Source organism: Trematomus bernacchii, unplaced genomic scaffold (assembly GCF_902827165.1).
Source record: "Trematomus bernacchii unplaced genomic scaffold, fTreBer1.1, whole genome shotgun sequence".
In the NCBI taxonomy this organism is placed as follows: Eukaryota; Metazoa; Chordata; class Actinopteri; order Perciformes; family Nototheniidae; genus Trematomus; species Trematomus bernacchii.
This window is the reverse complement of record NW_022987615.1, coordinates 133357-194304: the sequence shown is the minus strand read 5'-3', so window position 1 is coordinate 194304 and position 60948 is coordinate 133357. Positions and strand designations below refer to the sequence as shown.

General features: G+C 40.2%; 1 protein-coding gene and 1 long non-coding RNA gene across 2 annotated transcripts; both read left to right on the top strand.

Moving 5' to 3' along the window:
- Positions 1 to 8810: 8810 nt before the first annotated feature.
- Positions 8811 to 38346, top strand: LOC117483840 (protein NLRC3-like; the record flags this gene model as incomplete). Its single annotated transcript, XM_034132171.1, has 7 exons — positions 8811 to 8880; positions 9087 to 10369; positions 27203 to 27675; positions 32036 to 32209; positions 32613 to 32783; positions 34523 to 34693; positions 38211 to 38346. Coding segments are annotated over 7 exons (2478 nt in total), but the record flags the coding sequence as incomplete, so codon positions are not given.
- On the top strand, positions 19832 to 25494 carry LOC117483847. The gene is made up of 4 exons (XR_004556046.1): positions 19832 to 20121; positions 21334 to 21396; positions 21932 to 22066; positions 25444 to 25494. It is a non-coding gene; the product is annotated as an uncharacterized LOC117483847 (long non-coding RNA).
- Positions 38347 to 60948: the final 22602 nt, after the last annotated feature.

Genomic DNA, 60948 nt, shown 5'->3' with positions numbered 1-60948 from the left:
CTACCTGCTGCCTGAAATCCCTGTGACATCACTGTAGATTGTTGTAACCAACTAGCTGTGTGGGACATTATCACAATACATATTTAAGTTAATTGACTTGGATTGTAAATGTATTTCGCTGTAGCTACTAGCTTTGTCAACATGCTTTGGTGAAGGCCTATTCTTTCAATGTGATGCATTGAATAGTTGGATATTATTAGACGTCAGTGGCGAGCCGTGAGCTTTATACCTAGGCCCTCTGACCCCCACCAATTCCCTCGAAAAAAAGAAAAAAAAATAGTTATTACGTCACAGCGTATACTTCAGCGGAATATCAAAACAACGGCCCAGGGTGCAAAACGCATCAATGACAGCGACCCTCTACCACACAAAACAACACCTGTGAACCCAATTTGTGTTCTTTGACATTGAAAATGATATTGCATTGTGTTTGTTACTTTCGTTGCAGTTGTATATCTTAAGTGTAATTTGGCATGCTTTTATTTTGAAGGCGAGTTCACGCTGTTGACAGGAAGTTGTTGTTGCTATGGAAACAAGAACAGTTTCACAGCGGGCGGAACTTGTCATAAAGTCCGCGATAATAAAACCCACCCATTTAGAGGGAAGATATGATTGGTCAATTGTACTGTCATTTGACATTACTCTCTCGTTCAGTTACTATAGCGGGCCCTCTGTGAATCGCAGAGAGGGCCAGGCGAGCTTCTTTCATGTAACCCTTCACATTCAACAGAGACTGAACAGGCAGATTCGAAGGATTTATTTGGAAATGTTATTTTAAATACAATTAAATCAAGTTTTTTTTTCGGTAAAACTAATGAAAAATATAACAAAATAATATTAAAAAATATATATTTAAAAAAAATATATATTTTTTAAATGTTTTTAAATATTATTTTTTAGAATATCTTAGGCCCTCACAGAGGGCCTAGATGGCCCTGACGGCTCGCCACTGTTAGACGTCTAAAAGGACAACATTGTTTGTTTTACTGTAATTGCAATGCTAATACCAATTTAGCATAGTGGTAGCACTAACTGCTAACACGGTTTTGATATTCAGAGTCTGGCTGTTAGTGCATGTTCAATGTTATGGGCTAAATTGTACATGCTAGTGTGATAAGGCCTATAGGGGAAGATGCTAATGTTATTTAACTTCTAGATCCTTTCATTTTTTACTTAGAGTGAAACTCAATATGTTTTTTGCATACTGTGCATAAATATTGAGTCACACATTTTAGAACATTGATACATTTCTAAAAGCTACTTTCCTAACAAACATGGTGCAGTTGTAGCAATCGCTACGAGAATGCACTCTGTGTTAGCTGCACAAGGCACTTTGCGGTAGCTTCACGTCTCTGATGATCTGAAAAGCTAAATGATGTCAGAAATGTACACAGCTTTTTCTTGTGTTGAAACAGATCAGCAGGTCAATGTTACTTGGGTTGTGAACGCACAACAGTTGGTTGTTTGTTAGTAGAGTTGCTTTACTGTAATCGCAATGCTAATACCAATTTAGCATAGTGGTAGCACTAACTGCTAACAAGGTTTTGATATTCAGAGTAGGCCAGGGTTGCCAACTTTGGGTACCTGGCTGGAGTGAGATTTTGATATCATGGGTTTAATTCGGTTTAATTACACATATGCGCACGAAATGACTGCTATCGTGTCAGCAGCGAGACCTTAGCATATATATAGGATATATATACAATATATACAAATACACAATAATGGACACAGACTATAAAGGGCACACAGTTTCATTCACTAATGAAAGTCAAACATGTTTGTTTCCACTGTTTTATTGTGTGCCTGTCGCGATAAGCAATTAATTGACTTATCGTACGATAAATAAAAATGAACTCGATAACTTTTCTGACCTCGATAAATTGCCATTTACATGAGGATGTGACTAGCAGTTTGAAAGGATGTACTTGAATTATTATTATATATTATCATTATGTCAGTGGTCTAAAATGGTCATACAACGGTGCCGACAATATTATCGTTTATCGCAATAATTTCCGGGAAAATGTATCCAACAAAATTAATTATCGTGAGAGGCCTATACATGAAACACACACACACAAACAAATCTACAGACTTACTCCAAACTGCCAAATATATTAATTAACACACTCTCACTCTCATATACTCTTTGACTCTATTTTGGCCTAGTAGAACAATAAGCAGCAGACTTTTACTTTTTTATCATTTCTACTGGATCTTAGATCTGCAGTTGCAGTTGCGGCTCCAGAGTATTTTTGTTGGGTAATCTATGGTAGGGCTAACCCATACAGTGGTGGGGCTCAAGTCAGTATTTGCAATGTAATTACATACACGCTCCCCCCGACAGTGAAACGCCACGCGTGAGGTTTAGATTATTTCCCTGTCTCTCTCAATCCAAATTGAACTGTATGAAATAAAAAGGCACATTTGTCTTGTAGTAAATAAAAAGGGCGACCTGGAGCCAATCCTGCAATTTCCCCACAGGTGAAAGAGTAGACATGCTGAAAACCCAACCCCTGCAGGGGGGTCTGGGGGGATTCTCCCCCAGGAGATTTTTTTAAATACTAACATCAAATACACATTCTGGTACTCTCTTGAGAAGAAAAATAAATAAATCTATTACTACATATTTAAAAAAATGAATGCCATTTTAGTTTTGTGTTACTTTGTTCTGAAAGCTGAACCTGCTGCTCCTCACAGAGAGAAGAGGGAAGAGGCTGTGTGAATTACTTACATTGTGGATAAGGGTGGATAGCCCCCATTGTTCTGTGTGTCAAAATGAAAGACAGCCCACACACCTATCAATGATCAAACCGTGGGGTCTTATTTCATTACGTGTTGATTTCTATCAACACGTAATGTTGTATCGATGATATGAGATGTACTACCGCAAAAGTATTCTCCGTCGGGACTTCCTGCAACAACACCACGCCGTTATCGTGATTCTGATTGGCCAGAAGACATTATCAAAGATGTTCTAATGAGAAGACGATCACTACGTGACAAAAGTTTTCAAAACCGTTTCTTGTCTTCGGTATTCTTGCTTTTGGCGTGAGAATAGTTTGGGCAGCGTGAGAGCGTGAGATTGAGAGTGAAAGCGTGTGTCACACGCCAGATGCGTGAGAGTTGGCAACCCTGGAGTAGGCTGGCTGTAAGTGCTTGCTAGCATGTTCAATGTTATGGGCTTATGCTAGTGTGATAAGGCCTAGGGGAAGATGCTAATGTTATTTAACTTCTAGATCCTTTCATTTTTCGCTTACAGTGAAACTCAATATGTTTTTTGCATACTGTCTGCCAATCACCGTTAGCTGCACAAGTGACTTTGCGGTAGCTTCGCGTCTCTGATCATCTGAAAAGCTAAATGATGTCAGAAATTGGCACAGCTTTTTCTTGTGTTGAAAGAGATCAGCAGGTCAATGTTACTTGGGCTGTGAACGCACCGAACACCAAAACTGCTCCCTGGCGCCGGCTATCTGGCAGCCTCTCTGCGATCCCCTCTTCTATCCGCATGTGGTTGTGTTTGTGCATGTATATGCTCTGTGTGTTTGTGCATGTACAGTATATCCTCCCTGTGTGTGTAATGTGTTTAAACACAACAGAGAGGGTGAAGACATTCCCCTCTGAGTGATGAATACATGATATCTTCTTCTTCTTCTTCTTCTTCTACTTAGAAATCATAAGTGAATGGTCACATTAGGTTTGCCTGCAGTGAATGCTGACAGCTATGAGCTAGTTTATAGATGTATCATGGCATAGCCAAATGTCTCCTATATAACCCACAGGCTGTTACTAGTGGGTTATAGTATCATTTTATATCTGAATTGTGCTCTGGTAGGAATTCGCACCCAACATGCTAACAGTCAAGTTTTTTTTTTAACTCTATGGTTTTACACAGTTTTTATAACATGAAATTCACATATTTAACAATTAAATCTTCAAATTAATACAAATGTAGCAATAAAGTGAAAGTCAAAATGTGTTAAAATGTAGTTTTTTTTTACTATAATAGGATAGTCAATACCTGTGTTTTTTCAGTTTATCAATGTAAAGTAGTGGTTAAATTAAGCAAAATTACTAAATATTTCTTTCTTTACTCATATATTTTCTTAAAATTATACATTTTTTAAATGAGTATTAACAGTATTTGTTATGTATTTGACAGTTATATATAGCCATAACAAAAGTATTTTTTAGTAAAATTACAGAAAATGCAGCTAATTTTGCCAACAGAAAATCATTTATTTTTACGGTTAGTTTAGTTAAATTCGCATTTAAAAACTGCTAAAAAACAGATAAATAATGTATTCCATTTCTACAGTTTTTTTTTGTTAAAATACATGACACATTTCAATAAACCGTTTATTCCTGTAAATTGAATATGATTTTCTGTAATTATGAAATACAATAAAAAACTGTAATTTTTTTGGGGAAAAACTGTAAAAAAACATTTTTTTTTTACAGTGTATATATATATATATTAGGGCTGTCAGTCGATTAAAATATTTAATCGCGATTAATCGCACGATTGTCCATAGTTAATCGCGATTAATCGCAAATTAATCGCACATTTTTTATCTGTTCTAAATGTACCTTAGAGGGATATTTTTCAAGTTTTTAATACTCTTATCAACATATGAGTGGACAACTATGCTTTATATGTTTGTTTATTATCATTTGAACAATGACAAATATTCTCATGAATATTAAACACAACAACCTCTGAACATTACAAATATTCGCCTCAATTCAACCTAGAACCTCTCTCATACAATACTGTGTGTGTGTGTGTGTGTGTGTGTGTGTGTGTGTGTGTGTGTGTGTGTGTGTGTGTGTGAATGTGGAGGATCGTTGGAGCTATGTGCAGCTCAAGGCATATATGCCTGTGTGTATGAGCTGTGTTGCGGCACTATCCGTGCTGAGTGTGCTGTCTGGCTACCTGCATAAAGTCATGTGCTCGGCGCAGTTGTCGGCGAAATGTCGCTCCTCTGTTTTCATTGAAACAGCTCCTTATATCCGTTAGCTCAGCTAGCTAGCACCAGATGCTAACAACAACACGTAAGGTGTGCTTCGCTCGCGCCACACATACACACACCCTCCCGGTCCTCCCGATGGCCAGTCCGGGCCTGCCGGTGAGCGTGGAAGTGTGGTCTGCCACAAGCGGGCAGCAGGAGCGGGGCTGTCAGCATCAGCTTGTAGATGGTATTTTAAACTCGATGCGCTCTGAAACTACGGCGGCCGAGGACAAAAAATACACATGCGTTAATCGCGTTAAAATAATTAGTGGCGTTAATTTTTTTTTGCGTTAACGCGTTATTAACGCGTTAACTTGACAGCCCTAATATATATATATATATATAATAGGGAACAATCTTATGCACCGTTAACACTAGAGTACAAAAATACCTGCACAATTTAACTAAAGTGAGGTTTTGAATGCAGGATGTTTACTGGGCTATTTTCACACTGTGGTTTTAATATGTTTATTTCAATAACTTTGTTGAGCTTGTGTTAAGCTCTATTTCTATCTCACTGAACGTAGTCCCTGTGTGTGAACTGGTTCAGCTGATACAGCTGGTTATTATGAGTCAAGAGGAGGAGCTGCAGACAGGTGAGGGTGTTAAAGTCCAAATAAGAAGTTAGAGTGCCAGACACCATTTTACACCTGGACGGAGCAGGAGGACAACAGGGTGAGTGTTAACACCAGGCTCTGCTTTCTAACACATTATTTACTCTGTTTTACTGGATGTCAGAACATCAGCGTCCTAGAGTCCAAAGAGACTTCTACAAGTGGTGTAAACTTTTATTATTTCCTGTTTTCTGACTCATCAAAGCAACATATCATGTGACAGCCCAGCGCAGTCAAAATGGAGAGCGGCCTGTCTGAAGTCTGACTGATTTGATGACGTTTTTTAACCAAGTTTATTATTATGATGGTTTAGATTAAAACGTGTGTGTGTGTGTGTGTGTGTGTGTGTGTGTTTGTGTGTGTGTGTGTGTGTGTGTTGTTGGAGCAGAACACCTATTGTGGTGGCTGATAGCCACCCCCTCTGCTACGCGCCGTTCGTTGGATGAGGCTGAATCTCTATTAAATAAAGAAAGGAATTGAAAACACCGGAATCAAAAGTTATAACAATTATCTGAGTTTACTGGTAGGAAACCAAACACATATACAAGTTATACAGAGTACTCCGGACTTCAGGTTTGTGATGCGATGCGGATAAAGGTGTCGGGACCCGCCAACTCATCAAACAAGAAGAAATTGACTTCAGGTTTGTGATGCGATGCGGACACAGATATCGGGACCTGCCAACTCACCAAACAAGAAAGCAATTTACATTAAAAAACAACAGTATTCATAATCATATTTTGGGGCGGAGATGTGTTTACTTTTCCCTTCCCCTTTTACTCCAAAGCGAATTAGAGAGTCCGTGAGGAGGAGCTGTGTGAGCTGCTCACATCCCCCAGGTGTTTTTACTGGTTGGATTCACTTCTGGTCGGGTTCAATACAGCGAATCAGAGTTCTGACCAGAATGTGAGATTCTAAAGTTTCACAAGGTCAAAGTCCATTTTATCTCTGCCCCGATATTCACTCCCTTACTTTCCCATGGGAGTTTTTCAGATAAACTATTCTTTCTCATACAATTAAACCTTTGTGCACAAATATAATGATGTCCATAAGGACCTTGAAAAAGAACATGTGTGTGCGCTGGTGAAAAGGAGGTGTGTGTAAAACAGGATCTCTGGGTCAGTGAGTTGTAAGTGAGAATATCATTTCTATATATGTGATTACTTAAAACAGTTCAAACAATACATGTTCACTAAAATACAATTCAAAATAATACATGTTCACTTCAATACAGTGTAGAATCATATCTTTTTACTTCAGTGTGTGTGTGTGTGTATCCAGTGTTACTGGTTTATCTCTCAGACTGGAGAAGATGAGTGGTTTTAAAGATGAGGAAGAGGACACATCTTCAGTCTCCAGCTGTCTGTCTCTGAAGAGTGACTGGTCTAAAGACTTTCCTCCAAACTTCAGTAATGAACCTGGACCCTCAGACACAAAGTAAGAGTTTCTGCTGTAACCTGACCTGAAGAGGATCCAGTTTTTATGTTATCTGATCATCTAACCTGTTCTTTAATGATCGCAGTAAAGAAACTTAGTAACAGTACAGTAACAACGTTTAAACTCTTGATCCCTGGCGTCATCAGCGATAGTAAATAATCTACATACAGACAGAAGTCAAAATGTGCTCTCTGAATGAACTAATGATGTTTAAAACATGTGTTGTTTCCACAGACAGAGAGCAGAGTCTCCAGTCCCCAGCTGTCTGTCTCTGAAGAGTGACTGGTCTAGAGATCCACCTCCAGTCTTCAGTAATGAACCTGGACCCTCAGACACAAAGTAAGAGTTTCTGCTGTAACCTGACCTGAAGAGGATCCAGTTCTTATATAATCTAATATATTAAACTGTTCTTTAATAATATCATGTGTGCAGTATAGTACAGAACAAAGGCAGCGGAGTACAGCAAGCTAACATTATTTGAGGATATTTCAATATGCATTTATAGCATCATTGTATCAGTGGCATCAAAAGGTTTTAAATGGCAAAGATATTGAAAAATACTCACTAAAAACTAAATATATCGTCCAAAACATTATTTACTACTTGGGCATGTTTATGATATGTATTTTAAAGATGTTTATTAATAATAGTGATAACCTGGTGAGCTGGTTGTGTTTAGCATCAACAGATATAACAGAGCTTTGTGTGATTACATGTAGAGTCAATGCAAAGACCCAGATCCGTGCCTGGAGACACCAAGAAAGTGAAGAGGTGAAATTCATGTCACCTGCGTATTCGTCTCCGCCTCAGTTTACAGTCCACTGAAATCTACTCGTTGTTTCTCACACACACACACATATTACCCCTTTCCTTCCAAGTCTTCGCAAATTATACATAAATACAGATATTCACTTAAAGGTGGGGTAGGTAAGTTTGAGAAACCGGCTCGAGATCGCTAGAATTTGAAAATACACAACCGGAGAAAATCTGCCACTTCCTTATAGAGCCCCTCCTCCAACACACACGAACGCGCACATGACCAATGAGGGCACGAGATAAGTTTGTGCACAGATGGAAGGCTGACAGGCAGGTAGGCCATCCAGTTATTTTATCCGGGCCGGCTAAAATGATTGGTCGTGCTTTTTACAGTATTACAGCTTCCACAGATGACATTTTTTATGGATTTTTTGTCAAAGCACTTAAGATATTCATTGCTATCGGGATGTTAAGAGCATTCCATGTAATATAACAAAAAGTGTATCTCGAGCCGGTTTCTCAAAATTACCTGGGCATGTTTATGATATGTATTTTAAAGATGTTTATTAATGATAGTGATAACCTGGTGAGCTGGTTGTGTTTAGCATTAGCAGATATAACAGAGCTTTGTGTGATTACATGTAGAGTCAATGCAAAGACCCAGATCCGTGCCTGGAGACACCAAGAAAGTGAAGAGGTGAAATTCATGTCACCTGCGTATTCGTGCAGCGTGACACATTTCATCTTGAGAGTGACGTTTGTGACGCTCTGCCCATTGGTGAGAATCAGCTCCACTAATGTGACGTGCTGTAAAGGATGTGTTCATCTCCACAGAGGGAAGAGGAAGAGTGGTGTTCCTGTGGAGGAGCAGCTGTCCAGCTGTGCTCTGTGTCAGGACGTCCTGAAGGATCCAGTCTCTACCAGCTGTGGACACTGGTTCTGCAGACAGTGCATCACCTCATCCTGGGAGCAGAGACCTCCATCAGGAGACCCCTCCTGTCCCCAGTGTGGAGAAAGATCCAGCACCAGAGCTGGACTGCAGACAGCCAGTCAGACCAGCTCTGTACGAGGTAAGAGGCCGAACACATGCAGCGTCTTATTCCTCTTCCTGGTTCATTTGTGTTTGAATAGGTATACTGTTGTAGAGCATAGACAGTAAGCTGTTTATAAAACATTTAAACTCAGTCTGTTTGTTGTTGTTTTATTGTTATAATTAGATTCTCAGAGCATTTCCCTCATTCTCTCACGTTTCCTTCTCTTCCAGCAGATAGTGGTCTGCAGGAGGTTTTAGATGAACATAGGCTCAGTCTGAGGAGGAGATGTGAACGTGTGACTGAAGGAACTGATCAAAGTGAAACCCTCCTCAACAGGATCTTCACTGAGCTCTACATCACACAAGGCCAGAGTGAAGAGGTTAATACCCAACATGAGGTGAGGCAGCTGGAGACGGCTTCCAAGAAGAAGACCCTCCATGACACTCCAATCAAGTGCCAGGACATCTTCAAAGCCTTACCTGACCAACAGACTCACATCAGAGCGGTCCTGACCAACGGAGTCGCTGGAGTTGGAAAAACCTTCTCAGTGCAGAAGTTCACTCTGGACTGGGCCGAGGGTTTGGGAAACCAAGATGTCAGTCTGGTGATCCCGCTCTCCTTCAGGGAGCTGAACCTGATCAAAGGTGAGCAGTACAGTCTTCTCAGGCTGCTCCATGTTTTCCATCCAACCTTACAGAAGGTCACAGCAGAGCAGCTGGCTGTCTGCAAAGTGCTGCTCATCTTTGACGGCCTGGATGAAAGCAGACTTTCTCTGGACTTCAGAAACAATGAGGTTGTGTCTGATGTCTCACAGCAGTCCTCAGTCAACGTGCTGCTGACAAACCTCATCAGGGGGAAGCTGCTTCCCTCGGCTCTCGTCTGGATAACTTCCAGACCTGCAGCAGCCAATCAGATCCCTCCTGAGTGTGTGGACAGGGTAACAGAAGTACGAGGCTTCACTGACGCCCAGAAGGAGGAGTACTTCAGGAGGAGATTGAGTGATGTAGACCTGTCCAGCAGAATCATCTCTCACATCAAGAGCTCCAGGAGCCTCCACATCATGTGTCTGATCCCAGTCTTCTGCTGGATCACTGCTGCAGTTCTGGACCACATGTTGACTACAGACCAGAGAGGAGAGCTGCCCCAGACCCTCACTGACATGTACTCACACTTCCTGCTGGTCCAGACCAAGAGGAAGAAGCAGAAGTATGAAGAGGGACATGAGACGAGTCCACAGCAGCTGACGGAGGCTGACAGGGAGCTTCTTCTGAAGCTGGGGAGGCTGGCGTTTGAACATCTGGAGAAAGGAGACATCATGTTCTACCAAGAAGACCTGCAGCGCTGTGGTCTTGATGTCAACGAGGCCTTGGTGCACTCAGGAGTTTGTACAGAGATCTTCAAAAGAGAGAGAGTGATCTTTGAGAAAACAGTCTACTGCTTTGTTCATCTGAGCATTCAGGAGTTTCTGGCTGCAGTCTACATGTTGCACTGTTACACCAACAGAGACACAGAGGTACTGAAGGACTTCCTGAAGAGAGACTATAACAACAGCAGTGATCAGGATTACCCATCCCTGCCTGTCTTCCTGAAGGGAGCCATGGAGAAATCCCTCAGAAGTGAAAATGGCCACCTGGACCTGTTTGTCCGCTTTCTCCACGGCCTCTCTCTGGAGTCCAACCAGAGACTGTTAGGAGGCCTGCTGGGTCGCACAGACAACAGACCAGAAACCATCCAGAGAGCCATCAGCAACCTGAAGGGGATGAGCATTGATGAATTCTCTCCTGACAGGATGATCAACATCTTCCACTGTCTGACAGAGATGAAGGACCACTCAGTACATCAGGAGATCACAGAGTTCCTGAAGTCAGAGAACAGATCAAAGAAGGAACTCTCTGAGATCCACTGCTCTGCTCTGGCCTACATGCTGCAGATGTCAGAGGAGGTTCTGGATGAGTTGGACCTGGAGAAGTACAACACATCAGAGGAGGGACAACGGAGACTGCTTCCAGCTGTGAGGAACTGCAGGAAGTTCAAGTAAGTCCAGATGTGATTAACTTTATAAACTAATGTGGATCAGGAGTTTAATTATTCAAATAAACACTATAACATTTCTGCTGTTTAAATACTGAGAGAGCAAAATAAAACCAACACTGTTCTTCTATTTATTTATAATAATAGTTAAACTGAAGTGTTTCTCTCTTCATATTGAGTGATGGAGGCGACATGTCAAACACATGAAGGACTTTAGAGGTTTCTCAGCATGTGATCACACCACACAGCAGGACTTACAGTTATCACAGAAACATGTTATTATTACTTTCTAGTAGTTTCTTTATCATTAAACACGTTTTTATCACAATGTGTTAGAGTTTAAAATCAGATCTATATCATTTCCCACCAATAACAGAGTTATGTCTTAATGCTGATATACTGGGAACATCTGATGGTATCAAGTTGAACATATTGAAACTTTATCGGTTTTGTTAATTTTGTTTGTGTGCACAATAAATGTTCAGATGCTCAGATAAGCCAAAACATCCTTCATCCATCATTCACATCCACATATTAATTAACATTTAAATATGTACATCTCTAATATTGTCAAGTGATTCATTTAATTTCTGTTTCTTTTGGTAACAGTCAGTGACAGCAGGAGCACAGACATGTGATCAGATCACACTGACAACTCATTACACTCTATTATCATATATTATATTAAATGGACTAACAGCAAATGTCTATCAGAACATGTCAAATCTTTTTTCATCAAATGCTTGATGTTAAAATAATGTTTCCTCTTTTTTAACACATGTTGTAATATATGTTTTATTATAGACTTACTGGCTTAGGACTCTCTGGACTCTCAGAGGCTGAATGTGAAGTCGTGGCCTCAGCTCTGAAGTCTGACCCCTCCCATCTGAGAGATCTGGACCTGAGTGAGAGCACTCTGTATGATTCAGGAGTGGAGATGCTGAGTTCTGGACTAAAGAGTCCAAACTGCAGACTGGAGGCTCTCAGGTCAGTTCACTGACTGCAGTTCATATTGATCTGTTTGTGTTTATGATTTTCTGAATTTGAACAAATACAATGTTATTTTTATTTTTTTCCATTTTTGCTAATGACTGAATATTGATCAGAGTAACAGAGAGAAGGTGAATGTGTGAGGGAGAGTGTTTGAGCTTCCACAGACTCACTCTGTGCTCCATGAGTCAGTGGAGATGCTGTCAGTACTGATGAGCTGTGAGGGAGATGAAGGAGTTGTTCAACATCTGATCAAAGTTAAAGTTCCAGATTATCAGTGGATTGTTTCTGCATCATCTCTGACATTAAAACCCTGTTTCACTCTGAACAGATGATTAAACCTGGAGTTATTTCAAACAGGAACATAGTTTTCTAAAGTTACATCATGTTTTCTTTATTCAGACTGAGGCGCTGCAGTTTGACAGAGATCAGCTGTTCTGATCTGATCTCAGCTCTGAAGTCCAACATCCATCTGAGAGATCTGGACCTGAGTCACAACTACGATCTGCAGGATTCAGGAGTGGAGCTGAGAGATCTTCTGGAGAGTCCAGACTGCAGACTGGAGACTCTCAGGTCAGTTCACTGACTCTCTGTTACTGCTGGAGATCTCACATGTTCACTTTGGAATTTAACCTCATTTATATTCATTAATAATTTACATCCATAAAGTTGTAAATGTCCTTTTATTCATATTTCATTTTTAACCTGTTTCACACCATCCCCTCGGTACCGGGCGGATAAACGCGTCATTTGCAGGAAACAACGTCTAAGGAATCTTAATATTGAATAAAACTATGAATGTGTTATATCCATGTAACGGGAAGAAACTCAGCTAACTGATCTTTTTAATTTTTTTTTTTAAAAAAAACCCCACAATGCTAGCACTCAGCCTCTGAATTAGCCTCGATCAAAAAAACGGAACCTACAAAGGCACTTAAATTCACTCATAACTCCCTTATTACTTATCCTAGATGCACAGCCAACCACTCGTTTTTGGTGTCCTGGAGACACTGAATCTGTGTAAAAAACCTCAACACTCAGTGATAAACATTCGCGACGCTATAAACGAAAGCGTACATCATCACATGTGGAGCTAAGTAGCTAAAAAACATAAATATGGCTTACCTTGGTCAAAAGTGGTCTTCAATGGCATTAAAACGATAAAAAAACGATGCTGCAGTTAATCCATAGGTTCATCCTATGTGTCTGTGCCTTCTTTGAAATTATTTCTGATAATCCATAAGCAATACAACTGCGTTTTAGTTTCCAAACTCCAGAAGGAGACATTCCTCCACTTTGCTTTCGTTTCCCACACGCGAAGCCCCCACATTTTTTCTTTACAACGTGTGTGGGTGTGTGCCTCCCCCTTCGATTCTATTGGCTCTAACGGTCACAAGGGTATGTCAACCAACCAAATCGACCAAGGGGGGCCAGAGATAGGTCAAATCCACCCAAATGACCCCAAAAGTGGGGGTTTTTGGCTAAATCTCTCTAAAAAGGTCAAATTTCACTTGTTTTGCATCAATCTTGATACAGGGTACTTATTATATGTTGTACTTTGGATTCCTAAAGCTTTTAGTCTACTAACCCATCATCCAAGGGTAGTTTTCACTATCTGTAAAAAATAATTTTTGGACGGACACTATAATTTACAGTTTTTTACTATGTAAAATCTGAATTTTCTTTAAAATAAAAAACATTTATATTGATTCTGACACTTCTACATCCAACTCACAGGTTTATCATTACTTTGCGAACAAAGATTATTAATTTAACCCTTTTAGAAGGGAAGATATGGTCATTTGTTCTGGGAATGTCATTTTCGAGCCTGAGACCTGAAAAACAGGCTCAGAGTGGAACAGGTTAAGAGTAAGAAGAAAGAACTGAAGACATACATGTTGAGTGTTTCTTAAAGTAACTGTAATAGATGTTAGTTGTAAAAAGTAAATCCATGTTTTTAATATTTAGTAAACGATAACGTCTGAATAAAGGTCATCTGAAGTCATTTTAGTTTTACAGGATAAAGTTAACTTTCTGAAGAAGACAGATTTTTCTGTTCCCATTCATTTAAATGTTGAGTAACATCTGATTGGATTATAAACAGATTTTTATCCTCATCATGTTTTCTTTATTCAGTCTGAGGTACTGCAGGTTGTCAGAGATCAGCTGTTCTGCTCTGGCCTCAGCTCTGAAGTCCAACATCCATCTGAGAGAGCTGGACCTGAGTCTCAACGCTCTGCAGGATTCAGGAGAGAAGCTGCTGAGAGATCTTCTGGAGAGTCCAGACTGCAGACTGGAGACCCTCAGGTCAGTAAGGGGTCTCTGCTGGTTCAGCAGTATTGTATGAAACACAGGGAGGTGTTTCTCTCACTGGGGAATCACAACAGATCAGTGATGTTACCCACTGACTGCAGGCTCTTTCATTCTTCCATCAACTATAGAAGGCCAGCTGAAAATGCAAAGCCACATTTAGTAAGTAATCAACTTTCCACCAGACATATGGGATTTGACAGAAGAGTGGAAAAGGTAGTGTGTTTTTGATGGGATGTTTTTAGCTCCTTGACTAATGACTGTTACTTCCTGTAATGCAGCTGAGAGCTGTGGCAGTCAGTCGTAGTGTTTGCAGAGAAGATATGATGGGATGTAAAGCATGAGATCAGTCAGGACTCTGAAGCTGACTCAAAGAACAAACACTTATTTTAAACTGGATCCATAACTGTTGGATTGTGTTCATCCCTACAGGATCAGAGAGGATGAGACGATCAGAGCCAAGATCCAGAAGAACTGTGAGTACTGAATATCCTCCATTCATCAAGATATGAAACTCTTTCATGGAGCATGTCCTCAGAGGAAAACAACACTCTTGTTTTTCTCTCTTCATGATTTTGTCTGTTTCTCTTCACAAGAACTGTCTATCAAAACAGTGACGCGTTCACTGACACTCTGTAAAATGTAAATAAACTCTGAAGAATAAAACACATGAAAACATCAACATTATAACCAGTCCGTTACAGTATTACCATCAAAATATAGTTGAGTAGAAGTACTCAGATCTTGTACTTGAGTAAAAGTAGATGTACTCAGATCTTGTACTTGAGTAACAGTAGAAGTACTCAGATATTGTACTCTAGTAAAAGTAGAAGCACCAGAGTGTAGGAATACTCTGTTACAGTAAAAGTCCTGCATTCAAAATGTTCCTCAAGTGAAAGTAGAAAAGTATTCTCATCAAAATATAGTTAAAGTAGCGACAGTAAAAGTAGTCATTGTGCAGATTGGTCCATTTCAGAATAACCACACATGCTCACTGTCTGTGGAGGCTATTGCACCAATGTCTCCAAATCATGGAAGAGAACCGAGTAGAACTCTTCACAGGGTTCATTAGAGTCGAGATAACATGATTGTCAGAGTCTTCTAGGCCAGGGGTTCCCAACCCCCGGTCCGCAGACCGGTACCGGGCCGCGGAGGTGTTACTGCCGGGCCGCGAAATAGCTGTGAGTTTATCGTAATATTTGCAGAATTATAAATATATAAAAATATTTTATCATAATATTTTTTTCAAAAAGTGTTTAATTTTCGCACATATGCCACCAGTCATATTATTTCATCCAGTAGCTAGTTAATCTTTCACCAGAAAACCGTTGAAAATGGCTTTTATGATGTTCCGAGGGATTCGGCGGCTCAGCCTAGGTCTCAGCCTCTTGTGCGCACGAGCATGTTACCGGTGCGCCAAATAGGAAGAGGAGCGCACAGGAGACAACCGTTTGATTGCAGACTGTTATGTTTATGTGGGGAAATGGTGGTGCATACATTATTTGAGATATATTTCAAACTCGGACTTCATTTTAAGGACATGTCGGCCAGGGGTGTAGAGCTATTTGTTTAAGCACCGGATTGGCAAAACAGGAGAGTAAACCAGTCTGCCTTGATCTATGAATTAATGTCCGGGACTCTCACGGTATCTGCTGCCCGCAGCTGTTTTATAGAAGGAAACTGTTAAGCATATTTGTATATGAACAAAGTCATGTTTCAGTTCATGTGTATGACGTCATCAGAATGTGCCTGAGTGAAAGAAACGTGGTCATGCTAATGAGCATGCGCAGATTCAATAAATGGCCCGTACTCCAGGCCAAACTCTGAGCGATGTGGTCGTGTGTGTTTTCTGTCCGTAGCATACTTACAAACTACTTTGGTTGACTGCAAACGTGGAGACTTCTGCTGAATATAATGTCTCACGCAACACAGAACCTGTCTCTGATTGGCTGAAACACCAAACAGTTCATTGCAGCATTACCCATAATCCCCTCTGTTTCAGCCCTGTTTCAAAAGTGCTGATTCTCTGTCTGTTACTTTAGATGAAAATAAGGAGCCCCTCCCCACGCCCCTCTGAGAGAGATTTGGTTACAAAGAACACAATGGTGCTCTAGGAGGAGATTCAGGTGATAAGGGGGGGGGGGGGGGGGTTACCTTGGTTGCTGATTGGCTAATGGTTACACAAGACAAAACATCGTTAGAATCTCTTTACACAGAGGGGACACATGTTGATGTAGAAGAGACATGAAGAAGAGGGGACACATGTTGATGTAGAAGAGACATGAAGAAGTGGATTTTGCATAATAGAGGACCTTTTAAAATGTGTGTTTCTGTTTTGTTCAATAAGAAAATACAACATGTTATATTGTAAGCTAAGAGAAAATAAGTTATAATAATAAGATATCTGTTAGCAGTCATTTCATTCTGCAAAGCACATTTAAAGTTCAGACAGAAGGGAAAACAGAAGTTTGATGGGTTTGTTTTGTAATTATCTGTCAGATAAATTAAATAAACCCTGTTTTTATTAATCATTTCTTATTGTTGTGTATTTATTTATTTGTAATCTTTACGTTGGATTACATCAAGATGCACCTTCATTAGATCCACGAGGAGAAAATCCAGTTATTGCAACCGGATGGAGAAAAACGCAGGTGAAGTAAAATAAAATAAGGTAAATATAGAATAAAAATCCAAATTATGGAAGAGTATTTAGAGGTTAAACAAGTTTACGTAAATATAGTAAATTATGATATATTGTGGGGTATAAGACATAGTTGAGGCTTGGTTGTGTTATAATATAGTAGTATATATATATCAATATATATTATAGCAGAGGTGGGAAGTAAAGTACATTTACTCAAGTACTGTGCCATCGTTAGCATTACAGATCGCCTACCAGCAGGGTAAGGCTACATAAAGGGTTACACTAGCAATGCTAATTAATGCTAACTGCTAGCTAGCTGGTGAATCTGATAACATTTCAATATTGTCCTCTTGCTGGAGCTTGACTCACTTTTTATTTGGATCATTCCAGAATTTGAGGACATTTAGACATCAAAACATTTGATTAAATTAAGCCTTTTTTTGTTTTCTGTGTATTCAGTATATTTGAGAAATATGAAGCCTTCAAAAAATGGATCAGTCCAGCTCAGACATCAATGGTTCTCTTTGTATCTGATGTTTCATTTGTTGCTTTTAACAGCGCTCAATGGTGGGTTTAAATCACTAGATATCAATTAAAAAAAGGTCTATTACCCTCTTGATCTAACTGTGGGGGAAACGTCTGTAGCAATGGAGGAGTCAGGACTCAAAGGAGACACGAGGAGAGCTGGAGCTTTGATGGCAAACACTGACGGTCTATTTGGATTTCGGCAGGAGAATTCACAAGACATGTCACGGGCCACGGTTTGACCACACGGTTGAGACGCCACAATCAATTCTGAAGAACTCTACCCCAGACCCGTGTATTTAGCTAGTTCAGAGAGAATAATCAACATTGTGGATAACAAGATAGAATCATAACACCTCTATCAGCTGACGCCAACAGGCAGGAACAGGGAGGCAAAACACTGAGCGCACAGCAGCCAAGGTTACAGGTGCCTGCGCTCAGTCAGGACAGTATGAACTGATAAACTGGGTCAAAGCTATGGGCCTTGGAAAATATTTCCCCAACACTAACTATAATTTTAACTCAGTTGTGTTTGTCTTAAGTTAATTGTGAAGAGTAAATGTTAATGTGGTTGTAACCTCAACATGCAGAGGCACACATTCTGTATTCTGGGAAAATACAGTAATATATGCAATCAATGCAGCAGGGTTATTAATCCAGAAACATATATATATATATATATTAGGGCTGTCAGTCGATTAAAATATTTAATCGCGATTAATCGCATGATTGTCCATAGTTAATCGCGATTAATCGCAAATTAATCTCACATTTTTTATCTGTTCTAAATGTACCTTAGAGGGATATTTTTCAAGTTTTTAATACTCTTATCAACATATGAGTGCACAAATATGCTTTATATGTTTGTTTATTATCATTTGAACAATGACAAATATTCTCATGAATATTAAACAAAACAACCTCTGAACATTACAAATATTCGCCTCAATTCAACCTGGAACCTCTCTCATACAATAATACAATACAAAGTGTGTGTGTGTGTGTGTGTGTGTGTGTGTGTGTGTGTGTGTGTGTGTGTGTGTGTGTGTGTGTGTGTGTGTGGAGACACTGTGATGGATCGTTGGAGCTACAGTATGTGCAGCTCAAGGCATATATGCTCGAACGGGAGCTGCAATCATGTTGCGCGCACTATCCGTGCTGAGTGTGCTGACTTTTCGTACAATGTCCCACTGTCTGGCTACCTGCATCAAGTCAAGTGCTCGGCGCAGTTGTCGGCGAAATGTCATTGAAACAGCTCCTTATATCCGTTAGCGCAGCTAGCTAGCACCAGATGCTAACAACAACAACACGTAAGGTGTGCCTCGCTCGTGCGAGTCGCCCCACACATACACACCCTCCCGGTCCTCCCGATGGCCAGTCCGGGCCTGCCGGTGAGCGTGGAAGTGTGGTCTGCCACAAGCGGGCGGCAGGAGCGGGGCTGTCAGCATCAGCTTGTCGATGGTATTTTAAACTCGATGCGCTCTGAAACTACGGGGCGGCCGAGGACAAAAAATACACATGCGTTAATCGCGTTAAAATAATTAGTGGCGTTAATTTTTTTTTGCGTTAACGCGTTATTAACGCGTTAACTTGACAGCCCTAATATATATATATATATATATATATATATATATATATATATATATATATATATATATATATATAATAGGGAACAATCTTATGCAGGAGGACAACAGGGTGAGTGTTAACACCAGGCTCTGCTTTCTAACACATTATTTACTCTGTTATACTGGATGTCAGAACATCAGCGTCCTAGAGTCCAATGAGACTTCAACAAGTGCTTTAAACTTTTTTTATTTCCTGTGTTATCATTATAAAACATATATATTATTCTGAAATGGACCCATCTGCACAATGACTACTTTTAATGTCGCTACTTTGACTATATTTTGATGATAATACTTTTCTACTTTTACTTGAGTAACATTTTGAATGCAGGACTTTTACTGTAACAGAGTATTCCTACACTCTGGTACTTCTACTCAAGTACAAGATCTGAGCACTTCTACTTTTACTCAATCTGTACTTCTCGCTCCTGTGTATTCCTCTTCAGGACAGAAAAGGCACATATGGATGTTTGTGATTAAATGCAGAAACTGATGTAACACTGACCTCTAGTGGTCAAGGTGATTACAAGTACATTTACTCAAGTACTGCAACTCAAAAACATTTAAATATAATGTATCTTTTTATCTGTACGTTAATCTGTCTAGATCGGACAAGGTTTCTATACTGACTGCAAACAGTCTGAATTTGAACATGCAATGGCTCCCTGGTGCCAGTAACAAAAAACGCCATTCATATTCTGGGAAAAATACAGTAATATATGCAATACATGCAGCAGGGTTATTAATCCAGAAACAAATATATATATATATATATATATATATATAATAGGGAATAATTTAATGTGACGTTAACACTGGAGTACTTCAATAGGCCTACATACACACTTTAACTTAAGTGAGGTTTTGAAGACAGCATGTTTACTTGTACTGGTTTATTTTCACACTGTGGTTTTAATATATTTATTTCAATAACTTTGTTGAGCTTGTTTTTAGCTTTATTTGTATCTCACTGAACATATGTGAACTTGTTCAGCTGATAAGGCTGGTTATGAAACAGAGAAGGGGGGGGGGGGCTGCAGACAGGGAGGGAGGGAAGTTGAAAGTGAAAGTATGAAGTCAGACTTGTCAGAGTGCCAGAAGCCATTTTACAGCTCAACGGAGCAGGAGGACAACAGGGTGAGTGTTAACACCAGGCTCTGCTTTCGATCCACATGTACTCTGTTTTACTGGATGTCAGAACATCAGCGTCCAATGAGACTTCTACAAGTGTTGTAAACTTGTTTTATTTCCTGTTTTCTGATTCATCAAAGCAACATAACATGTGACAGCCCAGCGCAGTCAAAATGGAGAGCGGCCTGTCTGAAGTCTGACTGATTTGATGTATTTTAACCAAGTTTATTATTATGATGGTTTAGATCAGGGGTGTCAAACTCACAGTCCGCCACTTCATTGTATGTGGCCCACAAGAGCTTGCAAATAATATAATACGTTTATTATAAGGTTACGTGCTGCACTTTATAGGAGCACGTTGCCCATAAACTACATGTCCCACAATGCATCTCATTTTGTGAGATGCGCACTGAAGAGACTTGCAATTACTTGTAATGATGTGCCCTAGACTTCTGCTTTCAGACGTAGTTAATTATGAAGTTATTACCCTATCTGATAATAATCTAATGCAGAGGAAATATTGTAAAATAATACATTATTTGATATATATTATATATATTTATCTATGTATATTTATATAGTCTTTAAGTTACCACCCTTTGAGTGCAACCATCATTCTAATGTGGCCCGCGATGAAATTGAGTTTGACACCCCTGGTGTGTGTGTGTGTGTGTGTGTGTGTGTGTGTGTGTGTGTGTGTGTGTGTGTGTGTGCGTGTGTGCGTGTGTGCGTGTGTGTGTGTCATAATTACTGACATTATTAATACAAACGCTTTAATCTTAGAGCAGCTTTTTTACTCCTTAATATAAAGTTAGATAGTTTAGTCCAGAGGTTCTCAACCTAAGGGTCGGCCCCCTCCAAAGGTCACCAGGTAAATCTCGGGTGGAAAGAAGCAAATGATTTCTAAAACATAAATCTGTTCTCCCTTTCTAGACATGTCTCCAACATTGTATTTGTAATGAAATAATGATCATTTGTTATTTAGATGAAACCATGTGGGTTCGATAAATGTAGTCAGTAGCCTAATAAGTGCAATGTTTCCCTCTGAGATGTATTGGATTAAACAAAAACAACGTACAGTACTTGAGGAAATATACTTAGTTACAGTCGGCCACTGGTAATATTAAAGCATTTAATGAAGTGAAGCTTTAGAGAAATGTTCATTAACTGAGAACATATTGTGTGTATTTACCACGTGTTGTTCCTGTGTGTTTCCAGCAGGGGGAGACACATCCTAATGAACACGTGGTGATCAGAGATCTGACCCTAACATAACAGCAGGTAACAGACCGACATTATATTAAATTACATTACATTAAATAATATGATGATACACAGCATGTGTGTGTGTTGATCTGTGGCTAACAGGAGTAAACAAGTGTGTTGTTTTTGCAACTTTTTTACATTTTTACACTTGTGATTTTGTGAGAGTGGCTTCAGCTAAAATGTCATTCAAATATTCATATAAAATCAGCACAAAAAGGCGTGTCCTACTCATGCTTTTTAAATAAAACTGCTGAATTTTCTAAACAATCTTCATTATTTTTAACACTAAAAAGGTTTGTTCTAGTTTTCCAGTGTAATACTATCTGCTCAATTGGCCTCATTAGTGTGTGTGTGTGTGTGTGTGTGTGTGTGTGTGTGTGTGTGTGTGTGTGTGTGTGTGTGTGTGTGTGTGTGTGTGTGTGTGTGTGTGTGTGTGTGTGTGTGTGTGTGTGTGTGTGGTGTGTGTGTGTGTGTGTGTGTGTGTGTGTGTGTGTGTGTGTGTGTGTGTGTGTGTGTGTGTGTGTGTGTGTGTGTGTGAGAGATCTCTCAGACTGGAGAAGATGAGTGGTTTTAAAGATGAGGAAGAGGACACATCTCCAGTCCCCAGCTGTCTGTCTCTGAAGAGTGACCAGTCTAATGATCCACCTCCAGACTTCAGTAATGAACCTGGACCCTCAGACACAAAGTAAGAGTTTCTGCTGTAACCTGACCTGGGGCCTCATTTATAACGCCTTGCGTAGGATTCACGTGTGAAGGTTGCTTACGTAGTACAAAGCAAAAAAATAGGTACAGAAATGTTCCGACATTTTCCGATTCACAAAACATTGCGTACCGGCGAGGGAAGTGCGTACGGCACTTCCCTCGCCTGTTTCCCTTTATAAATCACAATCGACTCGTAACGCCCATATTTGCCTATAAATAGTCAAAGAAACGCCCATTCGTTCATTCATTCATTCATTCATTCATTCATTCTGACTGACTGCATGAAGAAGATCGCAGGAAATGACGATAGAACAGCAAAAAAATGATGGGCTCAGAACAGTCTCATAATACACACATGCACACAGAAGGATTCACACTTGTATTTCCGGATCCACACTTGTGTTTTTCAATGCACACACAAATGTGTTCCGTTTCATATACATGTAAATAAAATCCAAATACAGAAAAAAGTTTTACATATGTATTTTTGATCCTCACATATTTGTTTTCCGTTTTAAATCCCCTGCACCTACAAACACAAACCGCTTTCTGTGCATGGATCGCTGTGCATTCGTGTGTGGGTTTTTTGAGACTCCCCTGACGGTGACCCGATTCGTACTTGTAATCTTTTCTATCTATAGCCAATCAGATGTCTCCTCAATTCTAAGCCAATCACATGAGCGCGCCCCCACGAGGGTAGATTTCTTGCGTTCATGACGTAGCGCTTCATGTACGCATTTTGCGCTGTCCGGAGCTGACAGGTCCATGGAGCCTGCAGGCGCTAATCTCAGGACACTTCCACTCTCAGTACATTGCCACTTTCCGAGCAGGAAATGCACGCAAATACAAGCCTTTATATTATTAAGGTACAGTGCCACTTTCTGAACCATTAATGAATGCCTGTGTACACAAAAACGGCAGGCAAAACCGTTTTAAATGTGTGTTTCCTGTATGGCGAATAGTTACAGCTGCTTTATTTATGTCTGTATGAAGTTGTTGTGAGTGTGGAGGGAGCAGCTACAGGTTAGCTTAGCCTAATCGATCAGTGCACTACGAAGCCAGTGCAAGACAGTGAACTGTCAACGGGGGGGAGCCCCGCCGGTTATTATCGGCCGATATTCACTCTTAATAGTTTGATCGGTGCTCTCTATAAAGGCCGATCAGGAGAGCTGGATCTGATCGATATGGACATAAACGCGAGGGAAGTTTTAGCGAGCTGCATGAGAAACTGACGGGCTGTCAGGAGAGAGGGAGGGAGAGAGGAAAAGAGATGATCCTTACTCCCGTGTTATTAGCCATATCCGGTCATAGTCCGGTAATTACCTGCTAACGGAAACGCTGCGACACAATTCTTCTTCTTCTTCTTCTTCTTATTATTATTATTGAAACATGACCGGTAAGTTTCAAATTTGTCCGGTAAAATACATTTTGTCCGCGGAAACCCTGCTCCGGACAGCGCAAAATGCGTACATGAAGCGCTACGTCATGAACGCAATAAATCTACCCTCGTGGGGACGTGCTCATGTGATTGGCTTAGAATGAAGGAGACATCTGATTGGCTATAGATAGAAAAAATTACAAGTACGAATCGGGTGACCGTCAGGGGAGTCTCAAAAAACCCACCCACACGAATGCACAGCGATCCATGCACAGAAAGCGGGTTGTGTTTGCAGGTTCAGGGGATTTAAACGGAAAACAAATATGTGAGGATCAAAAATACATATGTAAAACTTTTTTCTGTATTTGGATTTTATTTACATGTATATGAAACGGAACACATTTGTGTGTGCATTGAAAAACACAAGTGTGGATCCGGAAATACAAGTGTGAATCCTTCTGTGTGCATGTGTGTATTATGAGACTGTTCTGAGCCCATAAAAAAGACATCTCACACCGTGTCAGATTTTGGTTATTTTGGGGAGGTGGAGCTAAATCATATTGTTTGGTGGATGCAGTTTGAACCAGAGTAGCAGCATGGAGGTCGGATCGTCACTAAAATAAATAAATAAGTGGCCCGAAAAAAGTTAATAACAAAAAAAATGCACATAACCTTCCTCAGGCAGTGTGTTTGTCCCGGGGACAGGAGACACCCCCTTGATGAGAAACTGTAAGAAATGATCGGGGAATCCCTCCGGAGTGGAGTCATGACGACTGGATCTGAATTATTTTGTTGTATTTGGTGGTTTGTGTTCCAGCTGTCGATCAGCAACTATATATCCATAATCCACCAGTTAAAGGAAATACAATGTGTTGTTATATTAGCTGTACAATTTACCACATATGGTGTTCTTAGTTTCCATACCTCCTGTGTTTTACGAGCGACTTATCAAGTCTTGGCAAACGGCATAAAACACGATTAAACGTGATAGTATATAAAACCATGCTCGTATCTACAACCTATAGAAATGCAAAACGGCGTCAGTTTAGACGTTATTCTGTCCTCCTGCTTACCGCATCATTTATGAGAAAACATTTCATAACATTAACACAACATATTCGAGGTGGTTTTAAATAACATATCCGTATTTATTTATTTCTCCAAGTTATGTTTTTGTGTGCACTGAGGAGTCTCAAACAGGCGTTTGTTTAATCATTTTAAGATTGGCTTTAATCAATGTTTGAAAATGAATTCTTCATATTGATAAATGAGAGGTAACATTTTATTTATGGTATTATTTCCACATATTTCTCTCCATTCTTCCTTCTGCCAACGGTGTCGCAGTTTCTCGTCTCTCCCGTTTGTGTGCTTAGTGCGTACGCATGGGTTAGAGTTTGAGTGGAGGACCGCACATTTTCCCGTCAAGTTAGTATTTTATAAATCGCAAACATTGCGTAGAAACTGGCGTACGCAATTTTTTGAGCGTATATCCCTTTATAAATGAGACCCCAGGAGAGGATTCAGTTTTTATGTTATCTGATCATCTAACCTGTTCTTTAATGATCGCAGTAAAGAAACTTAGTAACAGTACAGTAAGTAAGGGCCATACCTATATAAGGCAATATTGATAAATACTCACTAAAAACTAAATATATCGTCCAATACATTATTTACTACTTGGGCATGTTTATGATATGTATTTTAAAGATGTTTATTAATAATAGTGATAACCTGGTGAGCTGGTTGTGTTTAGCATTAGCAGATATAACAGAGCTTTGTGTGATTACATGTAGAGTCAATGCAAAGACCCAGATCCGTGCCTGGAGACACCAAGAAAGTGAAGAGGTGAAATTTATGTCACCTGCGTATTCGTGCAGCGTGACACATTTCATCTTGAGAGTCACGTTTGTGACGCTCTGCCCATTGGTGAGAATCAGCTCCACTAATGTGACGTGCTGTAAAGGATGTGTTCATCTCCACAGAGGGAAGAGGAAGAGTGGTGTTCCTGTGGAGGAGCAGCTGTCCAGCTGTGCTCTGTGTCAGGACGTCCTGAAGGATCCAGTCTACCAGCTGTGGACACTGGTTCTGCAGACAGTGCATCACCTCATACTGGGAGCAAAGACCTCCATCAGGAGACCCCTCCTGTCCCCAGTGTGGGAAAAGATCCAGAACCAGAGCTGGACTGCAGACAGCCAGTCAGACCAGCTCTGTACGAGGTAAGAGGCCGAACACATGCAGCGTCTTATTCCTCTTCCTGGTTCATTTGTTTTTGAACAGGTATACTGTTGTAGAGCATAGACAGTAAGCTGTTTATAAAACATTTAAACTCAGTCTGGTTTTTGTTGTTTTATGTTATAATTAGATTCTCAGTGCATTTCCCTCATTCTCTCACGTTTCCTTCTCTTCCAGCAGATAGTGGTCTGCAGGAGGTTTTAGATAAACATAGGCTCAGTCTGAGGAGGAGATGTGAACGTGTGACTGAAGAAACTGATCAAAGTGAAACCCTCCTCAACAGGATCTTCACTGAGCTCTACATCACACAAGGCCAGAGTGAAGAGGTTAATACCCAACATGAGGTGAGGCAGCTGGAGACAGCTTCCAAGAAGAAGCCCCTCCATGACACTCCAATCAAGTGCCAGGACATCTTTAAAGCCTTACCTGACCAACAGACTCTCATCAGAGCGGTCCTGACCAACGGAGTCGCTGGAGTTGGAAAAACCTTCTCAGTGCAGAAGTTCACTCTGGACTGGGCCGAGGGTTTGGGAAACCAAGATGTCAGTCTGGTGATCCCGCTCTCCTTCAGGGAGCTGAACCTGATCAAAGGTGAGCAGTACAGTCTTCTCAGGCTGCTCCATGTTTTCCATCCAACCTTACAGAAGGTCACAGCAGAGCAGCTGGCTGTCTGCAAAGTGCTGCTCATCTTTGACGGCCTGGATGAAAGCAGACTTTCTCTGGACTTCAGAAACAATGAGGTTGTGTCTGATGTCTCTCAGCAGTCCTCAGTCAACGTGCTGCTGACAAACCTCATCAGGAGGAAGCTGCTTCCCTCGGCTCTCGTCTGGATAACTTCCAGACCTGCAGCGGCCAATCAGATCCCTCCTGAGTGTGTGGACAGGGTAACAGAAGTACGAGGCTTCACTGACGCCCAGAAGGAGGAGTACTTCAGGAGGAGATGGAGTGATGAAGACCTGTCCAGCAGAATCATCTCTCACATCAAGAGCTCCAGGAGCCTCCACATCATGTGTCTGATCCCAGTCTTCTGCTGGATCACTGCTTGCAGTTCTGGACCACATGTTGACTACAGACCAGAGAGGAGAGCTGCCCCAGACCCTCACTGACATGTACTCACACTTCCTGCTGGTCCAGACCAAGAGGAAGAAGCAGAAGTATGAAGAGGGACATGAGACGAGTCCACAGCAGCTGACGGAGGCTGACAGGGAGCTTCTTCTGAAGCTGGGGAGGCTGGCGTTTGAACATCTGGAGAAAGGAGACATCATGTTCTACCAAGAAGACCTGCAGCGCTGTGGTCTTGACGTCACCGAGGCCTTGGTGCACTCAGGAGTTTTCACACAGATCTTCAAAAGAGAGAGAGTGATCTTCAAGAAAACAGTCTACTGCTTTGTTCATCTGAGCATTCAGGAGTTTCTGGCTGCAGTCTACATGTTGCACTGTTACACCAACAGGAACACAGAGGTACTGAAGCACTTCCTGCAGAGAGACTTTAACAACATCAGTGATCAGGATTACCCATCCCTGGATGACTTCCTGAAGAGAGCCATGGAGAAATCCCTCAGAAGTAAAAATGGCCACCTGGACCTGTTTGTCCGCTTTCTCCACGGCCTCTCTCTGGAGTCCAACCAGAGACTGTTAGGAGGCCTGCTGGGTCGCACAGACAACAGACCAGAAACCATCCAGAGAGCCATCAGCAACCTGAAGGAGATGAGCAGTTCTAAAATCTCTCCTGACAGGAGCATCAACATCTTCCACTGTCTGACAGAGATGAAGGACCACTCAGTACATCAGGAGATCACAGAGTTCCTGAAGTCAGAGAACAGATCAGAGAAGAAACTCTCTGTGATCCACTGCTCTGCTCTGGCCTACATGCTGCAGATGTCAGAGGAGGTTCTGGATGAGTTGGACCTGAAGAAGTACAACACATCAGATGAGGGACGACGGAGACTGATTCCAGCTGTGAGGAACTGCAGGAAGTTCAAGTAAGTCCAGATGTGATTAACTTTATAAACTAATGTGGATCAGGAGTTTAATTATTCAAATAAACACTATAACATTTCTGCTGTTTAAATACTGAGAGCAAAATAAACCCAACACTGTTCTTCTATTTATTTATAATAATAGTTAAACTGAAGCGTTTCTCTCTTCATATTGAGTGATGGAGGCGACATGTCAAACACATGAAGGACTTTAGAGGTTTCTCAGCATGTGATCACACCACACAGCAGGACTTACAGTTATCACAGAAACATGTTATTATTACTTTCTAGTAGTTTCTTTATCATTAAACACGTTTTTATCACAATGTGTTAGATCTATATCATTTCCCACCAATAACAGAGTTATGTCTTAATGCTGATATACTGGGAACATCTGATGGTATCAAGTTGAACATATTGAAACTTTATTGATTTGTTAATTGTGTTTGTGTGCGCAATAAATGTTCAGATGCTCAGAGAAGCCAAAACATCCTTCATCCATCATTCACATCCACATATTAACTAACATTTAAATATGTACATCTCTAATATTGTCAAGTGATTCATTTAATTTCTGTTTCTTTTGGTAACAGTCAGTGACAGCAGGAGCACAGACATGTGATCAGATCACACTGACAACTCATTACACTCTATTATCATATATTATTATATATTGTATTAAATGGACTAACAGCAAAGGTCTATGTACATGTCAAATCTTTTTTCATCAAATGCTTGATGTTAATATAATGTTTCCTCTTTTTTAACACATCAAATCAAAATCAAATCAAATCAGGTTTTATTTATATAGCACATTTAAAAGCGATTTTTGGTCGAGCCAAAGTGCTGTACATGTAATAAAAACACATTACTACAATCACAATAAAAGACAATAAATTACAACAGATATATATAAAAAACAAAATAAAAATAAAAACACAAGGAAAAGTCAGGAGTCGTGCTCCGCTCTAACTAGAAAGCCAGAGAGAAGAAGTGTGTTTTTAGTTTTGATTTAAAAACCCCTAGGGTCTGGGCCGACCTCACATGGAGGGGCAGAGTGTTCCAGAGCCTAGGGCCAGCTGCTGCGAAGGCTCGGTGCCCTCGGGTTTTAAGCCTGGTCTTGGGCACTACCAGCAGCAGCTGGTCAGAAGACCTTAAAGCTCTGGCTGGGGTGTAGCGCTGGAGCAGTTCAGTTATATAGGCCGGAGCCAGCCCATTTAGTGCTTTAAAAACAAATAAAAGGATTTTAAAATCAATTCTGAACCGAACTGGAAGCCAGTGCAGTGAGGCCAGAATAGGGGTGATGTGGTCACGCTTTTTGTGGCCAGTCAGCAAACGTGCAGCAGCGTTTTGGACTAGCTGTAGGCGTTTAATTGAGGCCTGGTCCATACCCACATACAGAGCGTTGCAATAGTCCAGTCTCGAGGTTACAAAGGCGTTAATAACCCTTTCTAAGTCATTAAAAGATAAATACGACTTGGTTTTGGCCAATAGTCTTATTTAAAAAAAGCAGGATTTGACTACGGTGCTGACCTGCTTGTCGAATTTAAAAGTGCTAGTGAAGGTCACTCCAAGGTTCATGACCGAGGGGAGGATGTTTTTTTTGAGAGAGCCCAGAATATCAACCGGAGAGGCTGGAGGTTGCGGTCCAAAAAAGATGACCTCAGTCTTGCTCTCGTTGAGGTTGAGAACGTTTTTGCTCAGCCAGGATTTTATCTCTGCTAAGCAGTCCATCAACTGCTGTAGTGAGTGTTTGACATTTGCTTTGAGAGGCAGATAGATCTGTACATCGTCGGCGTAGCAGTGGAAGGGAATATTATGTTTTGTGAGAATTGAACCTAGGGGCAGTATGTACAGTAGAAAAAGGATGGGGCCCAGAATTGAGCCTTGGGGAACCCCACAGGTAAGAGGGGCTTTGGCAGAGGAGAAGGCACCTAGCTGCACTGAGAAGCTACGGTCTGTCAGGTAGGACCTGAACCATGCAAGGGCAGAGCCTGTGATGCCAGCGGACTGTTCAAGCCGTGACAGCAGGATGCTATGGTCCACAGTGTCAAAGGCAGCTGTCAGGTCTAACAGCACCAAGACAGCTGGGCTACCTGAGTCGGCGGCTAGGAGCAGGTCATTAAAAACTCTTAAAAGGGCTGTTTCAGTGCTGTGCATGGGTTTGAAGCCAGACTGAAACTTTTCATGGATTCCATGGATGGTTAAAAAAGACTGCAGCTGGGCGTAGACTACTCGCTCCAGGGCTTTTGATAAAAAAGGTAGCTGGGAGATGGGCCTAAAATTTCCGATAATGCAGGGGTCGAGATTTTTCTTTTTAAGTAGTGGCTTAACCACGGCATGTTTGAAGGCAGCTGGGACACATCCTGAGCTAAGAGAGGTGTTTAAAAGTAATAAAATACTTGCTCCAACTGAATCAAAAACATCTCTGAGAAGGCGAGAGGGAATGCTGTCTGAGGTGCAGTTTGTCGGCCGCAGGTGCTTGACTACATCCGAGAGAGAAGAGAGGGATACAGGCTCAAAGTGGTCGAGGACAGCAGGGCACAGAAAAGGAGCAGGATCTGGAGTAGCACTAGTGTGGGCTAGCCTAAGAGCAGATACTTTTTCAATACAAAATGTAAGAAACTTATCACAGAGAGTAGTCGATGGGACAATAGAAGAAACATCACAGGGATTAATGATAGAGTTGAGGACATTAAAAAGAACCTGAGGTTTATGGCTGTTTTTGGAGATTAACAGAGAAATGTGCTCTGTTTTGGCTGCTTTGACTGCCGTCTGGTAGTCAGAAAGGCAAGCACGAAGGATTTCTAGGGAGACATGGAGTTTATCCTTTTTCCATTTTCTCTCTGCACGCCTGCAAGCGCGTCTGAGAGCACGAGTACAGTCATTGAGCCACGGCTCTGATAGAACTTTGATGCGTCTAAGCGTAAAAGGAGCAACAGAATCCGGTATTAGTGTGCATGTCGAGTCAAACATGGAGATAAGCTCATCAGCATTAAAAGCACAGTTCACATCTAATTTACAGATCGGAGAAGCATTAAAAACATCAGAGAACTGTGAGGCAGTCAAGGGGTTAATCGAACGCAGACGACGCGCAGGGGCACGTGATTCGACTCCTGCGGAAGGGATGGAGGTTGTAAACAGAACCGGTAAATGGTCTGAGATACGCGTTGCTGCACATATTTCATCCACAGATACAGACAGTCCAAACGATAATACTAAGTCCAAAGTGTGTCCTTTTTCGTGTGTTGGGCCAGCCACGGACTGAACGAGACCAAAAGAATCAAGGAGATTTAAAAAGTCCCTAACCAGAGGTTTGGACTCGCAACACACATGGACATTGAAGTCTCCGGAGATCAAAACACGATCATATTTCACCATGATCCCGGACAGAAAGTCAGAAAAGTCATTTATGAAATCCTTATTGCACTTTGGCGGACGATACACGACTGCGCAGAGTATAGGCGAGGCCGGGTTCAGTTCAAAAAGCTGCAACTCAAAGCTAGCATAGCTAGTTACAGGGTGAAGCAATCGGCATTGGAGGCTAGCTCTAAACACTGATGCTATGCCCCCACCATGGCCAGTGGCACGGGGGGAGCTGAAGAATGTACAGTCAGGAGGAAGAAGTTCAGAGAACGGTGTATACTCGCCAGCGTGGACCCAGGTCTCCGTCAGGAACATAAAATCCAGTTCACGAGAGGTGAAGAAGTCGTTTAGCAGGAACGTTTTGTTTGCTATCGACCTAGCATTTAGCAAAGCCATGCAAAGTTTTCGCTCCGGGCTTGCCGAAGGTGTAGTGCGTCTCAGCTGACGAAGATGTGCGTGTTGAACGCCGCGCGGGCCGGGAGCAGTCAGTCGGGCAGGAGGAGCTGCCTGCGGGCATCCACCGATCCCTCACATGGCGTGCAGCGGGAGGGCCATGACATCCGAGGCGTGGATAATTCACAGAAGAAGCCGTCAGGTATGCCTTAAGATGGACCAGTGCACCACCACGCTTTCCCCGTCGTCGAAAACGCTTTCGGCGAGGCAGGATGCAGGGCAACCGGCGCAGGTAGGTGGGAATATTCGACAGTAGAGGGGGGGGGGGGCGATTTATGGTTGCCAGATGTAGGTTTGGGCAGCAATATCAACTCCAGTGAGGGTCTGAGGTGGAGGAGTGCTTGGCGATCATAAACGAGCAGAGCAGAGACATTCTGACAAACATAAAACAAAAACAGGATAGCTAAAGGTAGAGAGCTGAGCGAGCGGCGAGCCGACACAGGCGCCATCTTGAATCACGTCACGTCACGTACACGTTCTATGGGACAACTACATTGTTCTCCCTGACTCTCCAACACATGTTGTAATATATGTTTTATTATAGACTTACTGGCTTAGGACACTATGAGGCTTTCTGTGAAGTCGTGGCCTCAGCTCTGAAGTCTGACCCCTCTCATCTGAGAGATCTGGACCTGAGTGAAAACCCTCTGAAGGATTCAGATGTGAAGCTGCTGAGTTCTGGACTAAAGAGTCCAAACTGCAGACTGGAGGCTCTCAGGTCAGTTCACTGACTGCAGTTCATATTGATCTGTTTGTGTTTATGATTTTCTGAATTTGAACAAATACAATGTTATTTTTATTTTTTCCATGTTTGCTAATGACTGAATATTGATCAGAATAACAAAGAGAAGGTGAATGTGTGAGGGAGAGTGTTTGAGCTTCCACATACTCACTCTGTGCTCCATGAGTCAGTGGAGATGCTGTCAGTACTGATGAGCTGTGAGGGAGATGAAGGAGTTGTTAAACATCTGATCAAAGTTAAAGTTCCAGATTATCAGTGGATTGTTTCTGCATCATCTCTGACATTAAAACCCTGTTTAACTCTGAACAGATTATTAAACCTGGAGTTATTTCAAAAGGAACATTGTTTTCTAAAGTTACATCATGGTTTCTTTATTCAGACTGTGGGACTGCAGTTTGTCAGAGATCAGCTGTTCTGCTCTGATCTCAGCTCTGAAGTCCAACATCCATCTGAGAGATCTGGACCTGAGTGACAACGATCTGAAGGATTCAGGAGTGGAGCTGCTGAGAGATCTTCTGGAGAGCCCAGACTGCAGACTGGAGACTCTCAGGTCAGTTCACTGACTCTCTGTTACTGCTGGAGATCTCACATGTTCACTTTGTAATTGAACCTCATTTATATTCATTAATAACTTACAGCCAAAAAGTTGTAAATGTCCTTTTATTCATATTTCATTTTTAAGAGTAAGAAGAAAGAACTGCAGACATACATGTTGAGTGTTTCTTAAAGTAACTGTAATAGATGTTAGTTGTAAAGAGTAAATCTATGTATTTAATATTTAGTAAACGTTAACGTCTGAATAAAGGTCATCTGAAGTCATTTTAGTTTTATATTGTGATGGGAATTTATTGATCAAATGTGGAGAGAGAATCAAAGCATTCAGCTGTCTTTGTCGTATTTTATTTCTTGAAGAAAGTTCAGTCAGTCACACAGAGAGCATACAGTCTGCAGAGAGGAAGAGGAAGAGTAGAGTTTGGGTTGCATATTCAAACACAGAAGCCTCGTCTCAATACCCCTCCTCGACTCCTCTCTTCCCCTCCTCCGGGACTTGACCCGGAAATCGATCAAGACACGCCATTTTGAAGGACGTTTTTTTTAGGGGTGAGGGAAGAGGGGTGCGGGAGGAGACCAAAGGGAGGATACACGAGAGCAGACTACGCGGAAGTGTTTTCACTACTCGCGTATAAAAGCACCGCCCCCAGCTTCACAGCTGGTCGATTTCAAGAGAGGAAAACAGAGAACTGGAAGAATGAGTGGGAAAGCGTCACATAAATGTCTAAGTGCTCACAGCTCCGTGGGAATTATTATGTGCAATTCATTTCTTAAGGTTATACTAACAATTTAAGTCATGTTTAATGATCTTGAACGTCACTAAAACATAGCTATTAAGAAAGCTATTTCATAAATGGCTAGATCTTGATAAATAACAATTATTTGTTTTGTTTTGTGTTAAAATATTGAGTAGTTAAATTATTTAAAATTCACAGTCCTGAATGTGGGGATCTACAGGACACACATGTTCAGAGTAAAGGCTTTCACATTACTATAATTATAATTTTATTTAAATGTACATTTGACAGCAAAACGTAACACAAAAGCAGGACCAACCATCATACATTGAATTCCTTGACTAACATGAGAAAGATTCATAATTTAAATACATATTTAACAACAAATGGGCCGGTTCTAAAGGTTATTCAGTTAAGCCCGATGAGAGGGGATACAGCTGTGCACATGTCATCATTAACAGACGTCGTTTAAGAGTGACGTTTGAGTGAACGAGGACATCCCAATTAATACCTGAGGACTCCTCTGTCCTCGCGTCTCCTCCTCGTGTCTCTCGCTCGCATCTTACGGAGGCGGAGCTAAGATGCAGGGAAGGGACGCGAGTGAGGGAAAGGAGGAGTTGAGGAGGGGTATTGAGATGAGGCTCGAGAGAGAGGAGAAAGGGAGGGGTGAAGCTTGGTGATGATGAAGGAGCATTCTGGGAGTTAGGGAGTTAGGGAGGCCGTATCAGGAAGTTCTCAGTTCCCCTGAGGTGAAGGTCATACTGTTGGTGCACATAGAGAGTCACTAACAACACTGCAACACATCTTCTTAATAAGGACTTTCCCCAAGCTTAGCTAAGAAGAGTGAGAAGTAGTAAATATAGATAAACATTAACAAATAAGAATCACACAATGATATTATTAAAGTAAGTAAGTGAGTATAATTGTTGTTGTTGTTGTTGAGTAACATCTGATTGGATTATAAACAGATTTGTATCCTCATCATGTTTTCTTTATTCAGACTGAAGGACTGCAGCTTGTCAGAGATCAGCTGTTCTGCTCTGATCTCAGCTCTGAAGTCTAACATCCATCTGAGAGATCTGGACCTGAGTCTCAACGATCTGCAGGATTCAGAGGTGGAGCTGCTGAGAGATCTTCTGGAGAGCCCAGACTGCAGACTGGAGACTCTCAGGTCAGTTCACTGACTCTCTGTTACTGCTGGAGATCTCACATGTTCACTTTGTAATTTAACCTAATTTATATTCATTAATAACTTACAGCCAAAAAGTTGTAAATGTCCTTTTATTCATATTTCATTTTTAAGAGTAAGAAGAAAGAACTGTAGACATACATGTTGACTGTTTCTTAACCTCTTAAGCACGGCGGTACCCCCATTGGACCCCTCCCACCGTTTTGTTTTCGAGATAATGTCTCAGGGCTTCTTAACATTTATGAAACTATTAATGTGTAGCACCAGATTAACGGGAAGAATCTCAGCTAACTGAAGATATGAACCATTTTTACCAAAACAAAACACAAGTCTCATAAGAAGGGTCTAAATGACCCCTGAGCGAAAAAATTCTAACGCACTGCGGCACACAATTCAAGATAAAGATACCCTTATTACTTATCGTAGCTGCACATACAATATAGCCGATTAAAGCTAAGACTCCACTGATTATTTAGGTATAGTATCATCACTGAGCGATCCGAACTTGCGACAGGGGAAGCAAACACAGACATCACAACACGTACCTTTACGGAGCTTTTACGGCAGATCGTCTCACCGTAGCTGTCAATTAGGTCAAAAGACGTGTTCAATGGCATTAAAAACGAAGAAAAAAAATCTACAACTGTTGATCCATAGGTTGATAATGTACCTGTGCCTTTGAAAAAATAATTTATAATCCATAATTCCATTTTTTATGTAAAAATCGGAGCGGAAAAGTTAGCTGCTAATGGTAGCCACCAGAGTGTATGCAGCTTCCGGTTTTGGTAACGCGTCACTCTCACTCCTTATTTGTTAACGTTTTGGTGTGTATATAACTTTCCCTCGATTCCATTGGCTCTAGCGGTTATAAAGAGATTTCATTCATCAAAATCGAGCAAGGGGGGCCAGAGATAGGTCAAATCCACCCAAATGACCCCAGAAGTGGGTTTTTTTGGCTAAATCTCTCTAAAAAGGTCAAATTTAACTTGTTTTGCATCAATCTTGATACAGGGTACTTATTATATGTTGTACTTTGGATTCCTAAAGCTTTTAGTCTACTAACCCATCATCCAAGGGTAGTTTTCACTATAAGTAAAAAAGAATTTTTGGACGGACACTATAATTTACAGTTTTTTACTATGTCAAATCTAAATTTTCTTTAAAATAAAAAACATCTATATTGATTCTGACTTTTCTACATCCAACTCAAAGGTTTATCATTACTTTGAGAATAAAGATTATTAATTTAACCCTTTTAGAAGGGAAGATATGGTCATTTGTTCTGGGAATGTCATTTTCGAGCCTGAGACCTGAAAAACAGGCTCAGGGCTTAAGAGGTTAAAGTAACTGAAATAGATGTTAGTTGTAAAAAGTAAATCTATGTATTTCATATTTAGTAACTGTTAACGTCTGAATAGAGGTCATCTGAAGTCATTTTAGTTTGACATTGTGATGGGAATTTATTCATCAAATGTGCAGTGGCGACTGGTCATTAGGGGCAGGTGGGGCACAGCCCCACCTAGTGTCAGCAGAAAGTATTACACATAATGATTACAAAAAATGCAAAGAGATGCAAAAAAAGAAATTAAAAAATATATAAAATATATTTTAAGGTCATGTTTAATCATCTGATTCGTCTGTACATTGCTGTTTTAGTCTGTGTTCTTCTAATTAGTGTCTACAGTGCCGTTTTGAGCCATGTGGGACAAAACCTGATCATGCCCCACCCTTTCACTGTCAAAGTGAACGGTGACTGTAAAAACTACACTGCGCATGCTCAGAGTATTTTTCAATGTAATGTGTGTGGCAAAAAAAAAAAGACCATAGGGGCACAGAGCTGCCATCCCCACCATACGTCATCTCACATCATTCAGAGCTGATTGGCTGTAAGTACGTGTGCCGCGAAAAGTGTGGTGTGTGAAGAGGAGACGAGAGAGCTGCAGTGACGCGTCCTAAAACCAGGAAGTAAGCTGCAAAAAAGCAATGAGGTTTCTCCATAGGATTTTAGAAAATAGCTCGAAATAAGATCTGTGGGAAACGTACCTGTTAGATAAATGCACGTTTTGTTCAGCCGGATAATATCCACATGTCTACCCTACTTTTCTAATTTTCTAATCATAAATCTATCGATTAGATTTATGATAGACTTTTGAAACTACAAGAAGATAAGAAGGACTTTTACAAAAAAGTTATAGAATTTTTTGTCCAGAAGGATAGGCAAATGGACTTCATCTTCAAGTCAAGGTAAGACCGCAATTTTTTGAAAATGGGATCTTACTAAGAGAGAACAATTCAATATTTAAATGATAAAATTACATTTTTTGGGTATCCTTTTGTTGAACTGTCTGTTTAAAATTAATCGAAGCATCAGACAAAAAAAGCTTTTGAAAATAATATTTTATTTTGGTTTAGGTCAAAATATAATATTTGTAAACCTGAAGAGTCAGTGCCAGTGCCTCACCAGCCATGAACCTCACTGCACGTCACTGCAGAAGCTTATATATAGACATCTAAGTTTTTTGTGCCCCACCACTTTTGTACATATAAAAACGCCACTGCAAATGTGGAGAGAGAATCAAAGCATTCAGCTCTTTGTGGTATTTTATTTATTGAAGAAAGTTCAGTCAGTCACACAGAGAGCATACAGTCTGCAGAGAGGAAGAGGAAGAGTAGAGTTTGGGTTGCATATTTAAACACAGAAGCCTCGTCTCAATACCCCTCCTCGACTCCTCTCTTACCCTCCTCCGGGACTTGACCCGGAAATCGATCAAGACACGCCATTTTGAAGGACGTTTTTTTGAGGGGTGAGGGAGGAGGGGTGCGGGAGGAGACGAAAGGGAGGATACACGAGAGCAGACTACGCGGAAGTGTTTTCACTACTCGCGTATAAAAGCCCCACCCCCACCTTCACAGCTGGTCGACTTCAAGAGAGGAAAACGGAGAACTGGAAGAATGAGTGGGAAAGCGTCACATCAATGTATAAGTGCTCACAGCTCTGTGGGAATTATTATGTGCAATTAATTTCTTAAGGTTATACTAACAATTTAAGTCATGTTTAATGATCTCGTTTAAGAGTGACGTTTGAGTGAACGAGGACATCCCAAGTGAGGGAAAGGAGGAGTCGAGGAGGGGTATTGAGATGAGGCTCGAGAGAGGAGAAAGGGAGGGGTGAAGCTTGGTGATGATGAAGGAGCATTCTGGGAGTTAGGGAGTTAGGGAGACCGTATCAGGAAGTTCTCAGTTCACCTGAGGTGAAGGTCATACTGTTGGTGCACATAGAGAGTCACTAACAACACTGCAACACATCTTCTTAATAAGGACTTTCCCCAAGCTTAGCTAAGAAGTGTGAGAAGTAGTAAATATAGATAAACATTAGCAAATAAGAATCACGCAATGATATTATTAAAGTAAGTAAGTGAGTATAATTGTTGTTGTTGTTGAGTAACATCTGATTGGATTATAAACAGATTTTTATCCTCATCATGTTTTCTTTATTCAGACTGGAGTACTGCAGGTTGTCAGAGATCAGCTGTTCTGCTCTGGCCTCAGCTCTGAAGTCCAACATCCATCTGAGAGATCTGGACCTGAGTCACAACGATCTGCAGGATTCAGGAGTGGAGCTGCTGAGAGATCGTCTGGAGAGTCCAGACTGCAGACTGGAGACCCTCAGGTCAGTAAGGGGTCTCTGCTGGTTCAGCAGTATTGTATGAAACACAGGGAGGTGTTTCTCTCACTGGGGAATCACAACAGATCAGTGATGTTACCCACTGACTGCAGGCTCTTTCATTCTTCCATCAACTATAGAAGGCCAGCTGAAAATGCAAAGCCACATTTAGTAAGTAATCAACTTTCCACCAGACATATGGGATTTGACAGAAGAGTGGAAAAGGTAGTCTGTTTTTGATGGGATGTTTTTAGTTCCTTGACTAATGACTGTTACTTCCTGTAATGCAGCTGAGAGCTGTGGCAGTCAGTCGTAGTGTTTGCAGAGAAGATATGATGGGATGTAAAGCATGAGATCAGTCAGGACTCTGAAGCTGACTAACTCAAAGAACAAACACTTATTTTAAACTGGATCCATAACTGTTGGATTGTGTTCATCCCTACAGGATCAGAGAGGATGAGACGATCAGAGCCAAGATCCAGAAGAACTGTGAGTACTGAATATCCTCCATTCATCAAGATATGAAACTCTTTCATGGAGCATGTCCTCAGAGGAAAACAACACTCTTGTTTTTCTCTCTTCGTCATTTTGTCTGTTTCTCTTCACAAGAACTGTCTATCAAAACAGTGACGCGTTCACTGACACTCTGTAAAATGTAAATAAACTCTGAAGAATAAAACACTTGAAAACATCAACATTATAACTAGTCCGTTACAGGATTACCATCAAAATATACTTGAGTAAAAGTAGAAGTACTCAGATCTTGTACTTGAGTAAAAGTAGAAGTACTCAGATCTTGTACTTGAGTAAAAGTAGAAGTACCAGAGTGTAGGAATACTCTGTTACGGTAAAAGTCCTGCATTCAAAATGTTCCTCAAGTAAAAGTAGAAAAGTATTATCATCAAAATATAGTGAAAGTATCGACAGTAAAAGTAGTCATTGTGCAGATTGGTCCATTTCAGAATAATATATATGATATGTTTTATAATGATTGATCATGAAAGTGTTCTCAAAGCTGGTAAAGGTGCAGCTAGTTTGAATGACTTTGTATTCTGCAGGGTAGCTTGTGAATTTACTCCAGGTGGAACTAAAGTCTGATTTAACACTTGGTTATATTTCACATCATTCATCCACATCTGTGAAGTAACTAAAGGTATTAAATACATGTAGTGGAGTACAAGTACACCATACACCTCTGAACTGTAGTGGATTAGAAGTACAAAGTAGAATAAAATGGAAATACTCAGGTAAAGTATCTCAAAGTTGTACTTAAGTACAGTGCTTGAGTAAATGTACTTAGTTCCTCTCCTGATCTGTAAAGCTCTCCCAACATATGCAGGTTAGCATCCGGCAGCTTCTATGTGCTGGGGACCCGTACTGTACATTTCTCTCATCACACTTTGGGCTCCTCAACATGTGTGGGTTCCCAGCAGGACTCTCTGAGCTGCAGACACATTCTTTCTGTGACTTTGTTCCAGATATTTGGAGCATAATAACTGAAGCTGTTTCTCCATGTTCAGGAACTCCCATCCCCCGAGTCCTGCGGCAGGAAGCGCTCCTTCTCTCCAAGAACTCCTGGACCCTGCAAGCTGGTCCAGAACCAGAGTCCCAGTGAGGAGTCCAGCCAGTCCACCTCTCAGAGTTAAACTAAACTACAACATTATTAAAGATCATGTTAAAAAAGGATGCTTTCAGACTGAATCCAGAAGTTTCTCAAGCTGCAGTCAAAGCAGGTCATTTGAGGAATATATAAAACAATTATAAAACTGTAATAAGAATTACTCTGAATACTTTCTTTGGACATTTTATTCAAACACAATTTTAAACAAATATTTTAAATGTTTCTGACTTTCTGAGTGCTTTTCTCATGAATTAACGACTTAAATCTGGCTTTTCTTTCTTGTGTATTTCATAATCCTATAGGATATTAGATATTTTTTTCACGTAACTTTAAGACCAAATATTATTTTCTCAGCTCTGTAATAAAAAAACACATTTTAAAATAAATATCCCACTTCTTGTACTTATATCCTGATTGATGAGTCAACATTAAAGCAGCCAGGCGTTAACGTTCAGCTGGCATGTGTATCTGTTCATTGGCTCATATGTGTAGCATGTTTAACGGCAGTGTTTTGAAAATGGCTGACAGGTGAATATGTCAGATCTCTGTGTATTACTCAGAGAACCGTGTGCAGTGTTTTAGAAAGTGCAGAGTTGAATTGCAGATTGTGTGCAGAGCTGAAAATGTGTTTAGAGTTCTGTTTGATTTGATCCAGCCAGTTCTGCCACAGCAAAGCATAAGGGCTCAGAGCTTGGACCTATTGTGTTCACATTATATACGCTTCCTTTAGGCAATAAGGAATCACTCGGGACATTTTCATTGTTATGCGGATGATACTCAATTATACACAATATAGACAAAAGTATTGGACCACCTACACATTAGAGAGATACCGCAGGTCCTTCCTTCCTGCAGCGGTCAGACTATATAACCACCACGACCCCTAGTAGACCCCCAACACAACAACACAGACTATAACACCCCTTGTTGTTAAATACCAACTATGTGCAAGATGTGCAATATATATATATATATATATATATATATATATATATATATATGCCGTTAATACTCTGCAATATATACCATAATCTTGAATACTTTGTTGTCTGCATGCTTTAGGAAACATTAAGCTGTCTTTGTCTCTTTTCTGCTGTAACAATGTACATGTATCCTCTGTGGGACTAATAAAGGGATTCTGATTCTGATTCTGATTCTGATTCTGATTACACCTACAGGAGCTTTCAGGACATCCCATTCCAAACTCTTAGGCATTCATTTGAACTTGGTCCCCCTTTGCAGCTATAACAGCTTCCACTCTTCTGGGAAGGCTTTCTACAGATCTTGGAGTGTGTCTGTGGGAAGCCCTTTCATCCAGAAGAGCATTAGTGAGGTCACACACTGATGTTGGACGAGAGGCTGGCTCTCCGATCTTTTAAAAATATTTTAAACATAGTATATGCAGTATACAAAGCCATTAAAACTAGCTGCACCTTTACCAGCTTTGATAACACTTTAATGATCAATAATTATAAAACATCATATATATTATTCTGAAATGGACCAATCTGCACAATGAATACTTTTACTTGTGGTACTTTAACTATATTTTGATGCTAATACTTTTACTTTTACTTGTAACCGAGTATTCCTACACTCTGGTACTTCTACTTTTACTCAAGTTCAAGATCTGAGTACTTCTACTTTTACTCAAGTACAAGATCTGTGTACTTCTACTTTACTCAAGTACAAGATCTGAGTACTTCTACTTTACTCAAGTACAAGATCTGTGTACTTCTACTTTACTCAAGTACAAGATCTGAGTACTTCTACTTTTACTCAAGTACAAGATCTGAGTACTTCTACTTTTACTACAAGATCTGAATACTTCTTCTACCTCTGATAGTAGAAAATGAATGAATACTCATGCTTTGTGTTGAACCCACCATAACCACAAGATGGCGGTAGTGACCACCGACTGTAAAATAACACCACAAATTAATTCCTTATTCTACATGACCTTATTCTACAAGTACGGCCATTAGTTAAGAGTTTGTCCTCAATAACCCTCTAATGAGAGATTATTAAAAAAATAACCGTCCTCCCACTCGGAGTGAAAATGATCTATTTTGGGCTTTTTTGCTTCTGCCATAATTGCGGTCTTGTGTGTGTGCGGACTGTCACTCCTGTTGCCACGGACAACGTCAGTCAGCGAACAAGAGCCCACTGCCCACTAGCCACGCCCCGCACATGGGGTCACGCCAATCACAAAGCTTTGGTGCGTCCTAGGTTGCATTCGAATAGTCCATTTAGCTTAGGAACCTTCCTAACGGAGTGAAATGACCCGGAAGTCCCTCAGTGGCAGCCATGATAAGTGCCGTTCGAATTCTCTAAATTAAAAGGAAAGGAGGTTTCAAACTTCCTTTATAACCTCCTTTAGCCTAGGAACCACTGGACCTCCCTAACCGAAAGGAGAGGAGAAAATGCTGCCCCACAATGCCTTGCGGCCGCAGCATTTGCCGTCACACAACAGTCGGCCGTTCACGGAAACAACCGATTATGAACGAGAAATGATATCATGAAAGTTACGGTGCTTATTAAGCATTTTAAAACGTATGTGGTAAGTTGCCAAAGTGCTTTGTTTTGAACGTTCATCCGTATTATAATCAAAAAGAGAAATATGAACGTTAGTTTTTACTGAAATGATCAAATAAAGTCAACATTTCACAGTCTTTACTGAGCTGTGTGGGGTTTGTTCAACTTTTAAAAGATGTTTGAATGGTGATATACACAGTGATAGATGTTAAGGACTAACGTTTATAATAAATACATTTGTATTGATTTTAAGATCTTTTCATACAATCATATGTATTGGGATCATTTGTATTAATGTGGACCGGAGGGAGAGGGTGACGAGCATAAGTTTCACTTTCCTTTTTTATTTCAATTCCAACTTTGGTCATGAAGAATATGTTTCTCTGTTGTCCCCGTTCATAAAGCATAAAACAACAGCACCAGAGCACGGTGCAGAGTCTCTAGATGAGTTTACAGTAGTCCCTCGTTCTTATTAAACATCCATGTTGTAGTCCGCTGTATAGAAAACTGTAGTTTCCATAGTTTCCCCACAGCAGCAGGCGCACATTTATGACCTCTGCTGGCGCATCATAAACACGTCGGATAGTGAAAGTGCAGTCGGATTCTCTAAAGTGCCGCAGTCTCTTCTCCTAAATCCTTTTGAATTCTCCTATCCACTATCCCTTAACCCCATGACGTTTCACTCCGAGGTCAAGGAATAGACGATAGGGTTAGAACTTAGGAGCTGTTTTTTTGGAGTATTCGAACGCAACCCAAGTGTATTATTCTGGCACAGGAAGATTTAGTACAGCGGATAAGCTCTCATATTATAACAATTGTGCATTTTATGAGAAAAGCATGACATTTCTAACATAGTTAGAGCATACCATAAGGTTTATTTTCAGATGTGGAGGGAAGTCAGATTTGACCCATGAGGACCGTGAGAGGTCAAATCCAAGATGGCCACCAGTCTCTCGGGTCAAATGTTCAAACACGCTTAATTTTGGAACCAAACATTGTAGAAAAACATTTAAGGTGTCATATCCAACTAAATTAGGGATGCCCAATCATTTGGTGATACTTTTGAGATCGCCAGAATTCAAGAAAATGAATTTAGTTGAAGATAAAGGTAGAAATTGACCAAAAATAAGCTGTCAATCAGTTGAAATTTGCTGTGTGTGTGTGTGTGTGTGTGTGTGTGTGTGGTGTGTGTGTGTGTGTGTGTGTGTGTGTGTGTGTGTGTGTGTGTGTGTGTGTGTGTGTGTGTGTGTGTGTGTGTGTGTGTGTGTGTGTGATGTGGTATATCCAACTAAATTAGGGATGCCCAATCATTTGATGATACTTTTGAGATCGCCAGAATTCAAGAAAATGCATTTAGGTGAAGATAAAGGTAGAAATTGACCAAAAATAAGCTGTCAATCAGTTGAAATTTGCAAAATGTGTGTGTGTGTGTGTGTGTGTGGTATATTCCAGTGGATTTATGGTCACCCAGCGCTAGCATTACTACAGAGACTGGAGGAATATGGCTTTACTTGGCACAGTCTGCATGCTGATGAAAACATTTGTTTTTGTCTTCAAATACATACTAACATGATTGTGACGAGTATCATATTTGTTCCCCTTTCTTCTGCACAACGGAAACCAGGGGACACTAAAGAGTGACGCACACAGCTGGGAGACCAGGGGACACTAAAGAGTGACGCACACAACTGGGAGACCAGGGGACACTAAAGAGTGACGCACACAACTGGGAGACCAGGGGACACTAAAGAGTGACGCACACAGCTGGGAGACCAGGGGACACTAAAGAGTGACGCACACAGCTGGGAGACCAGGGACCACTGAAGAGTGACGCACACAGCTGGGAGACCAGGGGACACTAAAGAGTGACGCACACAGCTGGGAGACCAGGGGACACTAAAGAGTGACGCACACAGCTGGGAGACCTGGGGACATTAAAAAGTGACGCACACAGCTGGGAGACCAGGGGACATTAAAAAGTGACGCACACAGCTGGGAGACCAGGGGACACTAAAGAGTGACGCACACAGCTGGGAGACCAGGGGACACTAAAGAGTGACGCACACAGCTGGGAGACCAGGGGACACTAAAGAGTGACGCACACAGCTGGGAGACCAGGGGACACTAAAAAGTGACAACTGTCTCTGTTGTTGGAAACTTACCTAAAAGGTTTTATGGTCTTATTTTAACAATGCGATCACATGACTCCTTCTGTTGTTACTGCAGATCTGATGTAAGCTAGCTAGCTAACGTAGCTAACCTAGTCATTTCAGATATACTGACAAACACTGACAGTTATGAGACAGACTAACTCTGAGACAGAGACAGTTGTTCAGCTTTATCATCCTGAACGTCACCAAGCGCTCCGTCCCAGCTGTGTGCGTCACTCTTTAGTGTCCCCTGGTCTCCCAGCTGTGTGAGTCACCTTTTAGTGTCCCCTGGTCTCCCAGCTGTGTGTTTCACTCTTTATTGTCCCCTGGTCTCCCAGCTGTGTGCGTCACTCTTTAGTGTCCCCTTGTCTCCCAGCTGTGTGCGTCACCTTTTAGTGTTCCCTGGTCTCCCAGCTGTGTGCGTCACCTTTTAGTGTCCCCTGGTCTCCCAGCTGTGCGTGTCACTTTTTAGTGTCCCCTGTGTTTTGGAACATTTGTGTTTTTATATTTGCAGCGTTTGCAAGCTTTAGAGGGTTTCTCCTAATGGAAATGTTTCTGGGCGGTTGTAGCACGTTTGCAACTATCAAACACCGTATTAATTGGCCTAAAATGAATTTAAAACGGTCTCATGTTGCCTATAATCGTTAACAACCATTTATATACTTTGAAAGCCTAAAATCAGTCAAATGACTGAATCACACATTGTAAGGACCTGTTCAGCCAATGAGAGGTGATGTTCTCCAATATGTTTAATCTGAATGAGTGTTTGCATGCGCAGTGTGAAATTATTTTGGTGTTTTTTTTCTGTATCTTTGCCAATTCTTCACAAATTCTTTGCACTTTAGTGAAAGCAGGGAAAGCAACAAAGGGAAATGAATGGTTTGAATACAGGTTTCATTTATGTGTGGGAGGATTTGATTTCTGCATTTTCATGTAGCAGTAATGGTGACAAATGCAATCATCAACTTAACTATCATTAAGATTAATGTAATTTAAAATAATAATATCATTCAGTGAACTATAAGGTGCATTTTATGGTCTACATCATATTTTCCTTTTGAATCATTTTAAACAAGTCTCTCTATATTACAGTGGACATACAGTCAAATACAAAATAATTGATATTGCAAAGATTACGCTTTAAAGGTCCCCTATTATGCTCTTTTCATCAATATATTATAGGTCTCAGATATATACAGAACCTGTGTCTGATTGGCTGAAACACCAAACAGATCATTGCAGCATCCCATAATCCCCTCTGTTTCAGCCCTATTTCCAAAGTGCTGATTCTCTGTCTATTACTTTAGATGAAAATAAGGAGCCCCTCCCCACGCCCCTCTGAGAGATATTTGGTTACAAAGAACACAATGGTGCTCTAGGAGGAGATTCAGGTGATAAGGGGGGGGGGGGGGGGTTACCTTGGTTGCTGATTGGCTAATGGTTACACAAGCCAAAACATAGTTAGAATCTCTTTACACAGAGGGGACACACGTTGATGTAGAAGAGACATGAAGAAGAGGGGACACATGTTGATGTAGAAGAGACATGAAGAAGAGGGGACACATGTTGATGTAGAAGAGACATGAAGAAGTGGATTTTGCATAATAGGGGACCTTTTAAAATGTGTGTTTCTGTTATGTCCAATAAGAAAGAACAACATGTTATATTGTAAGCTAAGAGAAAATAAGTTATAATAATAAGATATCTGTTAGCAGTCATTTCATTCTGCAAAGCACATTTAAAGTTCAGACAGAAGGGAAAACAGAAGTTTGATGGTTTTGTTTTGTAATTATCTGTCAGGTGAATTAAATAAACCCTGTTTTTATTAATAATTTCTTATTGTTGTGTATTTATTTATTTGTAACCCTTATGTTGGATTACATAAAGATGCACCTTCATTAGATCCATGAGGAGGAAATCCAGTTATTGCAACCGGATGGAGAAAAACGCAGGTGAAGTAAAATAAAATAAAATAAGATAAATATAGAAAAAAAATCCAAATTATGGAAGAGTATTTAGAGGTAAAACAAGTTTACGTAAATATTGTAAATTATGATATATTGTGGGGTATAAGACATAGTTGAGGCTTGTTTGTGTTATAATATAGTAGTATATATATCAATATATATTATAGCAGAGGTGGGAAGTAACTATAAGTACATTTACTCGAGTACTGTGCCATCGTTAGCATTACAGATCGCCTACCAGCAGGGTAAGGCTACATAAAGGGTTACACTAGCAATGCTAATTCATGCTAACTGCTAGCTAGCTGGTGAATCTGCAATTAAAAATGTGGTTGAAGGCCTGATAACATTTAAATATCGTCCTCTTGCTGGAGCTTGACTCACTTTTTATTTGGATGATTCCAGAATTGGAGGACATTTAGACATCAAAACATTTGATTAAATTAAGCCTTTTTTTGTTTTCTGTGTATTCAGTATATTTGAGAAATATTAAGCCTTCAAAAAATTGATCAGTCCAGCTCAGACATCAATGGTTCTCTTTTTATCTGATGTTTTATTTGTTGCTTTTTAACAGCGCTCAATGGTGGGTTGAAATAATTGGAAATCCATTTAAAAAAGGTCTATTAACCTCTTGATCTAATTATAATTTAAACACAGTTGTGTTTGTCTTAAGTTAATTGTGAATAGTAAATGTTAATGTGGTTGTAACCTCAACATGCAGAGGCACACATTCTGTATTCTGGGAAATACAGTAATATATGCAATCAATGCAGCAAGGTTATTAATCCAGAAACAAATATATATAGGGAACAATCTTATGCACCGTTAACACTAGAGTACTTAAAGTTAGGGTAGGTAAGTTTGAGAAACCGGCTCGAGATACACTTTTTGTTATATTCCATGGAATGCTCTTAACATCCCGATAGCAATGAATATCTTAAGTGCTTTGACAAAAAATCCATTAAAAAATGTCATCTGTGGAAGCCGTAGTACTGTAAAAAGCACGACCAATCATTTTAGCCAGCTCGGCTAAAATAACTGGATGGCCTACCTGCCTGTCAGCCTTCCATCGGGGCACAAACTTATCTCGTGCCCTCATTGGTCATGTGCGCGTTCGTGTGTGTTGGAGGAGGAGCTCTGTAAGGAAGTGGCAGATTTTCTCCAGTTGTGTATTTTCAAATTCTAGCGATCTCGAGCCGGTTTCTCAAACGTACCTACCCTACCTTTAAATACCTACACACTTAGTGTAGGTATGTAGGAGTGGACCTATCATGCTATATTTTAATAATATAGTGTAGGACCATACCTATATAAGGCATATTTATACTTTTTTTTGTTCAAAATACCAAACAGATCATGCATTTTAGCCATGCCTCATTTTGCTCAATTTGCACTTTTGTAGCACTGTTTTTGCAAGGGCTTATTCTGTGAGAACAGCACCACCTACAGGCCTGGCATATGTACTACAGCGTCTCCAGCACTTTCGAAAGGCAATGGCCGTGGCTGTCTCCTCCTGATTGGTGGAGTTGGCCCAATAGCCGTAGCGCCACCGTCCTGACGTCAGGACAGTGTTCAAATCTGGATCAGTTTTTATCAGATCCGTTGCAGCCCCTTTTTTAGAGATTTGGGTATGGAGGAAAATAGAGAGGGTTCTGTTTGCTGACACTTGGTGAGTTCCCTGGAACACCGGGGACACATATTCATGTAGAAAAGACGTACAAAAGTGCATTTTGCATGGTAGGTCCCCTTTAAGTGAGGTTTTGAATGCAGGATGTTTACTGGGTGATTTTCACATTGTGGTTTTAATACGTTCATTTCAATAACTTTGTTGAGCTTGTGTTAAGCTCTATTTCCATCTCACTGAACATAGTCCCTGTGTGTGAACTGGTTCAGCTGATAAGGCTGGTTATGAGTCAAGAGGAGGAGCTGCAGACAGGTGAGGGTGTTAAAGTCCAAATAAGAAGTCAGATTGCCAGACGCCATTTTACACCTAGACGGAGCAGGAGGACAACAGGGTGAGTGTTAACACCAGGCTCTGCTTTCTAACACATTATTTACTCTGTTTTACTGGATGTCAGAACCTCAGCGTCCTAGAGTCCAAAGAGACTTATACAAGTGGTGTAAACCTTTTTTATTTCCTGTTTTCTGATTCATCAAAGCAACATAACATATGACAGCCCAGCGCAGTCAAAATGGAGAGTGGTTTAGATTAAAGTGTGTGTGTGTGTGTGTGTGTGTGTGTGTGTGTGTGTGTGTGTGTGTGTGTGTGTGTGTGTGTGTGTGTGTGTGTGTGTGTGTGTGTGTGTGTGTGTGTGTGTGTGTGTGTGTGTGTGTGTGTGGTGTGTGTGTGTGTGTGTGTGTGTGTGTGTGTGTGTGTGTGTGTGTGTGTGTGTGTGTGTGTGTGTGTGTGTGTGTGTGTGTGTGTGTCTGCAGTGTTACTGGTTTTTCTCTCAGACTGGAGAAGATGAGTGGTTTTAAAGATGAGGAAGAGGACACATCTTCAGTCTCCAGCTGTCTGTCTCTGAAGAGTGACTGGTCTAGAGATCCACCTCTAAACTTCAGTAATGAACCTGGACCCTCAGACACAAAGTAAGAGTTTCTGCTGTAACCTGACCTGAAGAGGATCCAGTTTTTATGTTATCTGATAATCTAACCTGTTATTTAATGATCGCAGTAAAGAAACTGAGTAACAGTAGAGTAACAACGTTTAAACTCTTGATCCCTGGCTTCATCAGCGATAGTAAATAATCTACATACAGACAGAAGTCAAAATGTGCTCTCTGAATGAACTAATGATGTTTAAAACATGTGTTGTTTCCACAGACAGAGAGCAGAGTCTCCAGTCCCCAGCTGTCTGTCTCTGAAGAGTGACTGGTCTAGAGATCAACCTCTAAACTTCAGTAATGAACCTGGACCCTCAGACACAAAGTAAGAGTTTCTGCTGTAACCTGACCTGAAGAGGATCCAGTTTTTATTTAATCTAATATATGAAACTGTTCTTTAATAATATCATGTGTGCAGTATAGTACAGAACAAAGGCAGCAGAGTACAGCAAGCTAACATTATTTGAGGATATTTCAATATGCATTTATAGCATCATTGTATCAGTGGCATCAAAAGGTTTTAAATGGCAAAGATATTGATAAATACTCACTAAAAACTAAATATATCGTCCAAAACATGATTTACTACTTGTTTATGATATGTATTTTAAAGATGTTTATTAATAATAGTGATAACCTGGTGAGCTGGTTGTGTTTAGCATCAGCAGATATAACAGACCTTTGTGTGATTACATGTAGAGTCAATGCAAAGACCCAGATCCGTGCCTGGAGACACCAAGAAAGTGAAGAGGTGAGTAGTTATACAAATACCCCTTTCGTCTCATTAGTATGCATAAAAAGTGACAGGTCACACCTGCTATGTCCCGCCTCCTACTTATGCTAATGAGCCCCTTTGATATGCTAATGAGCCCCTTTGTTTGAGGTGTTATCACGTGTAGGTGTGATTTCACAGATAGGTGTGATATCCTTTGATGTGAGGGGTTGAGGTGTTGTAGCATGTAGGTGTGATATTCCCCATTGTAGTAGATCCTTTGTTGTGTAATCTAATTAGCCTTTGATGTCTGACCCTTTGTTGTCTATCCTTTGATGTGAGGGGCGAGGTGTTTGTAACATGTAGGTGTGAACTCCCCATTGTAGTAGATCCTTTGTTGTGTAATCTAATTAGCCTTTGATGTCTGACCCCTTGATGTCTATCCTTTGATGTGAGGGGTGAGGTGTTTGTAACATGTAGGTGTGAATTCCCCCTTGTAGTAGATCCTTTGTTGTGTAATCTAATTAGCCTTTGATGTCTGACCCCTTGATGTCTATCCTTTGATGTGAGGGGTGAGGTGTTTGTAACATGTAGGTGTGAATTCCCCCTTGTAGTAGATCCTTTTGTTGTCTAATCTAATTAGCCTTTGGTGTCTGTCCTTTGATGTAAGGGGGTGAGGTGTTGTAACATGTAGGTGTGATATCGCACCGGCGTGTTATAAGCCTTTGATTTCACTCTAATTAGCCCTTTGATGTATGTCCTTTGATGTGAGGGTGGTGAGGTGTTGTCACATGTCTCGCACCCCATCCCCCTCGCACCCCGTCCCCCTCTCATCCCTTCCTGTCACCCCATCGCCCTCGCACCCCGTCCCCCTCTCACCCCTTCCCGTCACCCCTTCCCCCTTCCTTTTGCTGTGATGTCAGAAGATAGTGAGGGGTGGAGTTAGATAAAAAAAAGAAATCCGTGCAAACTAGATAAAAAGCCACTCACCAAGTCACCTAAACTTTCAAAAACGAAAATGGCAAAGAGACGCATCGATATGGGTTTAATCAGCGAGACGCCTGTGACAACTTACTGCCATCCGTCGGGAGCGCCAGTCAAGAAACGGGTGCAGTATCTGTGCCGGGTTCAGACCCTCCGTCTGAGGCTCTTCATGAAAAATGGAGTCTGGATGTGTGAGACTGTCTCCCCTCACACCCCCTCACACAAGAGAGGTGTATTTACTGGTGTTGAGCCCTGGATGATGTAAATAGTCCAAGTGCCATGGTAGGGGGGCATTACGGAACTCAGGAGTCCGCCCTTTGAGGCGTTGTTAACATTAATGCTTTTGTTTTTATTACTAAGATACTTTTTAGATACACTTTTGAAGTGAGCAACACTTTACAACTGGTAGAAAGTTAAGTACTTTGTATGGAATTGGGTTTTCTTTAGAGCTGTTTTCAGTGAGACAATGCAGTTTCTGATCATTTTAAGTTTTCAAGTTTCAAGGCTTTATGGCATATGCCCATTAGCTACAGTGTAGATATGTCAATGAAAAACATAGGTCACAGGCTCCTCCAACAGTGCACATAAAACAGATAAAATACTGCAATAGAATGTTTTGATATGACAGATTTGTGCGTAATTCTCTCACAAAGGAACTGTAAGATACACGTTTATGTATGGAAAACTTTATAACTTGGTAAAATATTCATTCATTTGTAACGAATTGAGTTTTCTTCAAGAATCAAACTCTAATGGAGAGTTTGTGATTTTAACACTGTTTCGATGAAACAATGCAGTTTTGATAACTTGACTTGACTAACATTACTTTTTTAAATATATGTTTTTAGATGCTTTACTTTTGATTTCTTTCATGTTATTTTAACACATTACTTTTTTCATATTTTTCAACATACTGTGATATTTGTTTTTTCTCTCCTTTTTTCCATTATATTTTTGAATATACAGACATTCAACGCAATAAGTCCCACCCCAATTAGTAAATCATCCAAAACTAAGGACCCCCACTAAGACGAACAGATTTTCTTTAAGACTGTGACTCTTAAAGGCACTTTGGGGTTTTAGTAAGACAATCCAGTTTTCTGGAAATAACTTAAATGATTTTCGTTTTTTCTCCTACAAAGATACTTATAGTTACACTTTAATGGATGCAAAACTTTATAACTTGGTAAAATATTCATTAATTTGTAATGAATTGAGATTCTTAAAGAATCAAACTCTAAATGGAGAGTTTGTGATTTTAACACTGTTTCGATGAAACAATGCCGTTTTGATAACTTGACTTGACTAACATTACTTTGTTAAATATATGTTTTGTTAGATGACTTTACTGATTTTTGCTTTTTTCTTCCTTGCTTTTGTTTGTGTTACTAGGATACTTTTAGATACACTTTGAAGTGTGCAACACTTTACAACTGATAGAATAGTACTTTGTAAGGAATTCGTTTTCTTGGTAGAATATAAAGTACTTTTGTAAGGAATTGGGTTTCTTAACAATCCTGCTCCACCATTAAATCACTTAATCTGCTATTTCCAGGCAAAAGCTTTTAAAACTTGCATCGTGTATTAAGTCATGTCTTGGCAAAAATGAGAGTCCTGGGTGCTTTAAAACATTTCTTAGAACATTCTGATATATTCAAACACATAATGAACTGCAATGACTCACTGCTGCATCAAATTTATTTTACACCGTTGGGAGGACAAAACTGTGAGACTCTCAGACCCTTTTGTTGTCAATCTAATTAGCCTTGATCTATAAAAAAAGTCACCTACTACTTAAATTAGATTTAGGGTTTTTAAAATTCTGAAAAGGCGTGTTGTGAGGGGGAAAAACAGATGTATGTATGCGGTTTTGAATGGTGGCTGGTTGATGAAAACTGATCCAAAATAAAGGGTCAGGAATAATATGGCTTGAAATATGAGCAATCATGTTAATAGCTACAGATACGCTAAAGTACTACAACAACAACATAGGAGTGCTTATACTGTATGTTGTAAAAGCAGGACAAACAAATAAATAAAATGCTGCATTGTTTTTAAAACAAGAACCATATGCCCAAGGCATTTCTACATTTAGATGACATGTTCAGAACTCAGTACATTTGAACCAATAACTAATTTAGCCATCAACATCAATTTAAGTGCACACAGCAGTGCAAACAAACAAAAAAAACAGGCTTGTGTGCATCAGACAACTCAAATTACTCCACTTTAACCATATTTAGAATGTCCTCATTTTAACTAAAGTAATTTAACCTAAGTGGAGCCAACCTAAGGAGTGGGCCCTACAGTCTGGGACTAGCTTACTTTTTAACATTCTACTCAAAGGGCCCGTAAATATTATCTCCGCCAATATGCTACATTAAAATATCATTTAAAAAAAATAAAAAAATAAAACTCATTTCATGTTGAAATGATCAAGGAAAAGCCAGTCAATGTTATGTTAACACAAACAAAAGTTCTGTTTTATATGTTGAAATATAATTTAAAAAACAACGATATAGTATTTTCAAGTCTTACTTTAGTATGGCAAAATTAAGATTAAGTCACATTAAAGTTTGTCATGATCTTCCGTAAAAAAGTCAAGTATAGTTTGTCAAAAGAATATGAAAAATCATTATGTAGAATAGTATGTTGAAAATCTCAGTGTTTAACTGAACACACCTACATGTGATAACACCTCGAACAAAGGGGTAATTAGCATACAAAGGGGGGTCACTAGCATCAGTGGGGGAAAGGTGCTACGAAAATGAACTTTGAGGAGGGGGAACTTGTAGGAATTTCCAAGGCGAGAGGGGTCTTTGATAAAAAATATGAACAGAGTTATACCGACTAATTATTTACGGCGTCCGAACGCATACCTCGTCAACCATCTGTTTACAAACTCAAAGATTATGACGGAGAAGAGATCAAGGGGACTTTTTATGAGAAAGAGTTAAAAAAAGTGAAGGTAGTACTTTTTTCTGAACAGATTTTCTTTAAGACTGTGACTCTTAAAGGCATTTTCTAGTAAGACAATCCAGTTTTCTGGAAATAACTTAAATGATTTTTGTTTTTTCTCCTACAAAGATACTTATAGTTACACTTTAATGGATGCAAAACTTTATAACTTGGTAAAATATTCATTAATTTGTAATGAAATTAGTTTCTTCAAGAATCAAACTCTAAATGGAGAGTTTGTGATTTTAACACTGTTTCGATGAAACAATGCGGTTTTGATAACTTGACTTGACTAACATAACTTTTTTTAAATATATGTTTTTAGATGCTTTACTTTGATTTCTTTCATGTTATTTTAACACAACATTACTTTTTTCATATTTTTCAACATACTGTGATATTTGTTTTTCTCTCCTTTTTTCCATTATATTTTTGAAAAACTACACAGTGATTTTTATCAAAATACAACATGCAACTAATACATTATACAATATTACGACTTTTTGCGATATTTTCAACACAATATACTTGTACCTTTTTCTGTAGGGCTTCAGGATATTTGGCATGTCATGCATAAAACCGGTGTCATCTTTTCCTGAAACTGACGTGCTGTCCGTTTTACAAACAAGTTATCTTTCTGCTTCTTCACCCTCTGAATTTTCCTCCCCCGTCCCTCTTCCTTCAGCCATCACAACAACAATCAAGTCAGATCTGTGAAATTAAACACCTCTTCCCAAAGCGTGACTTCCCTATTGGGGGAGTGGGGCAGTAGGGCCTAACCCGATTGGCCTAATATATTAACATGCAGAACGTATGGTATGTTTGAAAAAAGACTAACCATCTATCCAGTTCAAGCTGTCTTTAAGATGCGACATCGCGCTCTGACTTTTTCCCCGTAAATCGTGACAAACTATTACTTATTCTTAAATTTGACCTCTTGCTGCTTGGTTGAAAATGATAGATGAAAAAGCTACAACGCTTAAAGAACTTTCTAAAAACTCTCAATTCTACAGATGAATCCCCCCACTCAACGCAATAAGTCCACCCCCCCCACCCCCCCCCCCCCCCCCCACTCAGCAAATCATCTAAACGAAGGACCCCCACTAAGACGAGCGTTGAAAACTAGCCAGGGATCTGAGAAAAACCAAGTCCCCCCCCCCCCCCCCCGCGAGTTGCAGCTAGGAACAAACTCCTGTCTCCTATCATCACCACCATTGTGGACACCCACATCTTGCAGTACTACTGCTGCTGATGTTACTCCTGGGGCCAAGACGTCTCTGTTTATGAACATGAGGGTGCTGCATCGGTACAGAGAAAAAATCTGCAATGGATGCCGAGTCAGTCACCCCGGCCAGAGGCAACACGATTGTCTGAATGACATTCCAGAATATTTCTTCAGAAATAATTACAACGCGTTAATGAAAAGTCTTTGGCTCGCCGACTTCATTACAGTGAATGACCAGAGTCTTAAAGCTCCCATGTCATGCTTTTCCGGTTATTACCCGTCCCCTTGTGTGTTATGAAGGTTTTTATGCATGTAAACGGTGTGCAGAGTCAAAACCCTCAAAGTACACCCTGTAGCGAGTAAAACTCTAACACAGAAAATACCTCCCCAAAACGCCTCGTTGGAGATACGTCACTGCCCATTTGATTCTTCCGGGTACCGCATGATGTCATGCGGTACCCGGAACGAAATGGACCAATCCCGAAGAGCTATGGCCACACCAGCAGCGGCGTGTTCCTCCTCCAGAGGTTCGAAGAACCGGCATTTCACAGACGAAAGCTTCCAAAAACATTGCCCAGTTTGAGGCCGGATATGCACAGCTTGTTTGGACCGTTTGGAGCAGGGGAAGATCTGGGTATACAACCTGTAAGTTTGCATTGTTATTTGTGTATTTATCAAACAAGACTGTTTAAATGTGTAAACTGTGTTGGACTGCTAAGCCATTGACACAGTGCTAACTAAGTTGCTAGAGTTTCCATATATCAACTCTAATATCAGCAGATGGCCTTGCATACATGTATCTCATAGCAGGAGAATGTCTGCATTCACACACAAAATACCTATTGACAGTATACTCCGGGTGATTTGCCGGTCAGTCGCGAAACGTAATTACATTATAGCTGGCGTAGCGATCTAACACACGGAGCTAGAGCTAGTTTCGGTCAGAAAAACATTTTTGTGATGCTACGTTGCTAGCGTTTAAATATATCAACTACAATGTCAGCAGATGGCCTTACATGTTTGTCATGGCAGGAGAATGTCTGCAGTCACACACACGGAATACTCATACAGTATACTGTACTGTGATTTACCGTACATTGTGACCGTACATATACTGCATGTAGCTAACGAGGCTAGCTGTATGCTAGCGCAAAACAATGTATTCATGCAAGTTACATTGTATGGTAGCAGAATACCCGTATACGATTGCAATTATAAACACGTTATTGCTAGCCTAATATGAACCACTAGCTTTTGTTCATAGTAGTTTTATTACACTGCATTATAGTTGCCTTTCCTCCAAGCTAACGTTCATATCGTGTTAGCTACCAAGGTAAACAAAGCTAGGTTAGCATATTAGCAGGCAAGCTGTTCATTACACAACTACTACTAACTAATCTAAAACAACTAAGTTTCTCTAATATTTTGTGATTTGCATTTGATTTCGTCCAGCCAGATCCTGGCGGACAATCCATGACGGGGAAGGGATTCTACTACTACTGAGGGTGCTAAAAGGCACCGCACCGACTGTGCGCAGGCAAGATGCGAGGAGGAGGAATGAATGATATACCGTGTGTATATATGTATATTTATGTTCATTTTGTACATTTCTAAAAATAAAGTTTAATGGAAATACTTAGTAGGCCTATCCTTTCTTCCCTGAATTCATATATAGCAAACCATGATTTGATTTCTCATCAAACAGTAGTAGTTTATAACGGGTAAAAATAACTTACTCTTTGTTATGAGAGTAGCTCGTAGGCCACAACGGAAAGACAAGGAGACATACACGAGTTTACAAAACCACGGCACATTTATTGTGGTAAATGCAAAGATAGGTGGTTGAGAGGATCGCAGAGTTAGTCTTCCTGCAGCCGCTTTGGAGAGAGACTGTGTCCGGAGGTGTCCGTGATCGTGCTGATTAGCCTCTTCAGCTCCACCCCATCGTAAGACAAAGGCCCTGGGGCCGTCACACTCTTCTATAACAACAGTTAAAAATATATATGTATATAAAATATACCGCTGTACCGACGCCATGATAAGACTGATGTTACGCTGAGAGCAGCCGGGAAAAGCACTGACATGGGCGCAGCCTCTCTGGTGGTTGACTAATCAGAACGAGTGGCCGAGCTGACCAATCGGAGCACACTAGGCTCACAGGGAGGGGGGGGGCAAGAGCTCCAACGAGTCGTTTAGTGGAGAAAGTGAATACTGCTGAATACACATGCTTGACAGAGATGCTGTATGCGAAACCAATGTGAGTTTGGAAAATTGCACAGTATAAATCTATTTTAGTATACCTCAACAATGTAATTATGATCAGTGGAAATGGCCATGACATGGGCCCTTTAATGATAAAAAAAAAAAAAAAAACATTTACACGGCTGAATGGAGGATCCAAGGCGCTTCGGAGGCTTTTCTGTACAATCTCAAAAACTGCAGACGCCTCAAGGAGAGACTTGAAAAGATCCATGCCGAGCTGGATGGATAGGAAGAAGACTAATAACCAGCGGTTGATTGAAGCCGGGGATTTTTTTTTTTTCGATACTTTGACTTTTCTTTAAAGTAAAATAAAAATGGGTAACTACTATGGAAAACAATCTGTATATATCTATCAGAATGCAGTCAATACCTGTTTAATGAGTGTGTTGTTGATGACGATTGAAAACAGAATGAATAGTGATCCCCGTGTAAACAGAACGGCTGAAGTTTGTAGACTAGAAGACATTTTGGATATCGTTCATTCTGGCAGTACTATTCCGGGTCATTGGGAAACGATTGTAAACAAAACTTTTAAAGTGGTACTGGAATCTTAATTTTCCGAAACATTCTGTAACATTACCGAAGAAATGAAACAAACACCAAAAGTGTATCATGTGCTCGCATTGTATGCTCTGTTTGTAGATGTAATGCATCTTTGTGTCAAAAACAGCATACACATGAATACTTTGGCCGAAGTGCAAAAACTCCATTATAATATATCCCTTCATCTGGGGGATTCTGTGCTGGAGAAGATCATGGGGATGTTGCAATCAGTATAAATGTATTACTGCTTCCTATGGGGTGAAAACAATAAATTGTAAATATGAAATTCTGCAAATAATAAAAAGTGTTTTTACATTTTAAAAAACTGTTGTCTTCAAATCATAGTATAGTATTTCCTACATATCATTTTTTTTTTAAAGAGTCACAGTATAGAATGTCTGAACATTTATTTTTAAAAGTACTAGTATAGTATGTTAAAAGTATCGTGAAAAAGTCCAAGTATAGTATGTAGTTAAGAATGATATTATATAGTTTGTCTGCAATGTCAGTATAGGATCTCTAAAAAAAAAAGAGAGAAAGTCATAGTATAGTTTGACAAAAAGATCTTGAAGAAAATATGACATTGTGTGTTGAAATGGTTTTGAATAAACACATCAGTATTTTTAAAAAGTAAAATTGTATCAAGTGCATCAGACAACTCAAATTACTCAATTTGAACCATATTATAAATAAGTAAAGAATGGTCATAGTATATAGCAGGGCTGTTTAATAGTTTTCTGTGTTTCAGTGTTTCAGTGTTTCAGTGTTTCAGTGTTCTGTGTTTCAGTGTTTCAGTGTTTCAGTGTTTCAGTGTTCTGTGTGTCAGTGTGTCTGTGTTGCAGTGTTTCAGTGTTTCAGTGTTTTGTCTGTCAGTGTGTCAGTGTTTCAGTGTTTCAGTGTTTTGTATGTCAGTGTTTCAGTGTGTCAGTGTTTCTGTGTTTCAGTGTTTCAGTGTTTTCAGTGTTTCAGTGTTTCAGTGTTTCAGAGTTGTGTGTGTCAGTGTTGCAGTATTTCAGTGTTTGCGTGTCAGTGTTTCAGTGTTTCAGTGTTTTCAGTGTTTCAGTGTTTCAGTGTTCTGTGTGTCAGTGTGTCAGTGTGTCAGTGTTGCAGTGTTTCAGTGTTTCAGTGTTTCAGTGTTTGCGTGTCAGTGTGTCAGTGTTTCAGTGTTTCAGTGTTTTGCGTGTCAGTGTTTCAGTGTTTCAGTGTTTTGTGTGTCAGTGTATCAGTGTTTCAGTATTTCAGTGTTTCAGTGTTTTGTGTTTCTGTGTGTCAGTGTTTCAGTGTTTCTGTGTTTCATTGTTTTCAGTGTTTCAGTATTTCAGTGTTTTGTGTTTCAGTGTTTCTGTGTTTCTGTGTTTTTGTGTGTCAGTGTTTTCAGTGTTTCAGTATTTCAGTGTTTTGTGTTTCAGTGTTTCAGTGTTTTGTGTGTCAGTGTTTAAGTGTTTCAGTGTTGAGTGTGTCAGTGTGTCAGTGTTTACAGCCTTTCTTTGCTCTGATCAATCCCCAGGGATCCTCCCCTGGAAGGAATATAGCAGGATGAGAGAAAAAACATTTAAAAAAACGTATCTTAGAAGTGGCTATAGCATTTGATGCAATTCTAAAAGATAGTCAGATTCCTAAAAAGTTACAAACGGATGCTGAAGAAACAAATGTTTGCAGCATCCGTTTGTAACTTTTTAGGAATCTGACTATCTCTCCAGAATATCAACCAACTCCGATTTCACTATGTTCATAAACAGAGACGTCTTGGCCCCAGGAGTAACATCAGCAGCAGTAGTACTGCAAGATGTGGGTGTCCACAATGGTGGTGATGATAGGAGACAGGAGTTTGTTCCTGGCTGCAACTCGCGGGGGGGTGGGGACGACGACGACTTGGTTTTTCTCAGATCCCTGGCTAGTTTTCAACGCTCGTCTTAGTGGGGGTCATTCGTTTTAGATGATTTGCTGAGTGGGGGGGTGGACTTATTGCGTTGAGTGGGGGGATTCATCTGTAGAATTGAGAGTTTTTAGAAAGTTCTTTAAGCGTTGTAGCTTTTTCATCTATCATTTTCAACCAAGCAGCAAGAGGTCAAATTTAAGAATAAGTAATAGTTTGTCACGATTTTACGGGGAAAAAGTCAGAGCGCGATGTCGCATCTTAAAGACAGCTTGAACTGGATAGATGGTTAGTCTTTTTTCAAACATACCATACGTTCTGCATGTTAATATATTAGGCCAATCGGGTTAGGCCCTACTGCCCCACTCCCCCAATAGGGAAGTCACGCTTTGGGAAGAGGTGTTTAATTTCACAGATCTGACTTGATTGTTGTTGTGATGGCTGAAGGAAGAGGGACGGGGGAGGAAAATTCAGAGGGTGAAGAAGCAGAAAGATAACTTGTTTGTAAAACGGACAGCACGTCAGTTTCAGGAAAAGATGACACCGGTTTTATGCATGACATGCCAAATATCCTGAAGCCCTACAGAAAAAGGTACAAGTATATTGTGTTGAAAATATCGCAAAAAGTCGTAATATTGTATAATGTATTAGTTGCATGTTGTATTTTGATAAAAATCACTGTGTAGTTTTTCAAAAATATAATGGAAAAAAGGAGAGAAAAACAAATATCACAGTATGTTGAAAAATATGAAAAAAGTAATGTTGTGTTAAAATAACATGAAAGAAATCAAAGTAAAGCATCTAAAAACATATATTTAAAAAAAGTTATGTTAGTCAAGTCAAGTTATCAAAACCGCATTGTTTCATCGAAACAGTGTTAAAATCACAAACTCTCCATTTAGAGTTTGATTCTTGAAGAAACTAATTTCATTACAAATTAATGAATATTTTACCAAGTTATAAAGTTTTGCATCCATTAAAGTGTAACTATAAGTATCTTTGTAGGAGAAAAAACAAAAATCATTTAAGTTATTTCCAGAAAACTGGATTGTCTTACTAGAAAATGCCTTTAAGAGTCACAGTCTTAAAGAAAATCTGTTCAGAAAAAAGTACTACCTTCACTTTTTTTAACTCTTTCTC